Source organism: Gymnoscopelus microlampas (assembly GCF_963454915.1).
Source record: "Gymnoscopelus microlampas genome assembly, chromosome: 5".
Lineage (NCBI taxonomy): Eukaryota > Metazoa > Chordata > Actinopteri > Myctophiformes > Myctophidae > Gymnoscopelus > Gymnoscopelus microlampas.
In genome coordinates, this window is record NC_139942.1 from 39,685,798 (window position 1) to 39,757,886 (window position 72,089).

The window sequence follows — 72,089 nt, forward strand, 5'->3', positions numbered from 1 at the left end:
ACCCCATCAGGTCAGTCAGAGAAATTAACACTCTGATAGAAAAAAATCTTTGATTTACATTTCAATGTTTTGGCGTTCATTACCAGGCCTAGAATTGCTGAAAAAACATATTCGACCCAAGTCTGAGGTTACGCATACCTATTCTACATACCAAACAACTCCATCTGGTTAAAGTACTATTCTCTCCCTCTCTCTCTCTCTCTCTCTCTCGTTCATTCTGCTCTCTCGCTCAGACACCACACGAGAGAAGAGGATGCTGGAGAAAGATGGGATGGACTATCATTTTATCTCACGGCAGATGTTTGAAGAGGACATCATCAGTCATCGGTAGGGGTGTAAAGGTTCCAGTAAAATTTCAATAAACTTCCGTAAAGTGTTAAATATTTTCCATGGGAAGTTAAGCTCAGTTATCGGGGAACTTTGGAAATTCAGTATGCAAATCATACCGTTTAATAGTGAACTTATTTTGGTGGAAAATACACATATAAAAGCAATAATGAGGTATTATTGTCTATTATTGTTAATGGTCTGCCCATTTAATTGAATTGTAACCATGCAGTACATTCTCCCATGTGCAGCCCACACTACTCCCAACACGAGTCCTTGTCTGAGCCAAAGGAAAGTTTTTATTCAGGAAAGTTTTTATTACTGGGGTGAATATATTTTATATTTGTTAGGATATTTCAGTAACCAGCAGATAGTAGACTAAAGAAAAATATCACTGCGCAATTAATAAGTCATGGACAATAGATTCTTGTTCATACAGTTTCTCCAGGGACTATTTTCGGCAAGCATTTTCAAATCAATCTGTGCTGTAAAATGCATTAACCCATTCTGGGCGGGAACCCTTATTTGTAACTATACCTTTCAGGACGGGACCCCTTTTGGGGTTTTTGTTGCTATACAGCAGGGGTCTTCAACGTTTTCAGGCCAAGGACCCCCTAGCTGAGAGAGAGATGAAGCAGGGACCCCCTCTATATTGTATAACACTGTGTTTTAGGTTCAGCTTTTTTTGTTTACTTGGTCTGCTCTTTTTTCCCTCTACACCAAACACCTCTTTGCCAAAAATAGCCGATCTACAAGCTCACAACGCCTCGCAATAGATCTGCTATTTTTTTGCTAAAGTTCTCCTCAGAAAAGGGATGCTAGGGTTCAAGTGGTTGAGGTCAACAAAAAAATCTTATCAGACAAAGATTTGGCGGACCCTCTGTAGTAACTCTGAGGACCCCCTGTTGAAGACCCCTGGTATATAGCAACATACATTTGTTGTAATTTTTGGAATAAATATTTGAAGTTTTTCAGAAAACTTAGGTCAGGATTAAGAAGGCGTTTCTAGAATCGGCCCCAGGTCTAATCACAACAATAACTTAACTTTGACTAAAAGATGTAGTCTGTTGATTACCTATCTCAAGCAAGTTTGCAAGTTGATCAGACAAACCATACTATGCTTTGGAAAACGGTCAGCATTCATTTCAAATGAGTCATAGTCGATGGGTTAAACATCGAGAGCCAGACGAGTTCTCGAAATTATTAGGATTTCACTGTGTACTGTACCGGCCTTCAGCTGGGTTGTCTGCCTGCTATCTCTATTCTCTGTTCGTGTCTATCTCCTTTCATCACTTTCTCTCTCTTGTTCCTTCTCTCTCTCCCTCTCCCTCTCTCTCTCTCTCTCTCTCTCTCTCTCTCTCTCTCTCTCTCTCTCTCTAGGTTCATTGAATATGGCAGATACAGGGGCCACTATTATGGAATCCGTATGGACTCGGTTCTCCAGGTGATAGCGGAGAACAAGGTGTGCCTTTTAGACGTGCAGCCAAATGTGAGTGACAAAGCCATCACACTTGACCAATCACTAGCCTTGCATGAGTAAACGATCAAAGAACCAATCACCGGTGGACTTTGACTAGTGGGGTGCCTGGACAGTCAGTCATTTCAAATTGAAGAAAAAGTGTTGTTTTCACTTCTAATTTGAAGATAAGGGTCTATAGAACCATTTAGGTTAAGGCTAAGAAAATGGTAACAATCGAAATGAGTCTACTGCACATGTTTTTAGGGGTAACAAGGGGTGCTGAATCCATGCTGAATGCCCTGCTCAAAAATGTCTGCTGATGCCTCAAAATTGACCATATAAAGATGGCGTCCACCACTATGCTGATATATATGGATGGCCCAGCTCAGTCCCTGAATCTGGAGCTTATCAAATCGGTACAGGGGAGCAGGGGGACAACCCAGGGCTCCCTGGTCTTTCAGATGTCATGGGTTCTACTCTAATGTCTTGTTAGACACTTTTACAAGTGAAGAAATGTCTTGTTAAGGAATGCTTTCCAAATTATTTGTCCCTTTAAATGACAATTGTCCCAATATGTATGAGTTTTAAGCACTTTACTCACATTTGATTTCAAATCAGAATATGGCATTGGATTCCTCATAATATTGAAAACCTTAACAAGCAATTCATTCACTACGTAAGCACATAGACCTCTTCTGACTATTCTTGTGGTGTTGCTTCTTTGGGTAACATGTGTGAAATACCAGTTGCTACTCCTGATCCTGAATCCATAATACCATTTTGGATAATCCAATCAAAAGTTATAACAGATACCATATTTTGCTAAGGCTGGTGTGGGGTTGGGAACCGCTGACACCCCCTAGAGGCCATTTTCTTTGAGTGCTTGACACTCGAACCAAAAATGTTTTATAGACCCTTACCGTCAATTTGGTAGTGAAAATGAAACTTTTGCATCAATTTGAAATGAAAAAAATACCCATACTCGGCCCCGCACTAGACGCTGAGTGTGAATTGTTTGTGCTCCAAGTTGTATTAAAATGAATTATTGTCCTGCCACCCATCACCAGCCCACCACTACCCCATTCTGTGTTTCCATCACCTGCAGGTAGTACAGCATTTGTACACCGCTGAGTTCAGGCCATACGTTGTGTTTGTGAAGCCGCCGCGGATCGAAGAGCTGCGTTTCACTAGAAGGAGAACTAAATTCATCTCTGACGGAGGAGAAAACAAACCAGCCAGGATATTTTCAGTAAGGCTAACCATAATGTCACTCTCTCACGCGCACGCGCGCACGCACGCACGCACGCACGCACGCACGCACGCACGCACACACACACACACACACACACACACACACACACACACACACACACACACACACACACACACACACACACACACACACACACACACACACACACACACACACACACACACACACACACACACACATGTATTAGAGATCAGGTCAATACCTTAAAGAGAGACACAATAGTTACCTCAAGCAGAAACCAACTGCGGTTGCCACCAAACCCATCCAATGATGTGAACCCATCCTGTCACATCATGTAACCACCCAGTCAGTCATATCCTGTCACAACTCAAAGCCGTCAACAGTAGTCAACAAAACCATTCCATGAGGGAAATTCAGTTGCCAGAGGCAGTACAGCAGTTAAAGTACAGGTACAGAGTAAAATAATTACTGTAAGATACTGAAAGAGTAACAACACAATGCCAGGAGGCAAAAAGAAGAACAACATCACAAAAACACTGTCAACAATAAACCACATTATATATACAGTACCCTGCACTATGCAGAAACACATACACACAATCACAGAGTCATTGCAGTATCCCGCACTATGCATAAGCAAATTATACACACGATCACAATGTCGTTATGACATCAACAGAAGTATAGCAACAACAGAGCAATACTCTGAATCAACTAGTATATCCACAGCATAACACAGACAATGACAGGCAGAAGCAGCACATCAACATGTAGAAAAGCCCTCAGAGAGCTGCTAGACCTGCCCACAGGCTCTGTTACACAGGAAAATTTAGAAGATCTATGACGCAAAGCACAAATGTGTTGGGTGTGTGTCCAACTCTAGTTTTGTTTGTCAAGCAGTACATTTTCTTGGCGCAGCGCAAGGTGCAAGGTGCATGGTCATCTCTGATTTAATCATGGGTGTGTTTTGGGTAAAACATAAATCAGAGTGTCATGTCCCATTCCCTGTAAGAGCTAGTTGCGTATTGTTATTTTACATGACAGATTCAGCAAGTTGGAGGAGTCAAACAATTTTCTGCTGTGGAAACGGATCGTACACGAAGTGAAAGCACCTTCTATGGGAGCAGAATTAATAATATAATATAATGAGGTCAGGGGACGGGGGTCAGAATTTAAGCCTTCCTCCCGTAGCGTAGCCTAATGACTCCTATGCCCAAAAGACATCTGTAATATTTTCACATATCAACTTAATAATGACATGCTCATTCTGAGTTAGGTACTTTTTATAGCACTTATTAAAGCATGACGGACTGCAGTGCATGTCAGGAGCCTAAAATATGAGATGACATGTTGAGCAGAGATAGATAAAGGAAGCCAGGGGGCTTGAACATCATCTATCAGTAATAAAGTGTAGGCATACTTATTGAAATAAAGTGCATGGACGTTTTCTATGATGCTGAGTCTCTCAGAAATGTCATCTACCTTGTTGAATGTGAGTGCTGTGTTGAATTTGGATGGATTTTTTTTTGGGGGGGGGGCGCACATCTTAATGAAGACGCCCTCTCTAAATATAAGGAAATACCTGCGCCGTGACTGGACTGGATTTAAGACCAACTTAGGGCTGCTCTAAGGTGCAATTTGTCTTTTCTTACTGTATCTAAGATAGTTATTCAGCAGAGTGTAAAATAGGGCCAGTGTTAATTTAACTCTGTAGTGTATAAATAAGGTATTGAGAATTTTACTGTGTGGGGTCAATTGTGCCCTATGTATAAGAATATGGCTACACTTATTAAACCTTATACATCCTGAGGTTTGACTGATTTGAAAAAAGAGAAGAAATCGAAAGTGTACGTTATGACCCTTATTGACCTCTGTCCAGCAAAGGCCTTGGTCGGCTCGTTAAAATTCACTTTCTGCAGTAAGTCACTCTCACTCTCTGATTTGGTGAAATATTTCAGAATATACAGTATGCGGTTTCTAAAGCGGACACACAGAGACAGAGAAGATACAAGAAGCTTGACCCAGGAGAATCTACAACACCTGGGTGTGAATTATTTACCTGCAGGTTGCTCTGATTGGCCTACTGAACGCCCCCTTCTGTGACGCACGCGGAAATTTCCAGCTGCCCCCCCAGAAGCGGAAGCGCGTCCGCCATACAGACGCTTCAGAGCCAGAGGAGGCGTCTACCTTTATATGTCTATGTATGGAATCTGTGACCAGCTATGTTCTGCTGGCAAATGTAAACACACTGTGCTACTACTTCCTACTTCCTGTGCCTCCGCAGGATATGTCCCCCACCAGGCCTTTGCCCCAGTAAATTCCCACGGAAACAGGTGGACGTGGCTTCACAGAATCACACACACCTGTCTGTCACAAATGGAAGTGGTGAACGCTCTATCTCAAGAATTGCTCTGGTAGAAAAAACGCCCTGGGCTCTACTGGCTGTAATGCAGCACATGTCCTCTCAAAATGCTGGAGAATCCATTTCCTTTTGTTGCACATAAAAGCCACTTCCAAGTGGACCAATTGTTGCTCATTGATTCCTCATACATGTCAATCATCAGGGGTCACGTCCTAAAGCTAATTCTTAGATCATTTGATATTCATATAACATTATCATATAATTTCATGTAATTTTAATTATATCATGGTAAAAAATGGTTGCAATTTGCAGCTGTATACCTATCACTAATTTGTGTACTAAAAGTACATTGATTGTGTGTGTACATTATGCATGTGGCTAAGATGTGTGTAGGGTAGCCTACATGCACTTTCCATCACTCTTGCAGGTCTTCACTTGGTGCCATAACTCCTCCATTCAATTGTATGGGCATGGGTACGGACCAATGTTTTGGACAAAAAGCCAGTCTCATGGCGTAGCCAGTTAGTGCACTGACGTGACCCCATGTTCCTTCAATCGTGAGGACCAAGAAAACCAACCACAACAAAAGATCTTTAAAACAGACAGATTGTGTGTACACACAGGACTATAATTTGTGCGAGAACAGGCGTGGTGGACAAACTTCTAGAGAATGCAGTGCGGGGCAAGGATGCATATGCCTCCCCCATGGAGAGGGTGCCCTCCTAGGCGGCTGCCTGACGGCTGCCTGACCACCACATACACAGTTAAACACAGACATGCCTTGTTTTCCACATGGTTGACCCTCTGACTATGTGAGTTTTAAGAGACAGAGAGCGTTATTGGAGTGGGTGTACAGCTGCTCCATAGAAGCTACATACAGTAGACCCATTTCGCCAAAGGGGGTGGCAGAGTTACAGGAGTGAGTGAGTGAGTGAGTGAGTGAGTGAGTGAATGAAGGCATGAGAGAGGGATAGATGGCAGGGTGAGTGAGTGAGAGAGAGAGACAGAGGGGGTTGGGGAAAATAGTTTGTTTTGTATATTTCATAACATTGAACCAGTGCTGGAAAAAGTTATGCTTTTACTTAGTAAGTAGTACAAAGTAAAAGTATCAATACTGCAATATAGAAATACTCTGTTACAACATGGAATCTAATCCAAGTAACAGTTCCACTTGATCTATAAAATTGGCAGTCTCCACAAGCGTGCAGCAAATATATGCGTCTGCCTGTATGAGTGTCATGGAATGGTGCATGTCTTTGGCAGGGCGGGCGATCACTGCAGGTCACTTTCGTAACACCCATCTGGCTTCTCATGCAGCGTTCAACCCCGCTTGCCCTTATTAAAACGCCGGGGTCATACACCTGTGCTGCAGCATGGCCACAGGCTGCCTGTTGCCAACCACGAAAGCCTTAACAGAGTTCAGGCATATCTTATTGGGCCATGCTTACAAGTTGCAGAGCAGCTGTTGCCAAAAGCCCTCTTATCCTTTACTCCCAGCATGTAATGACAGTCATGTTACACATTGCCGTTTTCATGGGATTTGTTTCATATCCATCCAAGCTACACTGAGATCACTGTGAAATGGATTCACGTCCGACATCCTAACTCTTTCACTGCCAGAGTATACAACTAAATAAGGCCCAGACTGCCAACGATTTCGATTTTCTTACCTTTTCAAGTAGTCACAGAATATTTATCTCCAGTATGATCGGTCCCCTGATGGTTGCTAATCACGGAGGGTTTCAGTGTGCTTCCGCAAAAATAAATAAATGTCATTGCGACCTCCCGTTCGCTTGTTATTCGCCGTTGAAAATAGCATGTCTGGGCAAAAATACATAGTAAAACACAGGAGCCGAGATACAGGCTTTTTCCCAAATACTTGAAACAGCAAGTCAATGGAGTAGTAAATCTTTGGATCACATTATCTCCTGGTTCTGTGTGAGAAAAATAAATAAATAATACATTTAAAATAAAAAAATAAACTTGTCTTTCTCGTCCATGGCAGGCTGCGCCTTAGCAGAATCCAGGCAAAGTGCACATCCTGTGGAGGTTGTGTGGAGTGATTGTTGACACAGGTGTTTTTCATTCGCAGGAGGAGGATTTCGAGGGTATGATTGGCTCGGCGGACGTCATGGACGGCCAATACGGTCACCTGTTTGACAAGGTGGTTGTCAATGGCGATGTCACCGTGGCGTTCAAAGAGCTGAGGGCCGACCTGGAGCACATGGAGGAAGCAGAGGTCCAGTGGATGCCTGTAGGATGGCTTCACTCCTCCAAAGAGACGCTCTGGTCATGTGACAGGCAGTGGTGGAGGAAGTACTCACATGTTTTACTCAAGTAAAAGTATCCATACAGCAGTATAGAAATACTCTGCTCTAAGTAAAAGTCTGGTATTGAAAATTGACTTGGGTAAAAGTACAAAGGTATTGGCGTCAAAATGTACTTGAAGTACCAAAAGCAAAAGTACTCGTTACCCAGAATGTCCCATTTCACAAGTTTTCAAAATGTAAGAAGAAAAAAAAAAGAGTTCGAAAATAGCAGATCTAAAAGCTCACAACGCTTCGTATAGCAACACGTTGTGATCTTGTAGATCGGCTATTGTCAAATAACCAAAGTATATATATTGTTGGTGGATAAAGTGGTTTAATGTATGTTTTGTAATAATAATTATCTAAATCTACAAAGTAACAAAAGTTTTCAAATAATTGTAGTGGAGTAAAAGTACAATATTTGCCTCTGAGATGTAGTGGAGTAGAAATAAAGTATTGGAAATATTCCAGTAAAATGAAAAATACTTAAACTACAGTACTTGAGTAAATGTACGTGACTTTACACCTCTGCTGACAGGCTTGATTTGAACTATAGGATCGCCTGCCCATGCAAATATAGCATAGTCATCTGAATGACAAACCTATATGCTCTTATTTCTTTTCTTTCTTTTCTGTAATCATTTTATGCTTACACGTAGTAGTGTTTAAGAGGTCAAGAACATGGAATGATGTTTTTCTCAAAGCAAAACAAAGCAAAATACAATGAAAGAAGCAATAATAATAACATACTCTTAGGATAGCTAATATAGCTTGTTTAAAACCCTGTTCATCTTTTAATTCACACTTGAACTATAGCATTAAATATTTAAATTATCTGATTTATTCTAACACCCAGATGTTGTTGAACTAGGACTGTATTCCACCAGGGCCCTTGAATGTAGACCAGTGGTTCTCAAAGTTGGGTCAGTGACTTTTTTGTGTTTCTCTTCTGTTCTGGTTGGCACAAAACATTTTTAGATGGTGGTCTGCCACCAAATATATATCAATTTGGGGGTCCTTGTCGTGAAAAAGTTTGAGAACAACTGGGCTATATAACTAATTTGCCAAAAAGAAACACTTGTCACTCTCTTGCCTGATTTTAACTCCATCATACCATTGTGTCCATCCTCCACTGAAAATAGCAGATCTACAGTCGGGCGCAGAATGTGTTGCATATAGATCGGCTATTTTTGCCGCACGTCACCGTCATACGACAAAGTATAAATCTGCCTCCCTCTGTTCCAGAGCCAGTGTTTTGCTCTTTGAGTTTGAATTTGGCTAAAATAACGTCGTCAACTGAGAGGGGGGGAAAAAAACACAAACCTCCCCACAACTGCGTGCGGTCCTTCTCTGCCAAGTTACAAACATCAGCATGTAATTATTCTGACAGATGCCGCACTTCAATTAACTGTAATGCACACCAGAGAAATATTATTAGTAGGCCTGGTAGTCAAAGAAGGGGATACTTTGCCAACAACACGCTGTACAAACAAGATAACGGTCCGCTGAAAGCCTCTGTGGAATAAGAGCCATGTTTTAAACCACCACTTCAAGTCCTCATTCGTGTGACGATGATTTTAAAGGAGTAGTTCACCCAAAAAATGACTTATTTTCTATCAATTACACACCCCATGAAGCTTTGAATACAAGGTACAAGGAGATTTTCTAGTTTTTAATCGCATTAATTCCTAAGCCAATAATTTGATGACTGGCGGAGTCTCTGGTAGGAGACTCACTGGAGACGGAGACTCAAAGAGTCTCATCAAATTATTGGCTTAGGAATGCGACAAAATCTAAAAAAAGTCCATGAATTCAAGGCTTTATGGGGTGTGTAATTGATAGAAAATAAGTCATTTTTTGGGTGAACTACTCCTTTATAGGACCACACCAGTGTTAGGCTACTAGTACTACGACATTATCCATTGTCAACATCGGCCACATATAGCTGACATAAACATCGACTGTTTTCCCCGAAATTGATTTATGTTTCAGATATTGTGTTTTTTGTTTGTTTGTTCATATTCAATAAATGTTGTCAGAATGTAGCAGGACATTTTTGTCAATGTTACTCTAAAACTCACTGTATTATCTTTAATTTCCCTTAAAAAGCTAAAATTCAAGGTCAAAATGTATACATAACTATCAGGTAACAGCTATTTGCGTAGCCTAGTATGTTGACTGTTACAAATTGTTCTTAGAAAGCATCAGTTAGGCCAATGGTTCTCAAAGTGGGGTAGAGGGAGCCCCAGGGGTCTTTGAGAAGGTTACAGGGGGTCCCCAGCTAAATTAGTAAGTAATTAAAATCAGTTTAACCTCTTTAACCCTATATACAGTACATCGACTATTTGGAAATAGCCGATCAGGTGTTGTGAGCTTGTAATATCAAATGTGAGCTTCTATTTTCAAAAAACCTTTGAAAAATCAACATTGAATGAAACATGAAACATTTTAACAACACAAATTTTGCATGGGGTCCCTGGCACAAAATATTTTCAGATGGGGGTCCGCAGCGCAGCCAAATACATATTACTTGACATGAAAAGAAATTGAGAAACTCTGGCTCAGTATGTTGACTGTTACATGGTTCTTTGAAAGCATCAGTTAGGCTAATTACTGTAGCTATAGAGTAAGGTAAGTTTTCCATTCCTGTTAAATTGCAGGCTGGCTGTCATACGGCTGCTCTAACATGAATCATTATTCTTTGTGAACAGGTCCGTGGCTGTGCTCTACAGTAAGCTACCATTATTGAGGCAGTTGAAACATAATTGGCACCAATTTGCCATTAGTGACACCCCATTAACAAACATCCACATTTGAATGCATGGTTTTCGAAGAGGCACATGGAGCACATTTCTCCTGTCTCTCCACATGAGGTGGACTCGAGCTAATTCTGTTTAATGGTTGCATTCCTCCACATTCAAGGGGTTTCCTTCATTCTTTTTTGGACGCCGTGGTCAATTGGGTGTGAAGGAGTGTTAATGTGTCCATCATGTCGTGTTTGTTAGGAAAGGAGAGCAGTGATGTGAAGGGAAGTAAATGTGTTTCCTGGGATTTGGGCCCTCGCAGACAAACAGAGTGTGAGAGAGAGAGAGAAAGAGTTATGATGGGACATAAAACCCCACTGTAAAGGCGGCGTGGGACTCGTCGTGAAGCTGATGGTCAAATCAATGGGGTACAGTGTTACGGTAAGTCAGAAGCTTGAGATGACTGACTGAGGTATTCATTAGCACTGGTTAGGCTATCATCGAGCATATCGAACACAACTCCTGATCATTTCAAGTAGGCCTAGCCTTGGTCAGTGGTGTAAAAAGTACTCAAATTATCAATGCCACAATGTAGAAATGTTACAAGTAAAAAGTATGCAGAGTGTCCCATTTCACAAGTTACATGTGTAAAATGTGTGAAAATCTTTTGAAAATAGCAGATCTACAAGCTCACAATGTGTTGCATCTCGACGCATTGTGAGCTTGTAGATCTGCTATTTTTAAATGGCCGAAATGTATATAGGACTGAAGTGGGTAATGTATGTTTTGTAATAATAATCAAAATCTACAAAGTAACTAGTAACTAAAGTTTTCAAATAATTGTAGTGGAGTAAAAGTACAATATTTGCCTCTGATTTTGTCAAACTTATTTGATGAACTGATTGATTGTAGCCTACAAGATTAAAAGTAATCAGTTCTGTGCATAGCAGTAATCCCTGGTTTTCAGAAGGTGGCATACTTGTTTCCTGTTCCAGTTCATTTTCCCATGGGCTTGGCAGCGGATTCGAACCGGAAACACATGTCACCTTCACATGTGTTTCTAGTTTGAACTCTGCTGCTGAACCAATCAAATGCAGCTATGGGGAAATTAACTAGAACAGGAAAACGGATATGCCAAAGGTATGAGAAACATTGACTATCGATCGATCGTTCACTCTATCGTCTGTCTGTCTGTCTGTCTGTCTGTCTGTCTGTCTATCTTCTAAAATTATAGCCTAAAGCACTTCATAAACTTCCTCCTCATAAACTGTACACACCATCTTATACGATTACCATACTATATACGCCAGTGGTTCCCAAACGTCTTATCTCGAGACCCAAAAGATAAATTAGATCTCCCTGTGACCCAAACTAGTGAAAATAGCAGCTCTACAAGCTCACAACGCGTTGTGAGCTTGTAGATCGTCATCTTTTACTACTTAAACATTTGTGTTCGGATTTATGACATTTCTTAGATTTTTGTCCTTTTGAAAAGTTTCTTAATTTCTTTTTAATTCATGAAAATGTAGGAAATTAAAGAAACAAGGGGGATATTTACTCTGGACCCACGACCCACACATGGGTTGTTTGGGAACCACTGGTATACGCTAACATGGGCTGTCGGGGCAACACTTGAAGTGATTCTGGGTGAGCGGTGCCAGGTTCCTAGTTAGTTGGGGCATCAGCGGTGCAGCCAAGCATGGCAGTATAATTTCATCACACCACTGAGGATCTGCAGGCACCCTGTGAGATCATAACGACACCATTAAAGACACCGGAGTGATCCAATGAAAACCCGGTGCTTTGTGCTCTCCGCGGCTCAAACTTCAAACATTACACACGAGTATGATGTCAATTGGTCTCATTCAGTCATGTGACCGTTGCCCCAAAAGAGTAGTTCACCCAAAAAAATTACTTATTTTCTATTAATTACACACGCCATGAAGCCTTGAATTCATTCAGATGTTTTAGTTTTTGTCGCATTCCTGAGCCAATAATTTGATGACCGGTGGAAAGATGCTAATGTCTCCGGTAGGAAACTTCGCAAGTCTCCAACCGGAGACTCCGCCGGTCATCAAATTATTGGCTTAGGAATGCGACAAAAACAAGAAAATCTCCATGAATTCAAGGCTTCATGGGGTGTGTACTGTGTAATTGATAGAAAATAAGTCTTTTTTTGTCACTTTAAGCACATTATTGCTCATGTCTCTATGAGAGACTTTTATATGTGCCTACACTAGCATCATGCATTTCCTTCTCTCACGTGTACGCGCACAGATACACGAACACACTTTTTAAATGCTTTAGCTGAATCATAGAAATGTAATTGCATGAGAGGTTCACCACCGAGAACATTTAAGGATACATTAAGCATTGTCTCCATGGCATCTATTTCTGCAGACCATGAGCCTGATTTGTCTTTTTTTTTGTTGTGGCTTTTGACCTATTGTTTCAAAACTTCAGTTTTGATCAAAATACTACTGTGGATCACGAGACAACAAACTATTCTGTCAAAGTGGACAGTTTTACATAGGAAACAGACTTTTTTGTGGCTTTGACCTATTGTCTCAAAACTTCAGTTTTGATCTGTTTCAGGCCAAGAGAAGCACTTTAAGGCCATTTCCAGTGGGACCCAGGGCTTTGAACAGACATCTGTGAGCGTCTAACATGCACACACAGCTGCACAGAGCTATCCAAGCAAGGTCATATATATCTCCATGCACAATGTTTTTTCTTGGGTCTCCAGGCTACTGAATGTGGGTGCATTTCCCACCTAATATCAACAGCTGGGCCGGTGAACAACGTGTCGCAGAGGGAGAGATGGAGTCAATGGTCTGTGATAGCTGCCGTGGAATGTTACCGTGGAATTTACTGCACCTAACGGACACTGGACCATGTGCTTTTCTGCTTTAAGAGCATTTAAACTCAACTTCCCAGCCGATGTACGAGAATTATGAACAGGGAACAAACTTATGGAGTCCGTTGGTATATATGACTCCACGCTGCTAGTTAGATTTTAGCTGTCGTTTAAAAAGGTTGGGTATCTTTTAAGGGCAAGTTTGTAGAGGAACGTCACATTAGCGTTGTGATAGCATAGCAATTTGACAAAATAAGTTATAGCTCATAAAATTAGGCTATAAACTTTACAACTGTACAATTCAATTATTTTAATTTAACATTAACACTTAATATGAAACCCATGTCTTTCATGCCTAATAAATATACTTATAATTTTGCTCTTAACACTGCACAATTACAGTTATAAGCACTCATAGATATTCATTATGCTTTATAACAATAATCATAACACTTTATAAAGCATTTTATGTATCATAATACTAAATCATTGTCGGACACTCACGGAAATGTGTTTATGCACGGGTGCATAGTGCATTATGATTATTATAGTTTTAATATATTATAATCATTTTATAATGCCTTACAATCACTGTTATAATGCATTATAGTGTGATAATAGGACATTGAAAGTGACCATTGGGTGCTTTGAAAAGGTGCTGTAAGTGATCACTTGTTTATCCTATCGTGTGGTTCTCTATCCTAATCGTTTACTTAAATTGCTGGAGAGATACTGTAGAGAGACTCTGATACTTAACAAACACTCTATGGCCACTATGGGAATATGTAGCTATTTAACACTTACTTTACTGAAATATATCACTTACAACACATTTAAAGCAATGACATTCCTGGAGGTGTTGGCAGCAACGTTTTTGTGTTGTTCTTGCATAGATTAAATGCATTTAAATGTATTTACATTTAAATATATTTAATACATTTTAAGCATTTTTTTTTTCACTACTTAAAGTACCCAATGACCACTTATAGTGACTTAGAATCATACTACAACCGTACAACAGATTAGAACAGTGATTATAGTGCATTATAAATTATGTATAAGTATCTATGAGTGCTTATATATCTATAATTGTAATGTTATGAGCAGATTATAATGCATTATAAATGTTTATAATGCATTATAGACTTCATAGAAAGCGCTCTTTTTTGAAAAAATGGTGTAGTCACTATGAGATAGCGAGAGAAAAAAAAGTATTACTTCAACCTCAACATCCAAATATCTAAAATGAACAGGAAGCCGTCTTTAAAAGTTAGTTCTAGGACATTTAAGTCATTGGTTTACAAAATTATACTTGATTTTGGAAAGTATCATCTTGTTTTAAAATAAGCCAGACATATGGCCCCAAAAAAGCATGCCATTAAAAAATACTAATTTACTTAAATGTTATGCTATCATCTTCATTTTGGAGGAGAAAGCACCGCTTTGTGGAGGATTTGGGATGTCTCCTTCTGGAGTGAAAAGCTTAATTTCTTGTTTTCTGGGAGGATGTCAGGATGAGGAGGCTGGACTACCACGCCGAGCCCTGGGCACAGTGCCTGCATGTTGTCATAGGCTGCAGTTAAACTAATGACCATGTTAATGCTTCTGTCAGAGCCAGTTTTCATCACCGCTCATAGTCACCATTGATAAGTGCCGCTCTGAAACGGAGACAGAACTTTATAAATATGTGCATTATCTGTGGATTATCTCTGCCAGCTCTCTCTGCTGGCACTGTAGAAGAGGCGGACTGTCAGCTCTCTGACACACACCCAAATTCCCATGCTAATAGCACTGTATGTACACACACACACGCACACACACACACACACACACACACACACACACACACACACACACACACACACACACACACACACACACACACACACACACACACACACACACACACACACACACACACACACACACACACACACACACAGATACAACAATAAACAGAGACAGGCACGTAGGCACACACGCCCTATTCATCATGCAACACTGCCCAAAGATGACACACGCATATCAATTTCATTTTTCCATTGTTTATGTTGACTTCATTATGGGCCAATTTGTACTCATATCCATTTGAACTCAGCAGGATTCACTGGCGAACATGGAACGCAGTTTGGCGGTTTCACTGAGCATTAAGAACCATGTCATTACACCCATAAATTTCCAGAATCCCTTGGTAGAACATATATAATTTGCTGACATGACTTTTGGTAAAACCACAAGATCCATGAGATTCGTACGCCTCATGGAGAAAGTATGAGGGCATGTCAGATTACTTAAAGGGGATATCTGAGACACTTTTCAGCACACACACACATACGCACACTCATACAGCGGACAAAATATCAGTGATAAATTGTATGACCACATCTGCTGATGCTCTCACATACGATATATTTTTCAAAACAGATGTGTGTGTGTGTGTGTGTATGTGTGTGTGTGTGTGTGTGTGTGTGTGTGTGTTTGCGTGCATGCACACGGGTGCGTGCATGTACTGTAAGTGCTGTTCAGCAATCTGCTCCGAGCTGCTGCTGCTGCTGCTGCTCAGCAGCAAACTTTGCACAAACACACGAGCAGGGCTCTCCTGAGATGTGATTGGACGGCCAGAGAGCCAATGAGTAATGGAGGAACAGGTTATTTGAACTCTCCTCCAAGAGCCACCCAGCTAAACTCAGACAACATTCTCCTCGTTTTTTTGCAGGCATCATTTGCTCATCGGTGACCACCGGACTGGAATCACATCCATCTTGTCTATACGACTGAGACCTGTGCCTGCGGTGGCCTCGGGGAGCGCCGCTGACATAAACCGAGGAGACCTTTTAAGATTATTATTTTTGAATCACCCCCTTTTATCACCTATACGTCACAGAAACGATGGGAGCATACCATGTCCGATTGTGACACATGGAGGTCCACTGATGCACCTGCTGACTGGGAGAACTCTTGGGCTCAGGGAATGAATCCAGGCGCCGTGATGAAGTGCGAGGAGCTCCTCGACACGGAGGACAGCAGCAGGGGGGGGTCAGAGGTGAGGAGCAGGCTGACCTGTGTCGACATAACCAACGGACAGACCGGTGTTACAGATGGACAGAGCGCAGGCTGTCTGCCGTGCAAGGACACTGCTGCTGATCACAGCTCAACAATGACCAAGTACAGAAGATTTGGGTACGCACTTCATGTCTGACGTTTGGAACATGTGGCGATCTTTGGACGGCACAATCATCAACAAATTACGTTGTTTATGTATCGTCTCTGTCCGGTGGAAACCTCATACTGTATGTCCAAAACGTGTTACTTTTCTGGATTCAAATTCAAAAGTAGCAGATCTACAAGCTCAAAATGTGCCGCTTCGTGCCGCGTTTGGAGCTTGTGTATTTGCTACTTTTGATGCTTTTGTTTAACCCTGTAGGATGATCAAGTAGGGCATTCATTTACAAAAAAACACAAAAAGTTCAGATATTGAGATAAAATATGGAGGTTTCTGACCGATAGCGGCGATATGTAATTTATAATTATGTCATAGACTAAATAGTAAGGAACTTATTACTGTAGAACATGTTTTAAATAAAACCTCATTACGTATAGTAATGATATCTTCTCAGTTAATGACAGAATATTGTAGCTTTTCTTTGGAATTATAAACTGTTTGTTACAGGTAATACCTGTGATTATTGGTCATGTGGGGTACAATAGGCATAACATTTATAATGGCAAGAGTATTTTTTTATTTTGAAGGTACTACCCCCACACAAGATAAGACATCTCTATTTGTCTTTTACTGTAGCTCGGTGCACGGGTTCTACCTTTAAACTTGAGTATGTTTTTATTCCAGCACCCACTGTCGATGTGCGTATGGTTAATACCTCTTTTAAGAAACTTTTCTTTTAATCACAAATCAAGTAACTTTTACAAAGTAATTGCTTAGTACTAAACACCAGTTAAGACAGATTGAACAATCAAACAGCCATAGCAACAGAAAGAAAGAAAATGAGGACAGAAGGAGGCTGTGGTGAGTGTTGACCTCTGTGTTGACCTCCAGTGGTGGAAGAAGTACTCAGATTTTTTACGTAGCAATACCACAAAGTACTCTGTTGGAGGTCAAATTCAAACTTTTACTTGAGTAAAAGTGCAAAAGTATTGGCATTGAAAATAGAAATACTTAAGCACAAAAGTAAAAGTATTCAAAAGTTTTACAAATAGCCAATGTTTAAAATAGATCTTAATTGGTTAATGCATGTGTTGTAATAATAATCTAAATCTGAAAACTAACTAGCAGCTAAAGTTTTCAAGTAATTGTAGTGGAGTAAAAAGTACAATATTCACTCACATAATTGTACGCATGAATGACATTTTAATGTACCTTGAAGTACACTACTTGAGTAAATGTATTACACCACGGTTGTTCATCCTCAAACTCCTCCAGGTCTCGTCTTGGCGGGGTCAAAGTTCGGCACAAGAGACAGGCGCTGCAGGACATGGCGCGACCCCTGAAACACTGGCTGTATAAACACAGGGACAACCCCTACCCCACCAAGACAGAGAAGGTGCTGCTGGCTCTGGGCTCTCACATGACACTTGTACAGGTGAGCTGAACCTGTGTAGTGATTGTGAAGCCATTAAGACCTGAGGCCGATTCTAAAAACAACAGTTTTCTGAAAAACTTGCTATATCAGTGGTGCTCAAACTTCAAGGACCCCCAAAATGATATGTATTTGGCCGCGGACCGCCCCATCTCAAAATATTTTGTTCCAGTCCTTTTGTTTTTGATTTTATTTCAATGTGGTGTTTAGTGTCTAGTTCTTGTTTTGTCTTGGTGAAAGTCTTATTTACAGTAACACTTCCCAGCTTTGCTGCTCCATTACAGTTTTGATCACTTTCACCACTGTCTTTCTTGGTAACTATAATAAACAGATTGTTGAAAAAAAAGAAAATATATTTTGTTCCAGGGACCCCCGGAAGCAAATATTTGAGTTAAAAATGTTCGCTTTAACCCATTTTGGGCAGGAACCCCTATTTGTAACTATACCTTTCAGGACGGGAACCCCTTTTGGGGTTCTTGTTGCTATGTACAGTATATAGCAACATGCATTTGTTGTAATTTTTTTTATAAATATTTGAAGTTTCTCAGAAAACTTAGGTTAGGAGAAGGCGTTTTTAGAATCGGCCTCAGGTCTAAATGGGTTAAACAATATATAGTACATTCAAATATCACATTTTCACGATTTTTCAAAAGTAGCAGATCTACAAGCTTATAGCACGGCACGAAGTGACGCGCTATGAGCTTGTATATCTGCTATTTTTGAATAGCCAAAGTATAAAATAATGGTTAAAGTGGTTAAAATCTAAAATGACACAGATGCTTTCCCGGTCTTAATGGGTTAAGAGTGCAAAATTTCAAGGACCCCCATAACTCAGAGAGTGTATACAAATGGAACCAAATGGAACAATTTGTACACTCTGAGTTACAGACCTACAAGGGTCCATTGTAGAACGCCCCCAAAGGAACGCTCATACAGGTACAAGCAGCAAAATCTTGGCGTGACATGTGCAATATCATCACTACAACATGATGATCATTTAACATGATCATTATAATAATACTAAAATGGTACTGTACTGTAATCAAGATAGCAGCCACAGGGAATGTGCATTGATAGGCCGATGCTGCCCTGATAAATCTGGTCAATGTCCAGCACTTCTATGGCTGATTCTTGTTGAGATAAAAGCAGACATGTGACTGATCTGAGCATCTGTCACTCTCCCGGACTGGCTGACTGACAAGACAGACAGACACACACGCTCAGTCAGCTATAGGCCACAAGAGAAAGCCTTCAGCTGTCATTTGAAGAGCAAGGAGATTAGCATGGCTGTCCTGAAATAACTATTGTCTTGTCTGCATACTGTACTATAGGTGTCCAACTGGTTCGCCAACGCCCGCCGGAGGCTGAAGAACACAGTGAGGCAGCCGGACCTGAGCTGGGCCCTGAGGATCAAACTGTACAATAAATACATCCAGGGCAACGCAGAGCGGCTGAGTGTGAGCAGCGATGGCAGCAACTCAGACGGTGAGAAGTGAAGCGCAATCGTCCCAGTTAATTTCCTCTACATTATGCCATCGTTGTACGGCAGATATATGCCTCACTATAGTAGTATAGAAGTCGATGAGGTTGCTTCAAGTGAACGATGTCTGCTTTAGCTAAGCTGAGCCACCTGCAAACCCCAAGCATCAAACATTAAATTAGATGCATTTGTGTGGGACACGACATTAGATCGACTTGTAGATCGGCTATTTTCAAATATATAATTTATATACAGTATATACTGTATATATATTATGTGGACCCCAGACAGACTAAGTGACCTGGGCAGCAGAAGCTAATGGGGATCCGAATAAAGAAAGAAATATACTTAGTATACGTTTTTTACTAAACAATAAAACTAAAATATAAGTACTGTATCTGACCTAATAAAAACTAAAGATTAACAGGGAACAAACTGATAACTAAAATAAGGCCACCCACCCCTACACTCCCAGACTTTATACTGAAGAGGATTTTAAAAAACCTGGCAAATGTGCACATCGCTAACAAACACAGAAACAGAGTGCTCTTGAGCTTGGAGGCTGGTCAAAACGAAGAATGCAGATGAAAATGTTGATGACAGATTTATAGTCCACGGCCTGTACACAGGAGCCAATCACCAGCAGAGTCCACCTAGTAGTTAGCCAATCACATTCAGACACCACTCAGTCACCACTCACACCAGCTGCTGTTCAATCAGACTCTCATCACCCCTTCATTTGAGGGTAGAAGACACAAGGAACTACACAAATGACCCTAGGGTCATAATAACAGTAGTAATTATGTAATTCTACAAAGTAACTTGTAACCAAAGTTTTCAAATAATTGTAGTGGAGTAAAAAGTACAGTCACAGTCATCTCAGTATTCTGAGATGTAGTGGAGTAGAAGTATAAAGTAGGCTATAATGGACGGACATACTCAAGTAAAGAAGAAAATACCTCAACATTTTACTTAACCACTTCAACCCCAGCATCCGTATTCTGGGAAAACTTTCACAGAAAATAGCCGACAAGCTCACAACGCGTTTTATTTTTGGTGGGCTGTGATGGCATCGAAATGATTTTCACTTAGCTCAGCGCTGCATGCCGAAAATAGCCGATCTACAAGCTGCAACACGTTGTGAGCTTGTAGATCAACTATTTTCTGTCTGACACCCACGCGCACCCATGATGACTTGTCATGTTAGTTCTACTGGATCTCTTCTCCACTAGCCAGTCCCTCCCAAATATTTTAGTCTAGTTTTTATTTTATTTGTCATCATAGCTTAGTTTTTATTTCGTTTTCGTAAGTGGAAGTCGTCATTGTCAAGTTCTTTCACAGTTCAGCTCCAAACCCAAGACAAGGACACAACTCAGTCTTAAACTCAATCAACTTCTTTATTTTTTCCAACTCTTTCATTTTGGTTGGTTTCTTTTCGTTGATTGGTCAGTCAGTCAGGTTGTAAACCTTAAAGACAGAAAGAAAACAAGGTTTAACAACATTGTCGTTTTACAACAAAATTAGGGTGTTTTTAAACAACTCAGGGTTTTCAAAACTTAGGGTTTCAAACAATAAATGTTTCAAACATTAAATGTTTTAAAACAATCAATGTCCCAAAACAATAAATGCTCTAAAACAATAAATTCTCCAAAACAATAAATGCTTTAAAACAATGAATGCTTTAAAACAATTAAATGCCTTAAAACAATAAATGCTTTAAAACAATTAAAGCCCTTAGACAAACAAAAGTGTCTTTAACCAATAAATGCCTTAAAACAAGTTATTAAAGTAAATGATTTTAAACATTTTAAATGAAATAAACATTTTAAATGACTAAACCATTTTAAGTCCTTTAAATGGAAAAAAAAATTGGAAAAATAGCAGACACAAGCTTGTAGATCGGCTATTTTTCACTTAGCTTTTTAAGCATTTTTTAAACATGGCAAATTCATGAATTCCAAATTTTAGAAGTCTTAACTCAAATAAACCATAACATGGTAATTTAATACATTTTCTACATTTTAGTAGTTTTAAATCATACAGAATTTCAACCTTTTTAACTTTGTATTATTCTTTTGTATTTCATACTTTTCTTTCCAAACACAAAGAGGACAATGCTGCAATGTGTTCCTTCAACAATGCTGCAATGGGTTCCTTAATTTAAACTTAACCAGTTGAAGATGAACACATTATAAGACACATCTTCAAACACACAAGCAGTATTGCAAAACAAAGTAGGATAAAACCAGTTCACCAACCATTGGCGTCTTTGGGCTGAACTTCTTGTAGAACTTGGAGTTCCTTCTCTCCTCTTTGAAGTGTGTTTGTATGACTGAGCACCTCCATTCCTTTTCAGGTGCTTCTGATCAGGTAATGAGCGGCCATTTTGCTGTTGCATTCTGGGAAATGTAGTGTGGAGCAGGGCAGTAGTAGAGCAGGGGTGTAGTTCAGTTCTGACTATACATGGGCCAGTAGGAAGAGGATTTTCCCTAGGCTCTCACCACTAAGTCAAAGCTCCCTTTCTGAGTCTTGACTTGACAGTCATAGTTTTAGTCGACGAAATCAACACCGCTTTCCACACCACTACACATTTTGTGTTCTATTCCCCAGATGAGGGGTGTCCCCTGCAAGTCCCTGTCAGCCAGTCCGAGTTCAACAGGTCACTGCCGGGCGCCGCCCAGAAGCAGGGCGGTGGCCTCAACAGGGCCGACTCGGCCCATAGCGACGACAGCGCCTCCACGCCGTCCAAGTACAAGAGCAGCCTGCTGAACAGGTACCTGAACGACACGCTGCGGCACGTGATGGCGGCCACCTCCGCCGCCTCCCCCTCGTCCGCCGGCGACATGGCGGTGAACCGCAAGAGGAGGAGCCACTCGGAGTCGTTCAGCTCCAACGAATGTGACGACGATGACGCCGTCTCTCCGGCCTCCTCGCCGTCCTCTGAAACGGAGGCCAACTTTGTCTACCGCATGGGTGAGGAGGGGCTTATATCATTGTCTCTTTCAGTTCAGTTCAGTTCAGTTCAGTTCAGTTCAGTTCAGTTCAATTCAATTCAATTCAATTCAATTCAATTCAATTCAATTCAATTCAATTCAATTCAATTCAATTCAATTCAATTCAATTCAATTCAATTCAATTCAATTCAATTGTATGACAGTGCAAAATTAATCACAGCAAGTTGTCTCAAGAAACTTTACATATAGAGTAGAGACCCGACATTGTCCCACCCTAAGCAAGCAATTTTTGCGACAGTGGCACCCCAGGCTCTAAGGTGTGCGGCCATTTGCCTCGACCCTGTCAGGTTTATGACGGTTCGCTTTTTTGGATGATTTTCCCTCAAATACTGACAGCCTTATATCGATCGATCAATCAATCAATCAATAAATCAATCAATCAATCACACTTTATTTATTTGCACAAGTCATACATGCAACTCCAAGTGCTGAACTTAAAAAAATTAAATAAAAGCATAAATAGTTATTGATCCTTAAGGACCATAGCGGACCATCTGTTCACAGCGTCAGCCATACAATATACTGTATAATCCATAAACAAACCATTTTCTTGTTAATGGCTTTATTTTCAGACTTCACATTTGTTTACATTTTGTCCACATTAACGAGCTTACCTGAATAATTGAGTAATGTATTTTTCAATTTAGTTTGTAAAATAATCTTTTCTCCACTATTTTCAGGTAGACTTTTCAAATCAGTCTTTGCTTTTAAAATACTTTAAAACATAACGAGAATGTAACTTTGACAAAAGATAACCATGCAATAAAGATCATCATTTAAACATTTAAATTACTTATCCCTAGAAAATCCCTGCAAGTTGATTTTTTCATACTCGAATGGATTCCAATGGGCTCCAACAAAATCAATCAAACCACAGCATGCTTTGTTTGGTTGGGATGAACAAGAAAGACCACCGGTATGGTCCATTCAAAAGTTGAAGGGGAAAAACAGACTACTTGTCACTTAGCTGTAAATGATAGTCAGTGTCATTAAATAATAATATCACATCAAATATTAAATGATTTTAATATTGTGATTAACATGGTACTGTAATGCATTGCAATATTATATTCTCAAGCCATTATGTTTCAGCCGGCAGACTGAGATGAAGTTGGCCACCTCCTTTTTAGCATTAGTTATTAAAAGTCTCTTCCTTGTTAGCTATAGATTTATGTCTGCTGCGAGGGAAAAACGACAATTTAAGTATCCACCAACATCTTTGTTAAATCTGAACGTGCCTCGGAGTGTAGTAAAACAAGAATTAAACGTGCAATTACTTTGACTTGGCTCATCTGTGAACCCCCGACATTAATAGATCTCTGGTGCTTAGCTGAAAGTCAGAAGCTTACAGAGATTTAATTATAAAGTTACAGCAAAGTTGGAATGGACCTCTGACACGTGGGTGCCCTCTGAGACGCTACACGGAGCAGTGCAGTACCTTAAACGAGGTTGATTCGTTTTAAATCTACTGAGAGCCAAAGCATTAACAAACTCACTACTAATGGGAACTCTTGCAGGCGCTGAAATCTCCTCGTTTTAAAGTGGGACCGGGGCCGGAGCTGGCTGCTGTTGCACGTTACAAATATGATTTCCATATTGTAGAATGTGCCATTTGTTCCGCTACAGCGCCGTGCCACGGTGGAAATGTCCAGCCTGTCTCAAGGACAATTACAGAATGTCTGAGTCTTTACTCTTCCCAGGGTGAGAGGTGGAGACCTCTGCCAACTGTTAGAAATGGAGTAGGCTACCCTGTTGCTACGGCAGTGAGGGACATTCTCAGCAACAACTGTCAGAACTGTCAATGGGGTCCATCGTGAGATAATTCAGAGCTACATTACTTATGTCCTTTTTTGCTTTTCCCAACCTCAACATTTGAGAGTGCAGGTGTGCTTCCTCATGTGCGTTGGTCGTCTTGCTCTCACAAGAGTTGTCACTTTACCTTGGCTTTAAAAGTAATGAAACGCCCCTCAGTCAGTTCTAAGCGAGCGATACAGTTGCAGACACAAAATGAACAGGCATGACCCACTCTCGTGTTAATTGTTACATGCTTTTCCCCATGTTCTCCCCAATTTAGACATTTTCAATTCCCCATGTGTATTGGGGTCCCTTTCATTAAAAGAAATTGTCTTGACACGATGATGTCAAAATGGCGAAAATAGCCGATCTACAAGCTGACAACATACAGGCATTGTGAGCTTGTAGATTGGCTATTTTCGCTATTTCAGATTTTTTTTTTAATGTTTGCAATTTACATGTTCAAAAAAGGGGTTGAAAGTGGTTAAATTAAGTTCAGGATTTTACCGTGTACTGGTCACATTATCGGTGATTGCAACATGGTGTACAGTTCCTCTGCGGAGGCAAAGTGGAAAATAAAGCTGCCAGATCCATGACAAGCGCTAACACCGTTAACACCTTCATACTCTACCCGAGAGAACAATAAAAGTCACTACACGTATATATGTGATGGAATATTAATTGGTGTCACTATAGAATGCAGTATGAAAACATGGCTATGGAAATGCCAAAATCCCATTGGCAAGAGGAGCTGCACTACTAGACATTCTTGTTTGTTACCACGTTTTAAGACTTCGTTGAACTTGACCACAGGGCATAAGGAGACCGCGAGACGTGGTCTTTACATCAAGTTCAGATTTCCCTTAAGGAAGCAGGGGGGCAATAAAAGTGACTGGAATCGTGTTTTATTGGACGCAGAGTGAAGAAAAACTAATCTTGACGCATACCTTGCTCGGTTTTCCACCCATTTTGTTTCATATGAAAACATGCATGCTGGGAGGAGGGCCCTCTGGCCTTGAAATACCTCAGATGAGCAGATGATGATGAAGATGATGATGTGCTGATGTTAGGGAATAGACTGTGGTTCCCCATGTCACACCCTGGCGAGGCTGACATAAAGTCATCACCGTTGGGAGTTAATGGATTTAGGGGAGTTTGAGGGCTTAAGGGAACACCCATGGCCATAATGGACTGAATCGTTTCAGGAGAATTACACAAGACAGATTTTATGTTGCCAATTGAATGATACGCAACAGTATAAGGTTTTATTGACTGTCTAGGAAGACATGTTTGTTATGGTGTAGGCCTATATAAGTTTATGGACTGAATGAAACCATCTGCTTCATTTTAGTCTCTCAATTCAGTATTCAGCAGTCATAAGAACATGTGATTTGTTGGTTGAAGAGTAGGCCTATGAGATCACCCCTTATACAGTGTGTAAATAGATGGACAGATGAGGTTGGAGGTTAGCGGTGCAGAGGTACAACCTCATAAACGAAGCAGCTTCATTAAGACTTGCCAAGACTTTGTTGTAGTTGGTACCTCCTGAGCAAATTTGAGACTTGCCAGTGGTTAAACAAATTGTTTTTTTTTCTCCTTCTTCTTCTTCTTCTACTTCTTTGTGATAGTAATACATACAGCAGAGGAAACATTGTGGAAATACTTTCCAAGGGAAAACATGTTAGTGGCCAGAGAGGAAAATGATTAGCGACGTTCAGTAGCAGAAAGCAAGCGAGGCCAAATGATTTACTATCAACTTGTAGTTGCTCTTGGCGGAGATCAGGCTAAAGAAATCAGAGACAGAGATGTTTCAGGCTGTTAGCATCAAAAAGGGCAGAATTCTGCATGCTCTAGCATTGGCCTGTAATTTTCCCCCTCTATCACTCCCTGAAGAAAAATAGCTTTTGACCAGACTCAATCTACTAGGCAGAAGAGGCAAACACAGTCACACTCCAAAATCAAAATGGAAAATATGTTTTACGCATTATGCACATTATCACATGTAGCATCCATAAAAGAACGAGGAATATGAAGGACGACAAAACTCATGCTGCGCAATCTGCATAAATCAACCGTAACTCGAGTCCATTTTGAAAGAACCACAGATCGGGGTCTTTTCAACGGTGAAAGTGCTGATGGAAAGCATTGCACGAGGACAAAATTAACTTGTGACTTATAGCTCAGTTAGTAGGCTTAATACTGATGGCTACGTCTAACTGACTTCCATTTCTCTTTATATAGCTCCAGCGGGATGTTCTAACTCTACTGTTCATTTCAATTCTTCTGAATTATATTGTTCCTCCTGCACTCAGTCAAAACACAGAGGTAGACTGGAGGCGGGAATGAAAAACATTGAGCTAACTTTATGGATGCTAGTGCAGCTCTGGAGACCTGGAAACACAGTCCCTATGTTCATGACACTACACAGATATGGTATTTTTCCGTCTCAAAGGCACAAGAGAAACATAATTGCATTTGTTTTGGCGAGAGAAACTGAGAGCAGCCAGACTGGACCACTTCACAGAGTTAAGCCGCTCTGGCACCGTAAAATACACCCAGAGAGAGAGAGAGGGGGGGGGGGGGGGGGGGACACATGCAAACACACATACCCACATGCATGTAGACACACGCACACACACACACACACACACACACACACACATACAGTACATGCAGACATACAAACATGTGTATCAGAGACATAATATGACACACACACACACACACACACACACACACACACACTGACACACACACACACACACACACACACACACACACACACACACACACACACACACACACACACACACACACACACACACACACACACACACACACACACACACACACACACACACACACACACACCAATTCCAAACATCCAAACAATTAAGATCCTACTTAACCACACATGAACCCTAGCATCCCTATTCTGGGCATGTCATCCAGCGTGGTGAAGAGGTTTTGTGTAGAGGAAAGAAAAGGAGGGGGCCAAGTATAGACCCCTGGGGGACCCCAGTCAACAAAGTATATAGGGTTAAGTGGTTAAGCATCAAATGTGGTCATTGCATGCGATGTTGATTTGGTGAAACATGTACTGCATATCTTGAGTGATGTATTGCAAACTAAGGTGAACCTTTTTGCTTTCAGACACAGTGAACTACACTTCAGCTGAACATGACACGTGAGTGTGAATAATCTTTCCTCCGTCTCATCAAACTCTCTGACCTTTTCGATACAAACATCTGTCATAAAACTACAATCAATTTAAAGCCAGTTTGCTGTATTAAAGGAGTAAGGAGTACCGTAGTTGAGCCTGAGCCTGAGCCAATAATTTGATAACCGGCAGTCCCTCCGGTAGGAGACTCAAAGAGTCTCCTTTGAGTCTCCTACCGGAGGGACAGCCGGTTATCAAATGATTGGCTAAGAATTAAATAAAAACAAAAACATCTCCATAAATTCAAGGCTCCATGGGGTGTGTAATTGATAGAAAATAAGTTATTTTTTGGGTGAACTACTCCTTTAAATGGCACTTCCCCACTGCTCCTAATAGGATCAACTAGGATGAGTTAAAAGCAACGGGCATTTGAAGTGTGCAAAATGTACAGTGAGGGTACTAAATTATTATTTACTATAATCATGTAGGCTTAACGAGGACATAAGCGAGTGAATAGAAGTATGCTGTGTTGAGTTGCCTAGAATGATTACACCTAATGCCACTGACTACAGTCAGTGACATTCAATGACACATCACACACGCAGTCAATTTTCTTTGATGCCGGTTCTGTGTTTCGTCTGGTTTGCAGCTGCCGGCCGCTGGACAGGGGCCTGCAGTGCAGACAGGACCAGGAATGGAGGGAAATCCATGCTGCTATGGCTCTGACCAACTTGGCCCAGGGGCAGAGCCATGGCACGGAGCAGAGCTGCACCAGAGGGCCCAACGCCGCGGGTCAGACCACCTGCACCAGAGTACCTACCGCCATCACCAGAGCCACTGTGGTGGGAAAAATCTGCGCCGCGGGACCCACCGTAGGGCCTTTTATTACAGGGCCAGCCATCACCAGTCGCATCATCCAAAAGTCTTCTCACATCTCAGAGATAAAGACGGTCAAAGTAGCCCTCATAAACAGTGTGTAAGCAAACAGTGTGTAAGCATAACGGTCTTAGTCTGAGTCTTATTGCTGCTCAGTTTTCACAGCACTTTTACCAGGTGCTAAATCAACCAGTGCCTTGTAATATGCCTCATGCATCTGAGACCTTTATTTTATAATAGTAATTAACTTAGACAGTTTTGGTCATATTTGTATTGTAAAATAAAAACAAATATATATGTATCCTTCCTTTTTTATTTTTTATTATTGGCACATATGTAACTTTTCCTTATCCCCCACCCCCATTATTATTTTTTTTACAATAAGTTATATTAACTTGAGACTGGATTATCATCCAATGCCTGCAGAACTGAGATTTAAAACCTCCATTTGAATAAACTCAAATGTGAAACAGTTCTTCTTCACGCAGTTGATTTACATTCTTTACCCATTACCCAATGTAATGTATTTTGTCTCAACATTATACAGTATACAATTTCAATACATTCCACCAGTGTAATGATAAAATGAAAAAGTTATATTACAATATTGTATTTTTGGCTTTCAGTATTTAGAAGTAAAGATAATAATGATCATGTTAGCATTTTATGAAAACTCTACAACTATACTGTAGCCTACTGGTTAAATCAGGGGTGGGCAATCTTTTCAGGGACATTAAAAAGGTTGGTGTGAACACCCAGGTCTAGACAGTGAAAACCAACAAAGAATGAGTACGGTAAATAATTTAATCTGGGGGGGGAATATAAAAAAAAAGTAATGGTTAATAATGGTTGGTTGCTTTATATCAACTCCATTGATCACCTCACCACCTGGGTTAAATCATTGCCCAGTTCATATGAGCTCATTTACACCTGGTATTCACATGGCATTCTGCGTATGTATCTGGATATGCTATCCGGATAATCAATGACACGACCATGCTTTTGCATGGAAATGGGGCCTAACACACTCTCTCTCTCATCCGGATACACAACACATGATACATCCAGGTGTACAGTAAATGGAGCCTTTGATATAAGAAACAGAGAACATGAATAAGTCTCAGTAGTACATCTGGTGCTCTGCCTCTGTGCAGAGCGCTGTGGTGGGGACTGTCCCCACTCCATCTGTATGCGTTCTAACACAGAACATAAGCTTGTAATCACGGGCTGCCCCGCGGGATCATTTTCTAAAACATGCTTAGCGGGATTTTCCGCTTTGTTCCCTGTTCCTCTCTCTGTTCTGCGACACTCTGAGCAAAGAGTGTTTTGGGTCTTGCATGTAGAACAGGCTACACTCATCAGCGAGGCTTTCATGGAAAGACTGCCTCACTCCAATCCAACCCTGTAAGCTGCGTTTCATTAGGTAGGCATCCACGCAACATGGAAACTGGATGGTTACGCTTGATGAAGGCAATAAAATAATATTTAGACTGCGGCAAGAGGAAGGTGCAGCGCACATCTTTTGACAAGACACACAGACACGGTTCTGTCTTTAAGATTGTTTATTTCAGTTTGAAACAATACAAGTCCACGTTATGATAGGTCATAACACTATGTCAGTGAACGTTAAGGCAAATAGAATCTTCTGGTAATGTGATTTAAATGGATTTGGGGGGAGGTGGAGAAAACGCAAGTGATGAAACAAAAAAAAAACATGAACAGAGAGATGCAAAACAAATCAACAGCATTTTTACAGACAGAAGAATTCAAACAGAATGCAACACAGTATCTCGCAGATAAAATGCTCCCTTTGTCAATAAGTGGGAACAGGGTATTGAGCTTTTTAAACTTTTGTAATAATAAAATGTATGTCATTGGGATATAGTGACATTATGCTATAGTATGTGGAAAAATCTGCATGTTTAACATGACATGGTATGGACCACGGCACCACAGAAATGCAGAGAGCAAGTAACTAAAAAGGCATGAGTAAAGATTATAGGACCGTTTGCCTACTTTACCACAACAAACTGATGGACCGACCATGCCGATCAACTGCTTTCTTGCCAGAGAGACTGTTGGGCAAGGAAAACAGAGAGATCCTATGAGGAAAACCCATAACATAAGAAAAAGAAAACACAATTTTATTACAAAAGTTGCTGTATTGTAAACCTCACACTTGAGAATGAAAGAAAAAAAAAAATGAAGTATGGTTGGTAACAATGCTACATGACAGCAGTGTGCAAAAGAATCTTTCTATTGCATGTGTCCTAGTGATAAGGCAATAACATAATATACAGCGCCTGCACACTTAACCACTTTCACAAGTTTCTGAGATTCTTCGAAAATACTGAAAATGGCAGCTCTACAAGCTCACATCACTTTGTGATTTGAAACGTGAGCTTAGATCAGCTATTTTCACTATTTGTTATACGACAAAGTATATAGGGCTTAAGTGGTTAAGAGGCAGGGGTTACACACACACACACACACACACACACACATAAATGACAAAGAAAAGAAGAGAGCCATAAATCGGGTTAACATTGAGAATAAACTGGAATAGAATACAATTGAACAGTAACTGGGGACTGCAGATGGCCCCACAGACCCGTGATGGGAGTCTCGTGAAATGTTTTCTTTGGGAGCATTCACAGTGTCTGGAGCATTATGGGAGTGTGGACCAGGGGTGCTATGAATTTTCAGAAGAAGTTTCTGAGACTTGTCAAGCACCCCCATTTCTCCCCCTCTCTCCCTCGGTCCAAGTGACACGGTAAGGCATGAAGACCTATTTTGTCGGTAGAACGTTTTCACGTGCGACTTTTCCACAATAGTCTTTGGACGTCACATGCAGACATTTGTCAAAAATCATAAGGTCTAGATTTGTTTTTGTTTTCAAGGGGGAGTGTTAAATACGGTAGTTTTTTTATGTGAAGCACTTTGAATTGCCTTGCCTTTGAGTTACAAATGGATAATTTAACACATTGGATTTGACTTATTCATCACATTAGATTAGAGCGGGTATGTATTTGTAACCTACAAATTGCTTTTGTTAAAGCCACTTAACACAACCAAAATGTGACCAACCAAAACCAAAAGTCAGTTACTTTCATGATAAAGTTTAAACGTGTGTACTTGCATGACATATTCTTGGCATGATTAAATTAAATTAAAACATACTTCCTCTTTGACTGACTATTTCAAGTGTGTGATCTCTCTCTCGGTGACACTTGAAAGAGGAAGTAACAAGCTGTGGACAAGTGAAAGAAATTGATGGTTGAACTGGAAGTGTGCAAACAGCAAAGTATCTTTGACCGGTCCTCCAACAGAACTCCAACCAGCACTCATCTGCCCTTCTTTCGCTTCTGTCCTCTGTTTCCGGTCCGTAGTCGTTTTGAATTGGGGTTCGTTGTCCTTTGGTCCCCCCCCCATTTAGGGTATGGAGCAGTACCCACCACAGGCCCTGCCAGCATGTTGCTCCCGGCTCTCCAGTCGGACCCCCTGGCCCTGGGTGTCGCTCTCCCAAAGCCCTGGGGTCTGGAGAATCTTCTCCACGAGTTCCTCAAAGGCACATTGGACCCCATCCTTGGTCTTAGCGCTGGCCTCTATTTGAAAGGAAAAAGATCAGGATGGCAAGAACCGTCGGGACTTGACACCTCTCCAAAGTGCACGCTAACGCACTGACGTCCAGTGTACCGTGACCGGAGGCAAACTTAGAATATAATCCTTTATTTCTTGCTGACTGCTTTCACGTTATAATACTTGTGATAGTAAATTCATAGGACAGATATGTGTCACTGAGCATGGCCTAGCAGCATGAAACGACTTCATCTGGACCGCAAGAGACATCCCTGCACAAACAAGACATCTACATAACGGCTAAAAATCCATGACATCTTCTGCATTTTTTTTCTTTTCTTTCAAAAGCCCTTAATTTAGTCATTCTAAAATGGAAACTCCACACAAAATGTTAACCTAATTTCCAGGAGAGGGACAGATCTGAGCAGGGAATCAGAAACACGTGTAGACATGGATTTGATAGATGAAAGACCGCTAGATTCTAATCATAATGCATTTCTTATGGAGGGGGCTGAGTCTCTCAGTGCGGCGCTGACAGTGGAGACTCGGAAATGCCAGGGCAGTATAAACAAGATGACCACGGCCCAACTGAAGGCGGGGCTCCATGACGGGTGCCTTGATTTTCCTTTCCAACCTACGCACTAACTCTGAATTTAATCATTCATTCATACATTCATTCATAACATGGCAGCACGGATGTGGAGTGTTACAGGAGATTACAGGATAAAAATCGATGGCATTTGGTATTACTGAGACATAACACGTACCAATAAAAAGCATGGAGTGTTTCCTGGCGAATTTCAGGCCCTCGTTTCTGTCCACTTCACGGCTGTCCTGAAACCAAACAAGATGGACAATTTGAGTCCCTCTAACCCCATCTGTTTTATTCATACACCGCATGGGCACACCAAGTTCCCATTGACATTCTGATGGTGAAAAATGCATTTGACATATAAAACGTATGTGAGCCAAAACAGAGCACAAATGTTCCAATGCTACCGAGTATATCCACGAAAAGCACAAAAGGTGGTGAGACTAACCAAGACGCTCTGTGGCATCTCATCCCGGCTCATTTTGGCTTTGGTTTGTTTTGTTTTTTTGGAATCAGTAAATGTGTGAGGGAAGCGTGGTCTCCCTGACGAGATGGAATAATAGCCTCAAGACTGTCAGCTATAAATAACTAGAGCCAGACCAATATATGGGTTTGGACAATATATCGGCCATCATGTCAATTTTCTGATGACATTTTCACTTTCAACCTGGCATCCCTATTTTGGGCAAAAGTCGTTATAAGAGAAGATTTTCAAGTTTTCAAAAATAGCTGATCTACAAGCTCACAACGCTTCATGTTGTGATGCTGTGAGCTTGTAGTTCAGTTATTTTTGAATAAGCTTGAATAAGTGGTTAAATAAAAGGTTTTGCGTATTTAAGCTAAATGTTCTCAAATAGAAGCTTTAATCAAATCAAAGTTTTTCAAAGAGATTAGAAAATGTTGCACTTTTTGAATAAATATCGGTCGAAACATTGGTAATTGGTGGTCTAGGACTCTCCAAACTGTGGATAGGCATTGAACCCAAACATCTGGCATGTCGAGCTCTATCAAATAACTTCTTCACATCTGCTTAACTTTTACACATCAAAGTCATACAATTCGAATATAAAATTGCCACAAACCCACCTGATCAATTTTGTTCCCAACCAACATTTTGACAATGTCGTTTCGTGTGCTGTACGTCTCCAGTTCATTCAGCCAGTTTTCAAGTTTTGTGAAAGTGTCCCGTTTTGTGACGTCATATACTGTCAAGAGGAACAGGGAAAGAGAACAACATATGTTCATGTCTGCACCATATTATCTCTGCTATAGCCATATGAATTCAACTAGTGAGCAGGCAAAACAAGCAAATAAGTAAATGCAAGGTATCTAAAAAGAAAAAAGAAAAACTATGTACTAAATCAATACATGTTGTTAGTCACAGTTCATGTAAATATTTGATTGTTTGATGTGAACAGAAACTATAATGCATGTTGTGGTGCTTTTGGTTTCAGAGTGGTGGTATATTACATAATGTCCTGAACAATTTACTGCAGGGCTCTTTAACAGGGGGTCCTCAGAGTTACTACAGGGGGGGCACCAATTTTTATGTGATAAGAACCTTTTTTTACGTTAACAATTTGAACCCTAGCATCCCTATTCTGAGGAGAACTTTAGCCAAATATTTCTGATCTACAAGCTCACAGCGCCTCGCATTGTAGTTCAGCTATTTTCGGCAAAGAGGTTTGGTGTAGAGGGAAAAAAGAGCAGGCTAAGTACAGAGTGAAAGGTCAAGTTTACTATTTAGGTATTGTGGGTTTACTTGGTTAAATGCCTGAAAATACACATTAACATGAATCCAACATACAACTGATGATAGTGCTGTCAAACAAGTCTATGAAGCCATCTATGAAAAGTATGAAAAAGTTTAACCCATTTAGACCTGAGGCCGCCTTCTAAATCCTGACCTACGTTTTCTGACTATCAAATATAATACTCAAAAATTACAACAAATGTATGTTTCTATATACTGTACATAGCAACAACAACCCCAAAAGGGGTTCGCGTCCTGAAAGGTATCGTTACAAATAGCGGTTCTCGCCCAAAATGGGTTAATTTTATACAATATGTAGTGGGGGTCCCTGCTTCATTCGTCTCTCAGCTAAGGGGTCCTTGGCCTGAAAAACGTTGAACACCCATGCTTTACTGCTCACCGAGTATGACTCCCTGTGCACCGCGGTAGTAGCTGGGTGTGAGCGTCCGGAATCGCTCCTGTCCAGCTGTGTCCTGTACACAAAACAAACACACACTGTCACTGTCACTGCTATACATCACTGCTAGATGATCGGATAACACACGACCACATAATCTCACTGTCCCTACCCCAGCTCCATTCTGACTGGATACGTGTTTTGTGTTCTTCCCAGGTATTTATTAAACACTTTCAACCTGGTGTCCCTATTGTAGGCTTGTCATTATAGGTGACATAATATCATAAATAATTCCAAACAAATTCTAAATAATCAAAACTATTAGATTTACAAGCTCACAACGTGTTGCATTATGATGGGTTGTGTGCTTGTAGGTCGGCTATTTTCACTATTCGTTGTATGACAAATTGTATAGGGTTTAAGTGGTTTAATCTCTCAGATATAGTAATATGGCGTCCTGTTCATTCCTATTAACCCACATACATGTGCATTAGTGTCTTTCCCTGGCTTCGCCTGGCACACATGAACCAGCTGAGTCTTATTCTTGTAGCGATGTTCATGAATCCCAATAGACTATAGATTTGTTAAACTTCTGCTCTGTCCTCAGTTTACCTTTTTTTTTTATTAAAGTTATTTGTTTTACTATCATTACTAAATAAAGCAAACTTATACAATACATCAATGACTATTGACACCAAAATAACTCAATGACAGCGCCGCTCATCACAATGTCATGCCATTGCTTCATGGAAGGAAGCCTTTTTCTCCTCCTCCCAGCTTTGCACTTTGTGTTTGCTTACTATGCAATGGCGCCATCTCATGGAGAGACCTCGTAACTGAACATGTTTTTCTATGTTTGTACTGTATGTAGATCATGCTCATGACAGGGCTGAAGGCTCACCCATATGGCCAGCTTTGCTTTGTTCCCGTCGATGGCGATTGTCTTTACTTTGAAATCCACACCTGTGGTGTGACGGGTACAAGGAGACAGAGAGAGAGAGGGAGAAACAAGAGGCAGAGAGGAGATTATCGTAGACAAAAGGAGCAGCCATGTTCCTGTTAGTTTGTGTGTGCATCAGTGCATGTGTGTATGTGTATGTGTATGTGTATGTGTTACCTATTGTCGCAGTCTGCTCTGGATCGAAAGTGTCTTCTGTGAACCTCAAAAGCAGACTGTCCAGGGATCAAATGTTGAAGGAGATGAGAGGGACAAATAACACAAATCGGTCAGCTGAAGCACTGTCAGTTTTATATAGTGTATATTTATTGAGGCTATAGTGTAGGTGCTATAGCTTTAATTGTGCTGACAATACATGAGTACAACAGTCTGAATTCAATAATGACTCAAGTTAACCCTGTACTTTACAGAAGAGACAACATGGAGACTGGTTAGAGTGCAACACATTCACAACAGCCTTAACTTAGCTGATCAACTAGCAGTGGTGGAAGAAGTACTCACGTATTATAGTGTATACTCACTTTTATATAGTAAAAGTAGCAATAGCACAATATAAAAATACTCTGTTACAGTAAAACATACCTTAAAATGTTACTTATAAGTACAGTACTTGAGTAAATGTACTTAATGACTTTACACCACTGTCAACTTAGTCATCTAACGTTAGCCAACTCTCTAGTCTAGTTCCTTGCTACCATAAGTACTTAAGTAATAAGACCTGGTTACTAAACCGGTCTAGCAAGTTGGAGCAGTGGTGGAAGAAGTACTCACATATTTTACTTAAGCTAAAGTAGCAATACCACAATATAAAAACAATCTGTTCCAAGTAAAAGGCCTGTGTTCAAAATGTTACTTGAGTAAAAGTACAAAAGCATTGGCATCAACATATACTTATCAATCAAAAGTGTGTGTGCTAAAATGTTTGAAAATAGCAGATCTACAAGCAAATGGAGTAACAAGGGCTATGGGCTCATCAGTATGTGAAATTACATAACACAACAAAATGTCAACATTGCCAACTGGGTTAACATTAGCCTGCTAGCTAACACTAACAGCCACTAATACCAACCTGGACTTCCCGACTCCACTCTCGCCGATTATCAGCAGTTTCAGGGTTGTCAGCACGTCGTCGTCCATGTCGGTGTCGTGGGAGGTAGTTTTAGATGTTTATTGATCACCACCTTCTTCTCAGTGACAGATGTCTCTTTGGTTTTCACAGAGACAGTATGGGACAGACAGTAGAGCAGCAGTGTTGCCAGGTTTTGTGAGAGAGATAAGCAAACAGGTCTAGGAAAATAAGCCCCAAAGAAGCAACTATGTAGGCCTGGCCACATGAGAACTTTAAACCTATTAACCTATTTTGCTCACGATGCGACGCGTTGTGAGCTTGTAGATCTATTTTCAAAAACTCTTGCAATAAAATGTGGAATATTTGTATATTTGAAACATTCTAACAACACAGAAATGCTCCCTTGGGCACAAAAAATATTTGAGAACCACTGGTTTAAATAACAATAATACAAAATTGGAAGCAAGCCTAAATAAGCAAGTACACTTTAGAAACAAGCCCAAAAAACCGCAACCCGCAACTACCAATATTTAGAAGAAACTTTACAGAAAAATAAGCCCAAAGTCTCTTATAATAAGCCGACATGGCAACACTATCTGCACTCAGCAGCTGCATGCAACTTCCGTTCGATATGCAGACTGTGACGTCATGGGAAAACATGTTTTCATGTTTCATGTGCAAACATGACACTCACTGGCTGGGATCTATACATATTTATACTCCAAAAGTGTATAATCTTGTGTTATATAATCATGTGTTATATATTAATACACACACACACACACACACACACACACACACACACACACACACACATTTATATGTTATGTATGAGATCAGGATATGTATATGTATATATGTATAAATTGTTGATTATGAATAGCTTATAATGGCTGGATGATACCCAATTACGCTATCAATTTTAACATATACAATACATAACCTGTTTAACAGATAAAATCATTTTCCAACTGACTGATTGTTCATTGTGTATTTACTAGTTGGTCTAGTGAAATACAGTTGTTTCAAGCAGAACTGTATATGTTTCAGGATTTGTAGCCTATATGACATCTATTCACATCGTTATGTTTTATTATCTTTGTTGTGTTGTCCCCTGTATTGTCTTTCATGTGGACCTTAGAGTCTGAAATAAAGATTGATTGTTCTTTTGTTAGTTGTCTAGTTTAGCCCAGGGCAGAAGTGGTCAAGTGGAGACTTTAAAGAGGATGTTTACCCTAGAAAATTATTGACCTTTTTATCCTTTATCTTTTAAAAACAAGACACAATGCTACAGCACAGCTCTCCTTTGTTTTGTAGCTTAGGAAGGGCAGACACAGAATACACTTGTTACCTCCAAATGATCCACTTGGGATTTGGAATTTGAGGTGTAGTAATCCAGTGAGTAGTATCTTATTGCAGTTAAATGGTGTCTTTGTTTGCTAGGGTCCTGCCTCCACCTGCCTTGTCCATCACCGAGAAGGCCTACCCCAATATTATGCAAATAACTTCGGTGCTAATGAAGGGGTTGTTTGTGCGCACATGGTTGCAGAATATTTATCACTGCTTGTTTGAAGCTCCCTGTTGTTTTTTTGACTGACATCTGAAGATAGGAAGGAGCTCTAGTTTCTGTGCTCCACCCATATTTTCAGCACTATAACCTAGGTCCTAGATTGATTTTTGTGAGCAAAGCTGAAATTTAAAGACCATGGTGAAATGTTACACGGATTGCATAGTGAGACCCCTACGCATCTGTTTTGAAATGATAGGCCATTTCATTGGATGTCATCCATGGTGGTTCTTTATTGCTCCTCTTGTCCTCTCCGCTGGGCTGGGGAGTGGACTTTACTTTATAAAGGACAGGATGTCCAATGACATCGAGGGGCAGTTCACCCCTATTCATGGACAGGCCAAGATGGAGAGACAATACATCCAAGAAACATTTCCAGAAGATGATTCCATGATGTTTTCCAGCTTGAGGCTGAGCACGGACGGCACGCACGCCTCTTTTATTGCCACAAATGACAGGGACATTCTGACAGTGGAGTCACTTCAGGAGATCATAGATCTGGACCTCAAAGTTAGGAGTGTGGTAGCGCAGCTTGAGAATGAAACTGTTGGATATGTGGATGTTTGTGCGACTGTGACTGGAAGCTGCTTTTCCAGTGATATTCTACGTGTCATTAACTACAATGCAAGCCATATAGACTGTGTTAATTTGACGTTTCCATGGCATTACTCAGATTTTGAGAGGATTCCCTTGCATATCAGCCTGGGAAGTGTGACACTTGACAACAACTCAGTCATTCAAAGCGCTAAAGCCGTACAAATCCGTTACTACTTACGCGAGGGCAGCAACATAAAAACAGATATTTGGCTGCAAGCCGTTATGAATCTCATCTCAAATGAGTCAACAAGTTCCATAGAGGTGAGATGAGACATAATGCATTAACAAATCGGATATGAATTGTGCTTGTGAACATGCAGTGTGTATGCTGAATGTTTTGTCATCTCCCTAGGTGTCATACTCTACCTCCATGTCCTTGCAGTGGGAATTTGAGAAATCTCCAGCCTCTATCGTCAAACTGTTCTCCATCACATATGCCACTGCAATCACATTTTCAATCATATCATGCTGGAGGTTGGTAAAGTATTGTGTCTACTCTTAACTACCAGGGCCATCTTGTAATGTCTGGAATGATAATATATGATTGATTATATGTTTGTTTTGTATTGAACATTGTATTCTTTAAACCCTTTAGGTTGGACAACGTGAGGAGTAAGGTATGGGTGGCGTCTGTTGGAGTGCTCTCTGCAGGTCTTGCAGTACTGACCAGTTTTGGGGTGTTGCTGTTGCTGGATCAGCCTTTCGTCATGACTGTTGCCTCCTCACCTTTCATGATACTAGGTACGTTCCAGTTGAATTATCCATGTCACTTGGTAGGGAAATATGCAAAATTTAGAACAGATATAATAATAATGGAAATTGTTGGTTTGAGAAAAGGAAATCCTCCCTCTTCTTGTTCATTTACATCTTGTCAGAAACTATAGTCTCAACATTAGTTTGATCTTATATTCAGGCATTCAGTGAGCAAATTCTGGCGTACAAACATATTTGCCCCTAAACTAACCTAGAAAGTATTTCCATGCAAAAGTAAGACAAGGGGTCTGTAAAATACCCATGGACATTAAGTATAGCGTGTCAAACATTGGGATAAAGTCCATGTTCTTTGCCACTAACTGATTTTTATCAATCTCTTCAACTTTTGTCATTTCATGCTCAAGGCATTGGAATCGATGACATGTTCATCATGCTATCCTGCTGGCAGCGGACCCATGTAATGGACAGTGTTGCCGACCGCCTTGCCGACACCTACAGAGAAGCTGCTGTCTCAATCTCCATCACCAGCCTGACCGACGCATTGGCTCTCTTCCTTGGCTACAGATCTCCCTTTGGCTCCGTTCGGTCCTTCTGTCTCTACGCTGGCGTATCGGTCATGGTCTGCTACGTCTATAACATCACTTTCCTGGGCGCCTTTGTGGCTCTGAACGGCCGGAGGGAAGCGGAGAACAGACACTGGCTCACGTGTGCCAAGATCCCAGAGGACCTTCCACCAGGGAGATCCAAGGCATTTGGTTTGTGCTGCGTTGGAGGAACCTATGACCGAACCACTGAAAAAGAGGAGAATCCACTGTTGAGTCGATTCTTCGAGAAGGTCTATGGGCCATTTCTCACGAAAAAATGGGTCAAAGTGTGTGTACTTGTTGTATATGCTGGGTATCTGGCTGTCAGCATCTATGGGTGTTCTGTCATGAAGGAAGGTCTTGACGTTAGGAACCTAGTGCTGGATGATTCCTATATTATCAAATATTACAATGACCAAAGCCAGCATTTCTCTGAATATAGCTACAATGCGATGGTGGCTGTGAAGCAGCCACTCTCATACTGGACTATGAGTGGGCGGCAGAGCCTTTGGTCATGCATTGTGGATTTTGAAAACTTGAATTATGTCAACGGCACATTCGCTTGGTTCCATTCCTTTCAACGGTACGCCAATGCCACTGATCTCAACATAAGCTCTGAACAGGCGTTCAAAAACCACCTGCCTCGTTTCCTCGAGCTCAACCCCATGTTCAGGCAAGACATCAACCTCAGTGCAGAAAATGACATACAGGCCTCTCGCTTTTTCATTCAGACGCTCCACAAAACCACCATGAAGGACATGTTGGTTGGCCTCAGGGAAACGGCGAGACAATGTCCCATTGAGCTACTAGTCTACCACCCCGCGTTTATCTACTTTGACCAATACACCATCATTGTGGACAACACCATTCAAACAATCCTGGTGGCTGCTATAGTGATGCTATGCGTCTCACTAATCCTGATTCCCAATCCTCTGTGTTCCCTGTGGGTAGCCTTTGCCATGTCTTCAGTCATCGTCGGTGTGGCGGGATTCATGGCTCTGTGGAATGTTAGCCTCGACTCCATTTCCATGATCAACCTGGTCATGTGTATTGGTTTCTCTGTGGATTTCTCAGCCCACATCTCCTACGCGTTTGTCTGCAGTTCCAAGAGCAATGTGAATGAGAGGTCTACGGAAGCAATGGCCTACTTGGGCTATCCAATAGTGCAGGGGGCAGTGTCTACCATTTTAGGGGTAGTGGCGCTCTCTGTGTCTGGGAGTTATATCTTTAGGACGTTCTTCAAAATCATGTTTTTGGTGATTCTATTCGGCGTGTTCCACGGCCTTGTGTTTATTCCAGTGTTTCTGACATTGTTTGGGGCGTGTGGGAATGGTTGAATGATTATAGATTGTGGATTTAAGTTCATTATGGTGTCATCACTGCTGGGATTTTGTTGTTGTTCACCACTTTAGCCCTATAAGCTTCATCGTACGACAAACAGCATGAATTGCCGATATACTGTATAAGTTAGCCGATTAACAAGCTCACACATCATGATGCATTGTGAGCTTGTTAATCGGCTATTTTTGGCATTTATGAACATTTTGAAAACTTTTGAAGAGGTTTAAAAAATACTTGCCTATGACAACCCAAATAAGGATGCCAGGTTGAAAAAGGTAAAATACAGTTGATAATATCCTTAACTAAAGTCATACTGTGTACGTTTTTCAATTAAAGTTATTTTTCATATAACCTTGTACTGGTATTTAACAATAACAATTGCACACGTGTTTTTTCTTTTTACAATTTCTCTAAACAATATTTAAGTCATGAGACTTCCCCGACCGTCTGGACTATTACCTGGCTAAATCATTTTAATTTCTGCATTGGTAATAAAAGAAATATCACACAGTGGTCTTGTAACAAATTCAACAGCTACAGTATGGTGATTGCAACGCGCCAGATCTTGGGAAAACAATATTTGGAAATAGAGATAAGACCAAACATAATACACAAACATTAACAAAGTACAAACAACTTAAACTTTAAAGGATATTTTACTTTTAATTCAATCCATCCTTTCATTCAACATTGCCATCACATTATTGAGAGACCTAGTCAATCAATACCAGAGTGCCATTCAGCTTAAAAGCATCTCTATACATCTATATACAATGTCTTCTATTACATTCCAATCATATGTACAACTAAACATAGGTAAGAGCCCAATAAACCAAAGATTGAAGTAGGTTACCGCAGTGAATAAAAATTGTTGCAGAAAACACTACATTGAATAAATAACTTATTTTGGGTATAAGCCATTTATAGACTAGACTAAACTTCAAAGAAATCCGTCTTCTAAAAGATTACGTTACCACTTATAAACATCACACTGCTATTCACTATTCACTTGCAAAAGCATTTGACATTTTTCAACAGAGCGATGCATTTGCTAAGTTTTACCTGCACAGGGCTTTGAAAATCAAAAGCACACATAAGAATCAAAGATGATCCATTACAACATGACATTGGAGCTTCAGTAAAGCGGAGTATTGGTGTGTTGAGTGTTGCTACTGTTCTTTATGCCCAGCCTCTCTACCAGTGAATAGCGTACATTTATAGCATTTTGCCTCGACTATTACTGTGCAGCACTTTGTAAAAAATAAAACGCAACAAAAAAAACATAATAATCACTTTATCTGCCAAAGTGATCTAAGCTTTAACCACTTCAGCCCTATTTTAAACGTGTTCAAAACTAGCCAATCTACAAGCACGAAACATGTCGCTGCGACGTGTTTTTGGCTTGTAGATCTGCTATTTTTAAGGAACTCCCAGTCGATTTTTGAGTGGTGCCAACCACTCCTATATCTGACTTTGTCTGTGTGTCCGTCCGTATGTATGTCCAATAAACAAACATTGATGACAACATCAATACGGATTACGGGGCTCATCAAAGGCACCACTCTCTTCACACAGGGTGTGATTTTTAGCGGTGCCAACCGCTCTACGTTTGACTCTGTCTGCGTGTCCGTCCGTTTGTTTGAGCACGGGCCGTTTGTTTGAGCACGGGATGAGCACGGCAAAGAAGCAAACAGCTATAACTTCAGTTTGCAGCATGCCACCAAGTCCAAATTTGGTATGTGGACTTAGACCACCAATAGGGACGAGCATGAATTGATGACGTTATCAAAGAGGGGTCCAGGGACCCCCAGCACCCGTATGAGCACGGGATGAGCACGGGATTTTAAACAGCTACTGTATAACTCCAGTTTGCAGCATGCCACCAAGTCCACATTTGGTATGTGGACTTAGACCACCAATAGGGACCAGCATGAATTGCTGAAGCCCCACCCCCTCTGTCTTCCCATTGGCTGGCCTTCAAACAGCCATAACTCAAGTTCGCAGCATGCTATGGAGTACAAATTTTGTACATGGACTAAAGCCAGCAATAGGGACTAACTGTCATTACTTAAGCCCCGACCCCTCTGTCTGCCCATTGGCTGGGCTTTAAACAGCCATCATTCCAGTTTGCAGCATGCTACCAAGTACAAATTTGGTAAGTGGACTCAGACCACCAATAGGGACGAACTGAAATGAGTTAAGGCCCGCCCCAAAGGCACCGCTTCCTTCACACAGGGTGTGATTTTTTTTTTACATTTCTCCTGCAATGACAAGCCAAAATAGGGTTGAAGTGCTTAAAATACCTTGTGTTCAGTGATTTACAACAGAGTGAAACTGATCTCAGAGATGAGCTTTTTCTTCCTTGAAATCAAGCTCAGATCAGTGGACTAACGAGTTGGTCACAAGCTCAATATCGTTGCCATCGGGTGGAAACCTCATATTGTCCAAAACTGTTACTTTTCAGGATTCAAATTCAAAAACAGCCGATCTACAAGCTCAAAATGTGCGACATGTTTTGAGCTTGTAGATCGGCTATTTCTGCAACTTTGGATATAAGAGGTTTCTGCCCGCCAGCAACGATAGGCTCTTTCTAAAGCTCCGTCACTATTCTTCAGCCTATATTTGGTTGTTATTTTTTCAAAGATAAGCAGCATTTAATTCCATCCATATAGACAGCATTGATATCTTTAGTTCCACAAATACATTACATCAAGAGAAGGTACAGTAAGTGTGCCTAAACTTCACACACTTAGCAAAAGTGCTGAGAGACATTGTCGATCATATATTTCCCAAATCAAAATGGAGAAATTCACACCTACATTCCCCCGAAAAGGCCACCTTTAGAAACAGCTACATGGCTCAGACAGACATGGGAATACGCAGAAGGGATGGTTCATGTGTAGGAACATGAACAGGCATCCGTGTCTAAGCGCATTAACTCACAGAACATACTGAAGCCGCTCTATAGCGAGCGATCTTGAAATATACTGGTCGAGTAACAGACGTGCACAGAAAACACTGGGAGAAGAGGAGGAAATATTCCACAGCTGAGGCTCAGTCAAAATCCTATTAGCCACGATTACGCAGCGGCTCAAATGACCATGCACTGCCCCATGATCCATATGTTCACACAAAAAGGGCTGTATTATGACCTCGGCTGAACGGAATTTGACCCATTTTCCATCCATTCGCACATACAGTACATACATATTACGTAAAACAGATTCCTATTTAGAAGTCATGACTGATTTTCAGATGCATATTTATATTTGCTTTTATATCCACCCAACGCCGCTTAAGACAACCTGAGCAAAATATTTCCTATTATACATCCACCTCCTTCACAACACAGTTTGAACACGGAGTGCAATCGAATTGTCAAATGTAATTCAGTATGAATTAAGGTTGTAAGGAGAACAAGGATTAAGTGGGAGGGGGAAAGATTGACTATGGCGAACATCACTGCCATCGTTCCAATGTGATATTCTGTACCATAAGATTTCTAATACCAATATTAAGAGGGTGAATTGGTCTTTCCAAGAGCTTTTGCTGGTAGTCAAAGTGGTATTTTTTGGTTAAAACAAAAAAGAAATTGTGAAAAAGTTAAAGCTCTATTTTCTGATCATTGCTATTGCAAGTGTTTGTTCAGTAACATGGGCCTCCTCTCCAATTGGAAAATACATTTTCTAATTGCCAATTTCATCCAAGAGAGAGCATCCATTTAATCAGCTTCAAATTCCAGTTCCAATTTTGTCTGCTCAGTTCCTTGCGTCATCACTTCTGATTTCACTTGTTTATCCTGTATGAGTTCTCTCCTGATTGGACAAATTTGGTATTGTGGACTGAAAATACATTTTCTGTTTACTTAAGAGCTGGAGAGACAGGGAGAGACCTGGCTGTTACTGAACACTATAGCAATGATTACCATCAGAATATAGAGCTATCTAACAATTATTTAAGTTTCTAGTACAGATTTCAAGGTAGGTTGCGAGAACATTCTGCTGTGAAAGAAAAAGTGTGATAACACTGGTACAACTCTTTAGGCAGAGTTACTTCTTGTTAAACCCTAAACCAACCCCAGATACCAGTGAACAAGGCCCGGCTTATATAAAGTATCTATGAAAAGCTGACATCTGCTCATAGTCTACAGTACAAGATAATTGTTCATTAAACATTTCCAGACCAGCACTCAGTGATACTTTATAGATTCCGGTAGAGAACGGCGACACTCTCTATCCCCAATGACAACTCCATCCCTCCCATCTCTCTCTGTGTGTGTGTGTGTGTGTGTGTGTGTGTGTGTGTGTGTGTGTGTGTGTGTGTGTGTGTGTGTACACACACACACATATATGGTCTGTCTAGATCTCCATATCCCCTGAGTTCTGCAATCGGACCCCTTCCCCCTTTGAAGTGTTATGTTTTCCCTGGTTTCATCTGTTCTCTGCAAGGGTCTTGCCCTCCAAGACAAGCGTAATCTCCTTGATGTCCAGCGTCTCGTACCTGAGCAGTGCGTCTGCCAGGTTCCGGTGTTCCTTGGAGTGTTTCTTGAGGAGCGTCTTGGCTCGCTCATACGAGTCCTGGGGGCCACCAGAGTTGAAGACATGTTGGTGAAAAGTGCACAGTTGCGACTGTTTTTGTTATTTCTTTCACTCAAGATGAAACGTGATTGTCACAGAGCTGATCTATGTATAGACTCCAAAAGGGCATGAAGGTCCACAGAAAACGCACACACGGTGTAATTTCATGTCCTCTATCATGGAGTATTGAAATAGACTGGCTCAGAGACTAAGGGAATATTCATACAGGTCTTTGACAATATCGGTTGCTCTAGTGACAACAACAATTCAAAAACTAATCCATGTTACACAGAGAAAAAGTGACAAAAGACACAGGAGACTCCTCACAGGTCCATTTACAAGAACAGGACAATAGTAATTGAACTTGCCTTTAGCAGCAGGCGGATTTCATGCTCCACGGCAGCTTGTGTCTCTGGACTCTGCTTGGTCACGTCTGTGTAAGTCATCACACCCAACTGGAAAAGGACAAGATGATACATAAATTACCTGTATATGAAAACCAAGTCAATGTGGTGACAGTCCCACATGTGGTAATAAATGCATCTGAGACATTTAAGTTCACTGCTCATGAAACCTACCTTTTCGCACATGCCAAATCTGGTCACCATCATCTTAGCGATCTTGGTTGCGCTATCAAAGTCACTGGATGCTCCTGGGAAGCAGAAGGAATTTACATAAAATAAAAAACGTATTGCTTGTTGTTTAATGTTTGCAAGACTATTGCATTGTTTACTTTTAAATAGCAGAACCATCCACACCACTTCCGTGTCTGCCAACTTGTCTTAGAATAATAATAATAATAATGATGTATTAAATACATCTTCGGTCCAGATTAAATCAAGGCGCTTGGCACCGGATTTAAACTGCTAGATATGAGTCAGTCATTATACAATCTTCATGCAATTTTCCTCCAGAAGGTTCCATGGTCTTACCGGTGGTGATGTACTCGTTTCCGAATATAATCTCCTCTGCGACACGGCCGCCCATGCTGACGTCCATCTGGGCCAGCAGCTGAGAACGAGTCTCGCTCCAACGGTCATTCTCTGGAAGCATGGACACCTGAGAGGAGAGGGAGGGGTGTGAGGGGCGTAGATGACGTTACCCCTGATTTACACTTATTAGTTGTGTGCCAGTGACGAGCGCAGAAATTGCAGATCTACAAGCTCAAGTCTAATGCATACCACACCAGGGGTCCTTGAAATTAAAAAGGTTGAGAACCACTGCCTTACGTGTCCCAGACTGGGTCCCCTGGGCATGATGGTGGCCTTGTTGATGGGCATGGCGTCTTTGGTATAGAAGGCAACGATGGCGTGGCCCGACTCATGAAATGCCGTTATTTGCTTATTCTTCTCGTCTATCTCAGCGCTCCTCCTCTCAGGGCCTGAAATGAACAGTGAAGAAAAGAGGGCAATGGTAAGGACGTGGGTAGAGGTAATAAACAAACTACACTGTATGACTACAAAGACAGGCATACAGTATATATCTATGTAAAGACCTTATTATGCATTTAACAACATTAACTCTGGCGTCCCTATTTTGAGCAAATTTTCTATCTTTTTTATTTTCAAAAATAGCAAAAATACTCTCACAACGCTTGTATGTTCTCAATACGAAACGCTGTGATCTTATAGACCTGCTATTTGTCGTACAACAAAGCAAATGTTGTTCATGTTGATATTAACCACAAAACCCTGGCTTCCCTACTTTGGGGAAATTGTAAAAACATTTCAATAGCAGGTCTACAAGCTCACAATGTGTCGTGATGCAACAAGTTGTGTTGGCTATTTGCAATACAACATACAGTATATGGGACTTAAGTGTTTAAACTTCAGTCACTCTAACAGAGAAGAGGTAAGGTAGAGGAAAAGAGAGCAAGAGAAAGGAAAGTCTGAAAAACAGAAAAAGATAATGCCTTTTCTCAAACCAGAGTCAGAGAAAGAGAGAGATAGACAGACAGACGCTGAAATTCATTACAGTATGTTACTGTAGGCAAGCCCCAGTCCCACCAGCTATGCCTCCTTAATCCTCACCCATGAGAATCTTGTCCTTGGCAAACTCCAGTTCCTTCAAGGTGACCATGTCTTTGCCGTCCACTGCTGCCTTCAGGGCAGCCTGGTTCACCAGGTTCTCAAGGTCTGCGCCAGAGAAACCCACCGTACCCCGAGCAATAATATTGGCCTCGATGGCTGCAGCCAGGGATCACAGTCAAAGTAAAAAAATATGGTGAGGTCATTCAAAGCCTGGGAGAACATGCAGCTATGATATTCTAATATCATTTTGTAGAGGGAAAAATGTCAGTCAAGCTATATAGAGGAATGTCTTGGTGACATGGTGAGATTTGATACATTTAGGGAAATTAAGCAGTTAAATACGTTCATCACACATGCACACAAGAAAACAAAAGTCATAATAATTGTGTTTTCCTGGGCCATGTATTCATAATATGAGCCTGAAGCCAATCTCATTAAAATTGTACCGTTCTTGTCAAGCACAAACCCACCTGAACCAGGCTCTTTCATTTTAGGTCCTAAAGAAATACTGGACTTGGCAAGCTATACAATACAAAATCTAATGAGTTTCATATAGACTAGAATGCAACTTCAGTTTAGGTCATACCTGGATCCACTTTGATCTTTTTAAGGTACCAGTTGAGGATCTCAGTACGTCCCTTCACGTCTGGTTTGGGGACAGTCACCTGCATGTCAAAACGTCCTGGACGAATCAGAGCACTGAAGAGAGGGGGAGATCGATTCAGTCCAACAGTAACACTCCAGTTCTTATGGTGTGTTCACAGTGAACGCAACGCACATTTTTCTCACAGCACTATCGCATAAAAAGTCAGTGCAAAGAATTTGCAAAGAATTTGCACTGGCGACGTGAAGAACACATTTTGCATCATTCACGTATTTGCACAAGTTGATATATTCTTGAATGAATTAAACATTTGCGCAAGCACCGCAAATAAATTCACGTTGAGTGAAGCAAGGCGAATATTTATTAGCTTTTCGTCTGGTGTTAGCGCACCATTACAGATCATTAGCATCGCCATCTTCATTACTATTCATATTTTTACAAGTACAGTAGTACAAGTAATTTAGCAGTAAAATGTCAATTGCAGCAGTAGCAAGAGTAGCAATTGGTAGTGACAACAAACGTACTTATCCAGGGCCTCTGGGAAGTTTGTGGCTCCGATGATGATGACACCTTCGTTTGGCTTGAACCTACGAGACGTTTGAAAAAACATTAGAGTGTACAGTCGTGAAATATTGCAGCTGCAGTACAGGATTCTCTCTACCTCATTCTCTGTTAATGAAGCAACACTAACAGGGCATAAATGCTTCTCTTTATTTTATTTGTTTATTTGGGAGGGACAGAACATATTTATGGACACAGCAACAAAACTACATACAGCAGAGTAGTTTTGTTGCTGTGAAATTGCTCCTTGATTGCTACATCAAGGAGCAATTTCAGCATGGCATTTTATCCCCCATTCATCAGGAGTGTGAATGCAGGACTCCCCCACCCTGGTACAATATGATCTGACATGAAGACATACCCGTCCATCTCCGCCAGTAGCTGGTTGATAGTCTGCCTGGAGTAAGGGTGCATGGGAGACTCGATCCTCTTCCCACCCACGCTGTCCAGCTCGTCGATGAAGATCACGCAGGGAGCGTTGGATTTAGCCTCCCCTGAAAAGAAAGCCCAAGAGGCAAAGTCAATTTTTTAGTTCAGAGCGCCATAATGCCTAAATAATCCTTAGTGGGTAACGGCAAATAATGGCACAAGTCACATGCAGCCTATAAAACCGTGAAAAAACAACACTTATGCCATATCATCATGATATAAAAAAATCCACATGATATCTAGTCTCATATCGTGATACTGATGCAATACAGACATATTTCTCAGCCCTGTTTCACACTACTGTAACTAATGTATCTCCTTTTGTCCCAAAGAGTATTGGAGGACAAAAGATACTCTTTTATAACCAAGAAAAGGTCTCTGATGGTTAGACCAAAGAATGGGACCCGCACACCGTCTGGATCTTGGTTTCGGTCATTAGACCTTCATCAGGACAGACAATTGTCTGTCCTGATGAAGGTCTAACGACCGAAACGTCGATTAAGAATAAAGAGCTAATCTTTTTTTGCAAGATCCAGACGGTGTGCGGGTCCCATTCTTTGGTCTAACCATCAGATATCTCCTCCATAATTTGCACATTTTTGACTTACGCACCTGTCGCCAACCCTTGAGGTGTGCATCGGCCTCCTTCACAAAAATAACCAAGAAAAGGAAAGGAACAAATGCCTTGGTGAACACTCACTGAAGAGATTCCTGATGCGGCTGGCCCCCACGCCGACAAACATCTCGTCGAACTCGGAGCCGGAGGCGTAGTAGAAAGGCACGTCTGCTTCTCCTGCCACTGCTCTGGCGAGCAGAGTCTTACCGGTACCTGGGGGGCCTACCAGCAGGACGCCTGGAAGGGGGAAATGGAGAGGAGAAATGATCATAGAGCTGTAGTACTGGGTTTCATTGACTATAATCTCGCGTCACCAGACATTCCACCTCAGAGGAAAGCCTGGTATTCATTCCAAACTGGCCCGTGTGACCTGGTCTAGACCATGGGTTCCCAAACTTTTCAGCCCGCGACCCCAAAATAAGGCGGAAATTGACTCGCGACCCCACCTAAACCTGGAGGTCATTTATGCACATAAACTTGCACGTTCGGTGCGCATTTGTAATGTGTTAAAATGGTAAAATGTACCATTTGTGATCATTTTAGATGGTATTTCATCCATTCTGTTGAATAAAAAGTTTGAAAAAAAAAAACTTTTTTTTTTTTTCTTTTTTTTTTTTTTAACACATTGAGTGCCAGGGGTTTTTCAAAACAGGGTACCTCCAGTGCCTGGAATTTTAACCATTTTTGGACCTTTTTCAAGTACCGTAGTCACAAAACATTTTCAGTGATCACCGTCCTCACGGTGATCCCCTCATTACACACATAGAGGTCTCGTACAATCCGGGGAAAAAGATTAAAAACATTCGTTAATCCGTTCCATAGTTGCAGCCAGTTGAAAATAGTCGAAAATACATTGTAAAAACAAAAAGTACACAGGAGCCGAGATACAGGCTTTTGAAGTCATAACTCAACCAGGAGGTGGATTGGAGTCTTAAGGTCCTTACACACCGGCGAAAATAGCGAATATACGCAAAATTCGGACTCGTTCCGAATAATTAAAAGACGCTTTTTCGCTTCGCTTTTTCGCTTTTTCGCTCCATGTACGGAGCCATTGACTTTATAAGCAGGGGTGCACATAACTGGTGCGCAGGTGCGCATGCGCACCCAAAATAAAAAATGCGCACCACATCAGGCGCCGCGAGGCGCTTTTGCGCACCAACAGCTGGGACAGGAATTTCCAAGCTTTTATTTTTTAGCAAAACTAAAAAATAAAAGCGTGGAGATCGAGGCTAGGAATTTACTTCCTGAAGCCACTCACACAATCACTCTAAAGCACCCGTCGGCCCCATGTACAGCCATTAGGCACAGGGGTAGAGATATGACTCGCGTCGCCTCGCATCGCCTCGCATTGCCTCGCTGCGTGCACGCAGCCAGCAGCGGCTGTTAGAGGCACTCGTCACCGATGATGAACGCACCGTAATGGTGCAAAATATGCCGTGAACGTCCCAATCTGGCGGATAAAATCAGCGCAGCAGCACAGGGCACCAACCTTGGGGGCTTTATCTAACAGCGTGAGAAAAAAAAACGGCGAAAATCGGCGGAATTTAGAAGCAGAGCGTACTTTTTTTCTCCCCCCCCCCCCCCGTTGACAAAACTGTCCGGTGGGCACCGTGCTGAACCCCCCCCCCCCCGTTGACAAAACTGTCCGGGCTGAACCGCCCCCCCCCCGTTGACAAAACGGGACGGGCGCCATGCGCACCAAGTCACATGTCCAGGTGCTCTTCTGCGTACCAGACCTAAGAAGTTATGTGCACCCCTGTTTATAAGGTTTTTAAAAAAAACGCATTATTCGCACGAAAAAATCGCCCCGGTGTGTAACAACCTTAAATCTTCGTAAAATGATATCTCCTGGTGCTGTGAAGGAAGAAAAAAAAAAATTGAAACATTTTTTTTTCTTATTTTTTTCATATTTTTCCCCAAAAACGGCCATAACCGTTTTTGGCACACCATGTTAGGATTATGAAAAACGGTCCGGACCGTTTTTGGCACTCAATGTGTTAATGAGCCAAAATAATTTCGTGACCCCACGTCAGTCTCCCCTACTTTGGGAACCCCTGGTCTAGACCACGCCCTGTTAGTTTCCCCAATCCCCATTTAAATGCTGAATCGAGTATAACTACTAGTTTAGTCTCGCCAGTCGCTACGAGTTGGAATAAAAGATGGATATACCAAACAAACTATTCCTATAAGCTAAACTACGCCACATCAAGGGTTTTATTGGGTAGGCCCTAAAATTATGATGCCCTTGATCACAGGGAATTGTTTTGGGTGATACCGGCACCCTTGGTTCCGGCCGCCTGATGACGCGCCTGATGACGTAAAGTTATTTCCGCACCCGACAGGATCAGAAACCTGAAAATGGTATTGATCCCAAGCTACATTGACTAACGTAGAGTAGAACATGGGTCAGCGGTCAGCAGTGGCTTAGTAGGTAGAGCGGTCGCTTGGGAAACGGAAGGTTCCCGGTTCCATCCTTGGAGTTAGTGTAAAAGTGTCCTTAAGCTATCTGGTTTCCTCCGCTGCCGGTGTGTGAATGTGAATGGGTGAATTTAATGCACATTGTAAAGCCCTTTGGATAAAGGCATCATTACCATTTTTGAACACATTTGTGTATACATTTTTAGGTGATTTTAGTAAGAAAGATTTAAAGTTTTGGCATTCTGACTTTTAGTGTGTCAGAGTTTCCATAATTATGTCTGGCCGTGTGCAAGTAAATATTACAGTTAAATAATACTTTTATTTGTAAGCGAGATACGTTTTTTCAATCACGCCTTTCCACTATCACAGACTTTAAGATATGGGCACATAGGACCTGTACCTTTAGGCAGCTTTCCTCCAAGGACTGTGAACTTCTGCGGGTTCTTGAGGAACTCCACGACCTCCTGCAGCTCATTCTTGGCCTCCTCCACGCCTTTGACGTGTTCAAACGTCACATTCTTCACCTGGACGGGGTCCACCGCCGAGTCCAGGCCTGGGGTGGTTCGGAATCGCACTGTGCAAAATGGTTAGGTTAAAGTTCGAAATCACACCGCATGGCACAGTTAATTAACTCAACATGCACATACATTACAACTCATATTACCAGTGGGTTACTGAGAATCTACAACCACTACTAAGTAGCTAAAGTCAGGATTGTTTTTAAGCCTTCAGCAATACACTTGGGATGGCTTTGCTATAAGAAGCTTGGCTATATATTCTGCAAAAAGATCCATTCATGTTAATTTCACAGGGTTTAGCAGGCAACAGCTAAGAAGTCTCTGTTTTCCAGGAGTACAAGCATGTGTGGGGTGAGTACCGTAGGTGTTATGACATGAAATCAATAAGCAGCGACAAATAGGAAAAGGAGCCTTTACCCGATAGAAAGGGCGTCTTGGAGATCCCGTAGAGTCCAAGCAACAGCAACACCAGCAAGATGAGGCGTGTCCTCCTCAGAGAATCTACACAGTGGGATAGAAGGGACACATTGGACTCTATGAAAACTTACTTCAACCCTATATACTTTGTTTACCGGAGTCTGTCAGGGCTATATACTGCTATTCTCACCGAACATTTACCACAGAATCGAACTCTATATTTCATCTGGTTAATAATGCAACGTTTGATTTCATAAGCAACATAAACTCAGTATTCTCCCCATCTGCTTCAAGTTTCAATCAGTCACAGACACCCCCCCCCCCCGCCCCCCATAAGACGACTGTATACATAACATTGTACATAATAAAATCACCTCTGACTGTATATTCAGTGATAGACATATTACGAGATTAGCAGATGTAGTCTTGCAGAGGCATACATCTCGAGGGCCATCACAACATACCTTGGGTGCGTTGGGTTAGGGACTGGGCTTTCAAGAAGCCCTCAGCAAAGCCGCCTTTGAACGCATCCTGATGCCCGTCTGGTATGTTCTTGTTTTTCAGCAGCTTGTCCAGAAACTCCACTTCCATGCCCTTGTCGCGTGACAGGAAACCCTGAGGAACAAGACCTGATGGCTTACAAATACAGCCTGTGCGATCCAGTGACCTTAGTCTTATGAGCCAAGGGACTCTGAATAGGGTCAACATTGTATATGCAATAAGAAATTGAGGTGGCCAACATTTAAAAAGTACACTCCATTTGCCAAGAACAGCTAATTGGATGAGTCATGTTAATTATTTGCTAATCATTTTTTACCAGATTTATTATTCATGCTGCACATTTTAAGTGGTAACATCATCTGCAAAATCGGTTTACCTTCATGAAAAATGGTGTAAAGCTGTCCGATTCTACTGGGCGCTCAAAGCCTCCCTGAACTCGTCTTTTAGTCCTCAGAGTTTTGAATCCTCTGCTCTGAATCAACACTTGAGGTGCGCAGTGAGAAGGGTGGACAAAACATTAACTAAAACCAATACAAAATATGTTTTACTACAGGATATCACCATGTCTGAATTAATCTTACAAATCAGTGCAGTTTAAGTCTGTAGCTATGGTACAGTAGGAAAACACAAAATGTGTAATAATGAGAATTATGCCCAACACTTGACATCCTTCCAGATGTGCTGTTTGAGTGTGTCACATGAAGAACAGAATCCAGGGATTACCAACCAATGAATTAATTTCTAAAGACCGAAATTGATAAAACCACAAAATGCACATTACTTGGTAAGTACTGGAGGTCTGTGGAGATAGACTGAAGAGGTGAGGTGCTCTGCCTACAGAAAGCATGGGGCATCGGGCCACTGGAAAACCCTAAGATGAGAGAAACCAGAAGAGTTTAAATCACAACAGTGGAGAACCCTAAAATGAGAGAAAACAGAACAGATTAAAGCCTAATTTATACTCTGTTGTATGGCATGTTGCTTGCCAAAAAGTACAGATTCTACCCTCGCATGATGAAGTATAAATTACAAACATACAATCAGCCAGTCACAATGACAAAGCTATGGTCTGAAACACGGATGAATAGCCTGTTCCTTGGCTTGGGCTGTGTGGTACCACTAGTGTGATTGGATTTCTAATCCAACTGATAAGGCTCACCAACAGCAGCCTCATATAAAACTCTTCTCTTTAGGTATAATACAGCATATATTTCGGACTTTTGCTCGATTCATATTTGATCAGCACTCCCTAAATCATTTTGATGGTATATTTTGTGTCAAACTGTTGATTTATTTAATACAGTATGTAGCCGTGTAATACGCAGGGGTAATTAACTTACAGCGATAATGCCATTATTGACAAATAAACCCCTTCAGGGTGATTAAGACCCCTCTACAGTCACCCTCTTGGGGCTCAGTATTATTTTTCCCGCAGTCTCACCATGCTTGTTGTGGAAGAAGGAGTTTGAGGAGAGGTGGGAGGTCCTCCACGCCATGTGGCTGCCGCTGGGGTTGGACAAGAGTGACGCCTCCTGTTGGCTGAGGCGAGGAAACATATTCTTCACCATCTCATCCAGCTGACGCACTCCGATCTCGGAGATGCCCAGCTCCCGCATGTTCAATGTGGGCTAACACACACACACACACACACACACACACACACACACACACACACACACACACACACACACACACACACACACACACACACACACACACACACACACACACACACACACACACACACACACACACAAAATTGCACTGGTCAGATGTGACAAATAACTTAAATATACAAAGAAATTACTGAAAAAAATGTAACCGCAGATTCTTTGGGGGGGGAATGTTCAACATGGAAACAATTGCCATATGCAAAGTAATTGTGATTATCTCAAATAATTGCAATTAGACGATTATGTAACAGGCCTACGCTCAAACACACAAATTAACATTCAAACTGATTGTTATTACACAGAGTTTGCTAATGAGCAACTATTTTATTCTGTTCCATGAGGGTTAAAAGTTAAATCCTATATTAGTGTGTGTGTGTGTGTGTGTGTGTGTGTGTGTGTGTGTGTGTGTGTGTGTGTGTGTGTGTGTGTGTGTGTGTGTGTGTGTGGTGTGTGTACTGTACCTCTGTGCTTTGTAATTCTGACTCCAGGGAATGTTCCTTGTGCTTGCATGGTTTGGTGCAGGGGCTGCTAGTGCTACTGCTCGTTCCCACTGAGCTCTTGAGGGAATGCAGGATGTTGATGAAGTGGCTTAGGGGGACAGTCACCTGTGCGTATACACAGGCAATTCAGTGAGTACCAGCAACCAAGCATCACACATACAGTGGACTGCATATACATCTAGATAGAACAATCACATTATTTCAAAAGTCCAGGTCCAAAGGTCAAAGTAAAGAGCAATATCTAATCTAATCTATCTAATATTTAATCTAAATAGGCAATGCCTTCACATTGGCATCAATACACAAGTTCAGCTCAGTCAGTGGGTGGGTAGCTGAGGTTATTTTGGGAGTTTGATACCAAATCAAGGAGAAATCAAGGAAAAAATGACAATCAAGAATGCCCTCAAGGAGATGTGGTTGAAATCAAGGAAACTCCTGCGGAATCAAGGAGGGTTGGCAGCCCTGTTATAAGTGTTATATAATCAATGTCAGTTCCACCCAATCTCGCTGCCATGTAGCAACTTCACCTAAAGCGGTTGCTGCATGAAGAAGACATGTGATGATGAGTAGAGAGTAGACTAGAGGATGAAGATGCAATGGATCAACGTCAGTCAGGAAGCCGCCAACTGACGCAGTTCAAGTTCTGCTAAAGAATGCAACAGCTATAGCGTCTAAGCTAACGAGTTAGCAGGCCGCTCAGTGTTTATAAACAGCTAAAGTCGACAGCCACACTGTATAAAGGTCTTCTGACATGACTTTAAAATCATTTACACAGCACAACGTCTCTTCTCAGGTCAAGAACAACCAGGGGACGAATGTCAGAGCAGCTTGTAAACAAACAAGCTACTGTTAGCCATGTTAGACCAAAACAAAACTATATCACTTTGTTTCTTACCTGTGGCTGGACTGCCGTTGAAAGGGAAAACATGTTTTATTTGTCAGTAGCTAGATTGTTGTCAGTTATATGCATTAATGTGATAAAGACACACGTTCGTTCACCATCCACTAGCTACACTTTAGTTAATATTTAATGTGTTGACACTGACAGAGTGAGCGCTAAACTGACCACCAGTACCAAGTCGTGTTGCCACGTTGTGTGAGAGAAATAAGCAGCCAGGTCTATGAAAACAAGCCCAAGAGAAGCGACATGAGCCCTTTTGAAAATACCAGATCTACAAGCTCACAACGTTGTGAGCTTGTAGATCTGCTATTTTCAAAAACTCTTGCAATAAAATGTGGAATATTTTTTAAACATTTTAACAACTCAAATGCTTCCTGGCACAAAACATTTTCATGGAAATATTTGAGAACCACTGGTTTAAATAATAATTAAACATTTTGGAAGCAAGCCTAAATAACCAAGTGAACTTTAGAAAACAAGCCCAAAAAATCGCAACCCGCAACTGCCAATTTTTACAAGAAATGTAACAGGAAAATAAGCCGCTTATAATAAGCCAACATGGCAACGCTGTCCTCGGGCAAGACACTTTCGGTTGTTGTGGACTTCAAAATAAAATTGACGCCCGGTGTCCAAAAAGGGTAGATTAAGATCAATTCACTTTTCCAGTTGCTAATCCGGTCTGAGTCTAGAGCGGATACGGAAACGGGGCTTGCATGTATGTGTACGTATAATTACCAGATACAACAGGCGGGCTCTAGACCGGATTAGAATGGTTAATTTGGAATAGACCCCCCCCCCCCCCCCCGCCGTACCTGTGAAAAGTCTGGTTGTTTTATTTATTTGTTTGCCAGGGACAATGCACGCCAATCAACATTTCGGTTTCCACATTAATGTAAATGTGACACAGTTTAGCTAAGAGCTCATTTTGAGCTGTACTTGGGAGCAGGTTGTTTATAAAATCAAATAATGCATGACTAATTTTCAATGGGAATTCATTAACTAGTCAAATAAAACAATGTGATGTGTACTAGGTGTGAGATTACCTTGTACTGTGGTATTGCTATATCAAATTCATTATAAATCTAGTGTATTTGCAGGGGGAATAAATTAAGTTAACTGGTCAAATAAAACAATGTGATGTAGCCTACTGTATGGCTATATAGGCCCTATATTATAGGCATGTGTACATTTCAATAGACACTTGAAATGTCATTGTCAGCATGATTTCTGTGCATGGGGATCTCATCGTAAACAAGCTTAGTGCTTAATGAGCTTTCCAGTTTAGTAGACCTTGTATTGTGAATTTGTACTTCCATGTACTGTCATGTACTGTTCTCATGTCTTACTAAATAAAGTACATCAATCAATAAATCAATTTCTGATATTCCAAAAGCTAGAGAAAATCACAATATAATGAGGTCACAGTTAAATAATATCAAATGCAAACCAGCAAGAAGTCTTTTAGGAAAGAAAATGTAAATAAGAAAATGTGTTCTCTGTAATATGTTTATTGAATGTGAAATTACATGGGTTTTTCTTTTTATCTTGAATATATTGCTATAATTATATAGTCATATTCTCTGGATATACTGTATAATGCACCATAGGTCTACTTACTGTGCCTCCATAAATGTATGAACATATATAAATAAAGACATTTTAGCAACTAAGCTCTTGGCATGCTACTTGAGAATACATACCAATATAGAAAAAATATCCCAAAATCATTGTGATTAAAAAAACAAAACAAATTAAGAAACAAGAATATCAGGAACCCTGCATGACACTTATTTAAAGAGTGACATTTATGGGACATTGAACATATTAATAAATATAGATATATTTTTTAAACCAACAAGAACATCATTATAAATTCTATCTCTGAAATGTCCATTTGGTCCAAACAAAAAAAATCCCTGTTTGAGCATTCCAAACAGTGAAAATAAAAAGGCTAAAGTTCCTTTTCTATGGGTTGTATGTAATGGATATTTATCAAAAACTGTGTGCTACACAAGAAACATACAAGTAACATTCAGAATAAAATATTGAATATTTTCTATGAAGTGCACACTACTGTACATAATAAATATGTAACTAAATCATTTGTGAATGTCACTGCGCAATAAGGCTACCTGCTAATGGCTATGCTATGAACATGGCATATTTCAGTGAAAAATTGACTCAGCAATGGAACAGAAAACCCTTAAGAAGTAAGTGACAGATGAGAGATTATCACCTCATGTTAGGCTTATTGCACCAACTTCAAGTAAGTACCTACATGTTTTTTAAATGTTCAGATTATAAACCATGTCTGCAGACAGTCACCTTAAACACTAGGTGCTAAATTATATTGCTAAAACTCCCTTTAATTCTTTATCTCAATACATTAATCTGTTGCAAATTCTCCATCCTGCTACTGTAGTGCCCATGAATCCCCATCAGTAGTGTAAAAAAAAAAGTAGCGGGGCAACCTTCAAACAAACTGCTTCACATATGAGCAGCATTCATGTTGTAACTGATTCAGACATTCCTTGAGACATTCAGCTGATTTTCCTGGGAAGAGAGAAAAGTTACAGCAAAGTCAGTGCTTGTTTTCATTGTTTTGGGGGTATTGGAGTTGTGACAACAAACAGTACATTCAGGATGATAGACCACACCTAAAGACCACGACTGCTAACCAGGGCCGGATTAGCACTATGTGGTGCCCCAGGGCGACCTCAAATTGAAGTGCCCCCCGCGCAAAGCGCGGGGGCGCCGGAATCGTGCACTCGCGCGAAAATTTTCCGCGAAACGGATTTTGTTAGTTTCTTTTTGGTTTTTGGTTACTTTATTTCAATTTTAGGGTTAGGCTTATGTTAAGGCTATGTTATTTAATTCTTATTTTAATTATCTTATTTTCTTTTTTTTGGTGCCCCCATTGGCTGGTGCCCCAGGGCACTCGCCCATAACGGCCTATGGGTAATCCGGCCCTGCTTCTAACCAACTCCCCCCCCCTTTACACTAATAACAATAAGCATATATACCGTATGCTGTCAGTCAGTCAGGCAGGTTAATAGGTTTGCTAGCATTTGACGTTGACATTTTTCTCACCTCCTTTTCCGCTGTAAATAAAGTTGGACTAGCCAATGGGCAACCAGAGGCCAGACTGTAGTCAACACCACTGTGACTGGAGAGAAGTGAAAAGGCCACCAAGATGGTCTCTGGAACTACAGAACATACAGTGTATCAAATTAGTGAAAACCTGTTTCTGTTCTGTTTCCTAACCCTACATTAAACTGCATCACAAAAACGACATTAGGTGAAGAGGGGGTGATTCACATACAGACCTTCCGTACAAGGGATAGATGGTCTTCCTGTCTTGGCGAAGGTGATCTTGACTGAAAAAAAGAAAAAGTACAAACGATGTTGAAATAAAACTAGGAGTTATGGAAACTACCATCCATTGTATCCCTATGTAGATAAAATGCACACATTTTCAGCATGTCAGGAAATCCATCCATCCATCCATCCATATACACTCACCTACCCACCCATCTTAGAAGACAGCCATCAATGGCTTGCAAATTTTGCCAAAAAGGTTAATTCTAAACCCTGTGTTTGTCCAGACACTGGGACTGACACAAAGGTGACAGAGGTGACTATCAAAGAGGGGTCCATGGCCCCAGGAGGGCCACCAAGGGGCGCTAAATGGAAAGGAAATTAACCTGGCACCCCTACTGTGGTCATGTCATTATTGTCAACATTTTTCAAAATGTTTCAAACATTTAACAAGCTCATGAGCTTGCAGATCACCTATTTTCACTATCTTCGTTGTAGAAAATGGAAAGGTTTGGGAAGACCTGACCTGTGACACTGTCAACACCTCCAGGGTGTGCAGACGATGAAGCACATGAGCCATGTCGTCCTGGAGCCTGAGCAGAGCCACGGCGATCTGCTCATTGATGTCCACCCCGGCCACGCTCCCTGAGCGTCTGCTCTGTGCAACACTGCAGCAGGCGGCCTCTACGTTGACAGACAGCAGAGAGCCACAGGCAACTCTTGGGGACAGGGACCCTGAATTAGTGGGGAAAGTAAGTGTTGAAATGCAAACTGTTCAGAGCATAACAATGTATTTCAAAAAAGAAAAAAAAGGTAACGGTTCTGTGCAAAACATATGTGCAAATACACACATACTGTAAGGTGCCCTGAGAGACATGAATGAGAATTCCATTGAAACATTATGTAGGGAGATTGTTGGGATGGAGATGGGACCAGGGAGGGCGATGTTGAATTGAATATTTGTATTGAAATTTTGAAAGTGCACAGTGCAACAATTTAAAAACACCAAAATGGATAAAAGCACCAAAAAGCCTGAGGCTTGTTTCCATTGTGGTCCATTTAAACAATCAAAGCTCAAACAGCTAGACAAACAACGCCACAAAAAATAAATACTAGAATATACAGTTAACAAATCATGACAATAAAATAAAAAGGACGTGGGGGACCAGGGATAAGAATACGTGGAGGATGCCATTCACAAGAGACATAACGAAGCTCACAGAGGGAGTGAGCCATTTGTAACCCTGGGGGCAGGCCACCCGGGAACACATTTAGCTAAGACCAATTCGAATTTAAGTGGAGCCATGATTTTAGGTCAGCTTTAAACTTTCATGGGGAATTTCAAGATTTCAGGGCTGCTGAAATCTGTGTATGTCTCACCTCGCCCTCTCCTTGACAAGGAGGTAGTGGGTGGGCCTGTACTGCTAAGAACTTCAAGAAAGGGGTCTCCCAGACGTGTTAGATCCTTCCCTCCATTCATCATCGTCTTGGTTTCAATCCAGAGGTCCCTTTGTCTCACAGTGGGCGCTCTGGAAACAGGTGACTGGACCAGCCCCTTGGCACAAAAAAAAGGTAGAAATACAAGCATTGGTCTGAACTGTCATAAACAAAGCAATATAGTAGACAGAATATAACCACAACTTAATTTCAGAATTGTATAGCATTCTCTAACATCTGGATATACAGTATGTATACCTCTTCCATGGCTAGATGTTCCATCGAGTCACAGAATTCTTCATTATCTGAGTCTGTGGCTCTGTGGTTCTTCTCTGGAAAGACATGACCTGAGGGGTAGAAGAGCACAACATCGATACAACATTAACAAGACAGGGTCTAATAAAGGCGTGGCCTCCCAGTGGATCTCTGACGTCACGTTGACATCATATTGATGATGTCAGTCTCTCTCAAATATGGAGGGTCGTGGATCTGAGATGATAGTCACAACATCTGCAAAATATTCACACAAACAAACAAAGCATATCCACGATCTGTGATGAAATATTTAAGGATTGGCAGCGGACAGACAGACAGACAGACAGACAGACATTTCGCCCCCTAGGAGCAATGAAATTGTACGCTTGTAATTATGTCTATGTATATCAACTTTGAAATAAAGTCTATATTTTCAAGTTTTCAAAGTGGGAATTTCGAATATCCGGCATTATAGATGCAAGATACTGGGAGTGCCTGAGGAAGAGCTTTATGCGTCGATTGCATCTGAAGCCTATGTCTGTTTTCTGCATGCCCTTTAACCACTTCAAACCTGGCATCCCTACAGTACTGTTGGGCATGTGAAAATAGGTGAAAATGTCCAAAATATTTCCAAATAGAAGCAAAAATAGCACTAGTCTACAGTATACTGTAGCACTAGTCTAGATCTACAAGATATACGAGAAAATAGCAGATCATCTATTTTTGCTATTCGTTGTATCACAAAATATAGATATTAAGTGGTTTAACATGTTTTATCTACTGTATGTGCTATTGTGAGTGACATTAAACTTATGTATTATATGGCTACATAATATATAGTCATCCGTTGTTTACAACCTGTCAAAACATTTCTTCCTCTCCCTGGTTGCAACACCTGTTCCCAGCTCATACGTTATTACCTATATTTATGGTTTATGATTGCAAATCCTGCCTCGTGCTCAAAACAACCTTGCCGTTATTCAACAACAGTTGAATAACAGCATAATATAAGTAATACAAGAAGATAAAGTAAAGTAAAATCATATAGGTGTTAATTAAAGGAGAATTTTTCCTGACCGTTTTCTTACCTTTATGATAATGTTATGATATCCTAGGACGAGTGGTACAGTACAGACATTTCATAACTCAATAACGGGTTCGCCGCAGTTAAAACCCCGCGCCTATGGTGCTTGCTTTAAATTGCGTATTTTAATACCTTTTTTTAATGTTTTTTCGCGAGAGATCTGATGTTTATAGTGACACAACACTATACAACGTGTCGCTCTTGAATATCCCTCACCGTAAGCCGCACTTTTGCAACACTTCTGGTCAGGCCATAGGTGTGGGCTTTTAACTGCGGCGGACCCGTTATTGAGTTATGAAATCTCTGTACTGTACCAAAATTCTCCTTTAAACTCAAAGTGTGAACATTTACCTAAATGGACCCGTACAAGAATTAAATGAACATCAATGATTCTACTGTGCAGTAAATCGACAAATGAGTCCATAATGACAGAAAAATGTGCCAGACATGAATTGACCAATCACTGACTTCTGTAAAAGGCCAGCCAATCAGAGGCTTACTTGAGATTTTCTCGGACAAAACCTGGACATGATGACTTGTGATTCAGACCCATGGCTGCCGGAATTGACGACATAAGACGGTGAGTCTGACCATGTGAGACTACAACGGTGTCTTACCTCTGAGGTGTCCGTTGAGGTGCCTGTAGGAGGTTCTCTCAGCACAGGACTCCACAGAGCAGGCTAGCTCCTCCTCCTCCACCTCACTGTTGAGAGAGCTGTGGGTCCCGTTGGTCACAGAGGACATGCTAGGCTCCACACTGCTGCTGGAATCCCGGGTGTCAAACCTCCACCCCCTGTTCTCCATTACCAGCCTCGGGTCAGGACCCCTCCTCCGCTCTGAGCCAAGAGAGATGGGGTGTGGGGTGGGGTGGAGACATGGGACAGAAAGACGGGAGAGTGGATGAAAGAGTGAGGGACAGATGAGAGATGGAAGAGTGAGGGACAGATGAGAGATGGATTGGGAAAACGTAAAATGGAGAGAGACAAAGTGACAGGGATAGAAGTGGAGAGTGATCGAGAAAGAACATTGTGAGTTAGTTTTATCCGTGAGATTTACGTCCTACCTGGGATTCAAATCCCCGTCTCCCGCTCAGGGGCCAAAATCTCAACTACGAAGAAAAAGTTTTTATTGAAGCTTTAACACCCCTTCAAACATAGTGCCACATGAGGATTATATTCACACAGGATCCGTCATGTGTCGGTGCATCAAAGTAAACAGTTGTCAAAACAACAGCAGTGCCTTCTCTCTGGCATGATGATGAAACGAATCAACTAGCTATTCTCAGCACGTCACATGAAAAAAAGAATCATAGGACAGATGTGTCCGGTTGAAGTCAAGTGTCAGTGCCAAGCATGAGCAATGCCAGTGATATGAAATGACGGTGGAAAAGATATGATTTACTGCTCTGATGCCTGGTATTCATCTTTTTGCATCCTTTGTCTAACAACCCGGTTGAGATATGGCCATGCCTAGATTCTAGAGTCTTTTTATGTCCTGATTTACTTCACAGTTCTCTTTTTTTATGTCTACCGCCCGGTTTGCACTTTGTCACGGTGTCACCTGCTGAAAATATCAGATCTAGATCGGCTATATTCGGCGCAAGAACCCTTCATAAGAGGATGAAAGGCAGTTTATCTTGTTTCATAGCCTGAAGTAACTTGTTGACGCTATCGTTTGTTTGGCGTTTCTGCATGTGTGTGCGTGTGTGTGTGTGTGTGTGTGTGTGTGTGTGTGTGTGTGTGTGTGTGTGTGTGTGTGTGTGTGTGTGTGTGTGTGTGCGTGCGTACGGTATGTGTGCTACCGCTCACCAATCCTAACACCACACAACACCTACAACTACAAGCGGTACCTTGTTCATCCTCCTCGTCTTCATCATCAGTATCATCCTCTTCCTCCTCCTCCTCCTCTTCTTCCTCCTCATTCTCCCATTCACTACTTTCCTCCTTGCTTTCCGCTTCACTATTCTCTTTCTCCTGGCCTCTGTCATCTGCCATGTCATCATGACCACTGGTCTCTTTGGGCGTCCCTGTGGGGTTTTGAATATCTTCCCACAGACCCCCATAGCCTGAACAGTGAAGGAAACGCTCTCTGTCACCCCGCACGACTTAGGAGCCTATGCATACCTCACCGCACAAGTGTGTCCCTCAAAAGAAAAACGATGCGATTTCAGCTCAGAATCAGCTATTTTCGTTGAGGGATGGCGTCGTGCCATGGAGTATAACATATTTGGCTTTTGCAGTGTTTTCTTTTTGTTTAGCTACACAGCATCTAAGATCTACAGGGATGCCACTCACAGTGTTTACTACACCACAGGTTCTCAACGTGGGGTCCGGGGACTACCAGGGGTCCTTAAGGGGGTTCCAGCAGGTCCCCAGCTAAATAATTGATAGTTAGGAACCAAATGGACACTTACAGGTCCCTAACTCTGAGAGTGAAGCCTTACGGGTCCATTTGGTTCCATTTGTAAAATCTCTTCAGTTGAATTGGCCCTGAGGGTTGTGTAGATTGGGGTCCCAGAGATAATGATCATATCAAATGGGGTTCTGTGGCCTAATGCCGATCAAATTGGGAGTCCTTGAAACTGAAAAGGTTGAGAATCACTGCGCTACGCAACACTATAGGGTTGACACGTTCAGCGTTCAGCAGTTTGCAGGCTGGACCACACTTTGACTGACTGTCTGCTGCAACCACACGACAAAGCACCGTCCCACGGGAGCAACAAGCGTCAAACTCTGGACTTACAGGGAAGCACGTGACACTGAAACCACCAGACTATACAAGAAATATGATTATACAAGACTTTCCCCATGTCCTCAGGGTGCAAGCTGTGAACTGGCATTAGACTAAAAAATCAAGGTCAAAGATAGAGCGCGCACCCTAATTGCTTTTGCCTTTGTCCGCGTTTTGCCGACAATATGAAAGGCAAATGAAAGCATTTTAAGTCATGTTCAAAGCTTGCAGACTGTGGGACATAGAAGCAGCAATAAACTGAACTCCATCTACTCTACAGTTTACAACAGCCATCACCAAATCCGAAAACTTGCCTTCCATTATTGGTTTGTATGGTTCTAGAACTTCTTGCCACATGAAACCTGGTGATGAAAAGACACATGCGGGAGAATTCTCACAACAAATCATCTCCAGGGCTAAAAAGGACGATGAACAGCAACAACAATGATACGTTCTACTACTGTACGCCCCATTTCAGCAGTTTTTGTTACTGTAGATATCTATTTCAACCACTTTCAACCTGGCGTCCCTACCCTGGGCATGTCATTATAGGCAAAGAATTATACACCCCCCCCCCTTTTTTTATGTTATATAGGGCTTAAGTGGTTATGGTGCTGTCCATTATAGTGCAGGCATTAAAGGGTTGTATTTTCGATTACACACCAGCGCAATCTGCAAAGGGCCTGGTGAAGGGTCTCTTGTCCACTTCATTTTCTTCCACTTCTAGTGTACCTGACTCGTCCTCTGTGTAAAAGGTACCTAGTTTCTCCACCAGATCTGACACTTCATCTGAGATAGGTATAGTCTCCAGTATCTGAAGAAGCACAGAAATGACAAGATTTGTGTTAATTCATTTTGTTGCAGGGAGAAAAAATATTAAAGATGTAGAGGTACAGTACATAAGAAGACACCGACACATCAGTAGGAATTTCTTGGAAATTTAAAGGAATCTGAGAAAATCATAAGGGGCAAATGAATGATACCATAAAGACAGATAAAGACACTAGATATACAGTACTGGTTCTCCAGTAACTCCTGAGGAGTCCTTGAGGGGTTGCCAGGGGGTCCCCAGCAAAATGAGGAACAGTGTAAACACTTCTGCAGTATTTTACTTTTTTTACCGGCTATTAAAAAAAGCTGATCTATAAGCTCTCAACGTGTTGCAATGTGACGAGATGTGAGCTTGTAAATCAGCTATTTAAAAAAAACTTGACAAGTCTTCTCTTATGGGTTTCCCCAATGTGGCACAAAGTATTTTCAAATGGGACTCCATGGCCAAATACGTATCACTTTGGGGTCATTGACATGGAAATGTTTGAGAACTACTTTTTGCTTTCTTTAATCGTTCTCCATAAATGATTATTGATGAGCTTATTGAGGCTAGTAGCAATAAACCCAGGGCCAATTCTTACTTTACATACAGAATGACATTCCATTTCCATTTCTACATCACATCAGTATGATGATGAGTGATACCAACCCCACACCTCATTCTGTCTACTACTACGGTTAGCATTTGCCAATTGTAGTGCACTTAAACACAGCGTTTCATTAAATTGCTCATATATCAAGTTTGAGGTCTTATTTGGGATACGCGTTAAGACTGGGGCTTAACAACATAATGTATAATGCATGTACAGAGATGCACGGTGTGCAGTCAACTGAGAAAGTACCAGGACACATTGTAATAGCAGGCACCGTGAAGAATCAAACAGACTTTATTTCCTCCTGGAAATAAGTTCACAGTTCTCAGATTCACAGTAAGTAAGCTGCACTCCCTTCTCCATGCTGGTGCAAATACTCTTCACTCTTTTTGCAAATTCCTGAAAGATTCTGGAAAATCTTATTTTTATTTTTTATTTTCTGAAAATCTTTTGAAAGATTTTTTTTGAGGAAAAAGGAATGTAACATTTTAAATTAATAGATAATTTGTAGGAGAGGTTAAGAACCACAAAATGTGTGTTTGGGAAACACTGGTCAAACCAAACAACAAAATGCACGTATATTCACTCCACTGGTCCACAGAAAACAAATTGTGTATCGTCTGGAAACCTCATGTTCAAAACAGTTACTTTTCAGGATTCAAATTTAAAAAATAACAAAAGTAGCAGATCAAGCTCAAGCTCAAAACGCATCGCTTTGCACCGCGTTTCGAGCTTGTAGATCTGCTACTTTTGATGCTTTTGTGTCACGTTGTAGTATGACCAAGTAGGGCATTCATTTACAAAAAAAACACAAAAAGTTAAAATATGGAGAAAAGAGGTTTATGCCCGACAGCAACGATATAGGGGAAGGAGAAGGAGACACAGGCGAGCCTCTGCCTGTACCAGTTTACAATAATAAAGTAGAAAATTGGAGGATTGTTTGTTTGTCTCTAAATCTGATTTTCATTCGGGGGGACTTACAAGCTGGATGTCCTCGATGTAATTCATCATGGCTTCCTCCTTTGTTATATTCCCCAATGAATTCCATGCGTCCCTGGCAACACAAATGGGCAAACAACACTGAGAGGAATGTGAAACACATTGTAACAATGAAGTCTACACAAACTATATCTATCTATGCTGTATTACTGTAGGATTTTACTAAATGTTTTAATATTAGCTATTGTCATTAATGAAAAAATCACAGGACCTTCATCAAGAGTCTTCTAGACCCTTGGTTCTCAAAGTGGGGTCTGGGGACCCCCAGGGGTACTTGAGGGGGTTCCAGGGGGTACCCAGCAAAATGTGTAAATATAGCATCAGAATAATTATGAACTTTTATACTTTGGCTATTCAAAAATAGCAGATATACAAGCTCATAGCGCGGCACCGAGTGCCGCGCTACGAGCTTGTAGATCTGCTATTTTTGAAAAATCTTGAAAATCTGTGCAAATCTTTGAATATATATTTTTTAAAGCAAACATTTGTAACTCAAATCTTTGCTTCTGGGGGGTCCCTGGAACAAAATATTTTTAGATGGCCAAATACATATCATTTTGGGGGTCCTTGACATGAAAAAGTTTGAGAACCACTGTTCTAGACACACTTAGATGAAGGTCTAGAGGGACTGAAATGTCAGTGTTTAAGTGTTGAAAAATGTGATGCTGCTGAGGAAGAGCAGTGTGCTGGATTTTTCTTAATTAATGGTCATGTGACTGATACTGTCCAACGCACCTGCATCTGAGCTAATTGGATGTGCGAATATTTCCTTTAAAAATAATATTAGCTATTGTGAACACTATGACATGGTATCCAAATCCAAATGTCTCTAGAGGGGACAAGCGTGCGTGCGCACGGCCGCACGCGCGCACACACACACACACACACACACACACACACACACACACACACACACACACACACACACACACACACACACACACACACACACACACACACACACACACACGCACACACACACACACACACACTATCGGAAGGTGAAGTCTCTGCAGAAAACCGAGAAATATAATCCATGAAGATCTAACGCCACAAAATGTCACACGTCAAACGAGAGCAAGGACGAAGGCGTTTCAGTTTACATCACATACTGTAGCTTATTGTGTGGTGTCCAAGGTTCTGTGTTATGTCCTCTGATAATATTGGCCTCAGTTATGTTATATTTAGAACTTAACAGCGGTGTGAACAACCACCATCACAATGGCCTAACATACCAAACATCCCCATTTGTTTAAAGCGCAATATACCTCATATAAATAGTTAATAAGGAAACTTTATTCCATTACCTTGCCTTACCTGGTGTGGCTCCAGGTAAAAAAGATAAATCTGTTTTTAGACTTGTCAATTTTTTCCCTGTACCTCATTGCTTTATTTTCCCTCTCTCTGTATCAAATGTTCAAAGGGCTGCTGCTGCGCTAACTATGCCTGCTTTGAAGTGCTCTTGCTGTATCAGGTCTCCTCCGTGTAGAACTATATATGGTGTAGCCTCTACACTGTGAAATCCTCAGGGTTCATTTAACTCAGAGTGTCAATGTTAAGTTTGGTAATAACACAGCGATACACAATGGGCACACCAGCAAGTTACCATTTAGCTTTCCCACGGGAGTCCCAGAAGCCGTTGGGTCGGCGGATGTTACAGGGTCCCAGGGTAGCCTGCTTGTAATAGCTATAAAACATCAGCATCATGTCATCCGAAGGCTGGAAGGGACCTGAGAAAGTGGGGGGAACACAGAAACGGATACAGAGTATAAGTGGAATGGATACTTGAGCAGACTCAGGCAGGGCCAAAGAGTTCTTGTTTTGTTAATATTGTTTTTGTGCTGAATAACAGCAATTGTGTAGGTATTTGAGCTACAGTATTGTTCAGAAAGGGATCTTTGATATCGAATCAAAGAAAAAGGTCCCGCACACTGTCTGGAACTTGCTGAAAGGATGCTCTTTATTCATTTGACTGATGCACCTGCCCTATGCACCTGTCACTAACCTTTGAGGTGTGCATCGGAAGCTACAGAAAAACTTCCCAGCATTGTTTTATTGACCTTACTTTATGTTGTTGTTTACTGTGATTATGTTGTTTGTGGCAGGAATGTATGTGCTGTGCTATGCATGTTATGTTATTAAGTTATTCTGTGTAAAAGCCCTTATACCAATAGGAACATCTGCAGAGAGCATGCATGTACCTCTCCCCTCCGTGCTCCTTAGATTAACCCATTTAAACAGGGAAAGCCTCTGTGTCATTTTAGATTTTAGCGTGGGCTATTTAAATAGAGCAGATTTACAAGCTCACAGCATGTCACTTCTTGCCGCTGCAAGCTTGTACATCTGCTATTTTTTTTAAAACATTTTTGAAAAATCTTGAAAGTGTTTCTTGAATAATTTTGAGTCATTTTGAAATACGAAAAAGTGTGAGAACCAATCATTTATTCCTATTGAAAGCTGTTGTCATGGCTCTTCCTTCAAAGCAGAAACCCACTGGTTCCACAGTGTGTATAGTTGGCAGACTTGAGAAATCTATGAATCAATGTAGCATGAGCTTTATCAACATTCACAGTGCCAGGCCAGCCAACAATTTAAGTGGTTTCACACCAATGAGCAGATATCGAACATGGTTTATTAGAGCAGAATATAATATAAAGTAATAGAATAGAATAGAATAGTATATAAAATAATAGAATAGAATAGGCTGCCGTTAGTTACCATCCTCAGGTAAACTCCGGATTACTCTAACTGCGGCATCAAATTTCGCCTCCAGGCTGGTGTATTTGTCCACCTGCGCCATGCCGTCCTGTCCCAGAAAGGATGACAGGAGAGGAATCTTCACATCTAGGACATTGATTTAAAGCAGGAATGATAAATGTCAACAGAATGGATCAGGTTTTCAACATGTTTTAGCTACCGATGCAGCTTATTGCAAATTAAATAGGCCTATAGGCTATATGATCACATTTTAAATGTGTGATGTGTTCGATTAAAACACCTATTCGTAGAGACAGTAAATTTAGGCTCTATAGGGTGTTAAACATACTATCCAAAACATCATTTGTTTTGTGATGAACTCACCATAAAGGTTTCTGCCGGTGCAGAAGGATTTTTTATATCCCCGTGTCTGCAATCTGCACCAGAAGCCGATCGGTCAGGGATGAGCTGAGTGGTGAACACGTGACCATTGAGCGTGTAGGGAGTTGTAGTTTTTTTTGTATTTGAGAACCGAAGGGCTGCATGGGAAATGTAGTGTTTGAAGGAAAATCCCCCTTCACCTGTTAGTAAAAATACATGGGATTTATAAAACAATAAAGCAAATGATTGATAGCTAATGACGTCAGTTCCTTAATAACAATAACAATAATAATAACAATAATAACAATAATAGCAATAACAACAACAACAACAACAACAACAACAAAAACAATAACAATAACAATAATATTAGCAATAGGTCTACCCCATCCGCATTTATCTTGCCCCACCAGCTGAAAAAAATGTTGCCAACTGTGTAGAAACATTCTATTGTTGCTGTAGCCATGGATCAAGACTATCATAGTATTTAATCGATTTTGACGTTTGCATATATATGATAGATACGAAAGTAAAAGTCAGACTCGATAAAAAAAATACATCTATGATAGTCTTGATCCAAGGCTAACATTGTTGTAAAAATAATTGCCATCTGTAAACTATTTAATAGCAGCAGCAGCACTCCAAGCTGACACAGGG

The 72,089-nt window shown here is 41.1% G+C and overlaps 6 protein-coding genes across 6 annotated transcripts in view; 3 read left to right on the forward strand and 3 right to left on the reverse strand.

Annotated features, from left to right (window-relative positions):
- The window catches only part of LOC311045087 (MAGUK p55 subfamily member 7-like), a gene marked incomplete at both ends in the record, with an annotated part of 31,764 nt that extends 21,047 nt beyond the window's left edge, over nt 1-10,717 (forward strand). Inside the window, 5 exons of the mRNA XM_084056895.1 lie at nt 234-327; nt 1,708-1,816; nt 2,892-3,035; nt 7,475-7,636; nt 10,697-10,717. Of these exons, the coding sequence (XP_083913021.1) occupies nt 234-327; nt 1,708-1,816; nt 2,892-3,035; nt 7,475-7,636; nt 10,697-10,717 (530 nt within the window). The remainder of the gene's footprint in view (nt 1-233; nt 328-1,707; nt 1,817-2,891; nt 3,036-7,474; nt 7,637-10,696) is intronic.
- Nucleotides 10,718-16,194: 5,477 nt separating this feature from the next.
- Nucleotides 16,195-28,315, forward strand: LOC311045088 (homeobox protein Mohawk-like; the record flags this gene model as incomplete). The annotated part of the gene is made up of 7 exons (XM_084056896.1): nt 16,195-16,472; nt 17,731-17,890; nt 19,219-19,372; nt 21,978-22,340; nt 27,329-27,362; nt 27,985-28,088; nt 28,227-28,315. The coding sequence occupies 7 exons, from the start codon at nt 16,195-16,197 to the stop codon at nt 28,313-28,315; spliced, it is 1,182 nt and encodes a 393-aa protein (XP_083913022.1).
- A 2,642-nt stretch (nt 28,316-30,957) lies between these two features.
- Nucleotides 30,958-36,740, reverse strand: rab18b (RAB18B, member RAS oncogene family). The gene is made up of 7 exons (XM_084057167.1): nt 36,560-36,740; nt 35,650-35,705; nt 35,434-35,495; nt 34,536-34,608; nt 33,469-33,587; nt 32,558-32,624; nt 30,958-31,816 (listed from the first exon to the last, which is right to left on the reverse strand). The coding sequence occupies exons 1-7, from the start codon at nt 36,625-36,627 to the stop codon at nt 31,644-31,646; spliced, it is 618 nt and encodes a 205-aa protein (XP_083913293.1). The 5' UTR covers nt 36,628-36,740; the 3' UTR covers nt 30,958-31,643.
- A 1,578-nt stretch (nt 36,741-38,318) lies between these two features.
- ptchd3b (patched domain containing 3b) lies at nt 38,319-41,358 on the forward strand (the record flags this gene model as incomplete). Its single annotated transcript, XM_084056897.1, has 4 exons — nt 38,319-38,648; nt 39,076-39,197; nt 39,319-39,464; nt 39,842-41,358. The coding sequence occupies 4 exons, from the start codon at nt 38,319-38,321 to the stop codon at nt 41,356-41,358; spliced, it is 2,115 nt and encodes a 704-aa protein (XP_083913023.1).
- Nucleotides 41,359-44,607: 3,249 nt separating this feature from the next.
- LOC311045323 (ATP-dependent zinc metalloprotease YME1L1-like) lies at nt 44,608-57,284 on the reverse strand. The gene is made up of 18 exons (XM_084057159.1): nt 57,102-57,284; nt 56,168-56,311; nt 55,475-55,661; nt 54,815-54,904; nt 54,410-54,516; nt 53,997-54,147; nt 53,533-53,616; nt 52,998-53,171; nt 50,264-50,416; nt 49,496-49,628; nt 49,098-49,160; nt 48,556-48,668; nt 47,970-48,125; nt 47,169-47,320; nt 46,872-46,998; nt 46,518-46,591; nt 46,308-46,394; nt 44,608-45,939 (listed from the first exon to the last, which is right to left on the reverse strand). The coding sequence occupies exons 1-18, from the start codon at nt 57,132-57,134 to the stop codon at nt 45,793-45,795; spliced, it is 2,175 nt and encodes a 724-aa protein (XP_083913285.1). The 5' UTR covers nt 57,135-57,284; the 3' UTR covers nt 44,608-45,792.
- A 2,909-nt stretch (nt 57,285-60,193) lies between these two features.
- Nucleotides 60,194-71,154, reverse strand: LOC311045090 (acyl-CoA-binding domain-containing protein 5-B-like; the record flags this gene model as incomplete). The annotated part of the gene is made up of 12 exons (XM_084056898.1): nt 60,194-60,313; nt 60,434-60,484; nt 60,952-61,160; nt 61,806-61,980; nt 62,121-62,209; nt 63,819-64,037; nt 65,051-65,266; nt 66,246-66,293; nt 66,595-66,745; nt 68,337-68,409; nt 69,961-70,084; nt 71,073-71,154. The coding sequence occupies 12 exons, from the start codon at nt 71,152-71,154 to the stop codon at nt 60,194-60,196; spliced, it is 1,557 nt and encodes a 518-aa protein (XP_083913024.1).
- Between the last annotated feature and the right edge of the window lie 935 nt (nt 71,155-72,089).

Excerpts from the sequence above, each read along its gene's own strand:
- rab18b (XM_084057167.1), bottom strand. The coding sequence starts at position 36,627 with ATGGACGACGACGTGCTGACAACCCTGAAACTGCTGATAATCGGCGAG. Across the intron at positions 35,706-36,559 it reads AGTGGAGTCGGGAAGTCCAG|TCTGCTTTTGAGGTTCACAG; the intron begins GTTGGTATTAGT and ends ATCCCTGGACAG. Across the intron at positions 32,625-33,468 it reads TTGGGAACAAAATTGATCAG|GACAGCCGTGAAGTGGACAG; the intron begins GTGGGTTTGTGG and ends GTTTGGTTTCAG.
- LOC311045323 (XM_084057159.1), bottom strand. The coding sequence starts at position 57,134 with ATGTTTTCCCTTTCAACGGCAGTCCAGCCACAG. Across the intron at positions 55,662-56,167 it reads CAGAATTACAAAGCACAGAG|CCCACATTGAACATGCGGGA; the intron begins GTACAGTACACA and ends TGTGTGTGTTAG. Across the intron at positions 46,592-46,871 it reads AAACGAGTACATCACCACCG|GAGCATCCAGTGACTTTGAT; the intron begins GTAAGACCATGG and ends TCTGCTTCCCAG.